The sequence below is a fragment of the Phaseolus vulgaris genome, chromosome 10 (genome assembly GCF_000499845.2).
Source record: "Phaseolus vulgaris cultivar G19833 chromosome 10, P. vulgaris v2.0, whole genome shotgun sequence".
NCBI lineage: Eukaryota > Viridiplantae > Streptophyta > Magnoliopsida > Fabales > Fabaceae > Phaseolus > Phaseolus vulgaris.
The window spans coordinates 38204652-38276740 of record NC_023750.2 but is presented as its reverse complement, the minus strand read 5'-3'; the positions used below and the strand labels follow the sequence as shown (position 1 = coordinate 38276740).

At 34.5% G+C, this 72089-nt stretch overlaps 4 protein-coding genes and 2 long non-coding RNA genes across 6 annotated transcripts in view; 3 read left to right on the top strand and 3 right to left on the bottom strand.

Moving 5' to 3' along the window:
* Positions 1-41305: 41305 nt before the first annotated feature.
* LOC137818837 (uncharacterized) lies at positions 41306-41947 on the bottom strand. Its single transcript, XR_011082148.1, has 2 exons — positions 41807-41947; positions 41306-41576 (listed from the first exon to the last, which is right to left on the bottom strand). It is a non-coding gene; the product is annotated as an uncharacterized lncRNA (long non-coding RNA).
* A 6388-nt stretch (positions 41948-48335) lies between these two features.
* Positions 48336-51048, top strand: LOC137818889 (uncharacterized). Its single transcript, XR_011082168.1, has 3 exons — positions 48336-48451; positions 50548-50618; positions 50714-51048. It is a non-coding gene; the product is annotated as an uncharacterized lncRNA (long non-coding RNA).
* Positions 51049-51421: 373 nt separating this feature from the next.
* Positions 51422-54789, top strand: LOC137818027 (uncharacterized). Its single transcript, XM_068621250.1, has 2 exons — positions 51422-53961; positions 54048-54789. The coding sequence occupies exons 1-2, from the start codon at positions 51422-51424 to the stop codon at positions 54787-54789; spliced, it is 3282 nt and encodes a 1093-aa protein (XP_068477351.1).
* Positions 54790-55201: 412 nt separating this feature from the next.
* LOC137818026 (uncharacterized) lies at positions 55202-58002 on the top strand. Its single transcript, XM_068621249.1, has 7 exons — positions 55202-55949; positions 56049-56296; positions 56370-56573; positions 57098-57190; positions 57295-57411; positions 57495-57854; positions 57955-58002. Exons 1-7 carry the CDS (start codon positions 55202-55204, stop codon positions 58000-58002), a joined length of 1818 nt encoding a protein of 605 aa, XP_068477350.1.
* Positions 58003-69141: 11139 nt separating this feature from the next.
* LOC137818025 (uncharacterized) lies at positions 69142-70891 on the bottom strand. Its single transcript, XM_068621248.1, has 4 exons — positions 70646-70891; positions 70407-70512; positions 70131-70249; positions 69142-69198 (listed from the first exon to the last, which is right to left on the bottom strand). The coding sequence occupies exons 1-4, from the start codon at positions 70889-70891 to the stop codon at positions 69142-69144; spliced, it is 528 nt and encodes a 175-aa protein (XP_068477349.1).
* Positions 70892-71302: 411 nt separating this feature from the next.
* The window catches only part of LOC137818024 (uncharacterized), a 940-nt gene continuing 153 nt past the window's right edge, over positions 71303-72089 (bottom strand). The window contains exons 2-5 of the mRNA XM_068621247.1: positions 71970-72060; positions 71810-71903; positions 71641-71729; positions 71303-71567 (exon numbers count right to left, since the gene is read on the bottom strand). Coding sequence (XP_068477348.1) covers positions 71303-71567; positions 71641-71729; positions 71810-71903; positions 71970-72060 — 539 coding nt within the window. The remainder of the gene's footprint in view (positions 71568-71640; positions 71730-71809; positions 71904-71969; positions 72061-72089) is intronic.

Here is a 72089-nt window from a genome sequence, read left to right as displayed (position 1 = left end):
TATATAGTGACTAATTAGTTTTGGTATCTAAAATTGGTCTTTCTAAAGAGTGACGTCCCATGATCGACTTATTTATCGCTCAAAGGTTGATTTATTGTCACTGCTGTTCAAACTTTATATCTCGCTTCCATGAAGTGTCTCTCTACGTACTTGGTCAGATATAAGTCGACTTGAGATCCGAGATCGTCCAAAAATATTATTTATATTTATTTAAATAGACTTATTTATTAAGTTTAGGATGAGATTTTTGAATAACTTAATATTTGAAATTTAAAAATAAAATCTAGATATGACATATTTACTTAAAGATAAAAAAAAAAAATCCTCTATAGTAGCATCACCAATCCCGCCCCGGTAGGAATTACATGTTCTTTTTCAATCATGTTTATAAACTTTTCTGTGGGCCAAGTAATTAAAGAAAAGCAACTAATATTGAAGTGGGGATTTTGAGAATATTAACAGTTAAATTTTAATACACTTTACGTCCTTCTCTTTTGACAAAAAAATCACTATATATTAATCATTTTAAATATCTTTTTCTAAATAATTATGAAAATTTAATAACTTTACCATGATCACTAAAAAAAATCACGATATAGAAACCAATGGTTAGAGGCCAAAATAATTAGTTGCAATAGTAACTAAATTAGAGATCATTTTAGAAACTAAACAAAATTTTGGTTTCTAAATTAGTTTCTATTATTGTTAAATAGTTTCTAAATTGGTATCTAATTAACAACCAAGGTTTTAGAGACCAAATTTAGAAACTAGATAATTGGTAGTTAAAACCTTGGTTGCTAATTAGATAGCAATTTAGAAACTATTTAACACTAATTGAAACTAATTTAGAAACTAATTTTATTTTAGTTTCTAAAATGGTCTTTAATTTAGTTACTATTGCAACTAATTATTTTGGTCTCTAAAAATTAGTTTCTATTTTATGATTTTCTTGTAATCGATATCTTACTTAATTAAATTTTAATATAAAATTTGAGGCTAAATTATGTTTTATTTAGCTCGATCTCTTAATTTTTAAAATTCGATTTAGTATTTTGTTATCTCATCCTTCATCTTTATTCTTCCCCTTTCTAGACAATCAAAATATTACTTTAAAGCTGGAGCATATTCTAAAATGTCACTCCAACTTAATCTATTTTATATTGCAAGATAATCTCTTTTATTCTTTTTTGTTGTTGTTATTTTTCTTTCATTATTTTTTATTTTTGTTCTAAATCTCTTTTATTCTTTTTTGTTGTTGTTATTTTTCTTTCATTATTTTTTATTTTTGTTATTTAGAACAAATCATAATATATAAGTGAAGTGTAAATCTTATCTACTTATAGTTATAGTGGAGTAAAAATCTTATTTTATAAATTAGTTTTGAAAAATTAAATTACACATACATTCACTAATATAATATTATAGCTTATTTTATCAAGATTTAATGTTATTAGATTATCATTATCAAATTCTTGTCATACTACTCATATCTATTTAATTTCCCGTTGGTTATTGCTTAATAAATAAATATATGTGTATATTTGGGGTATAAACTTAATCTTATATAGTTATTTTTTTTTAGATTAAAGTAGATTTATAGTTCATTTATTAAAAGGTTGAAGTAAGTGTTGCGGAAGTGAGTGTGACCGAAAGTAAGGTGGGGGAGGGAGAAGAAAAAGTTGAGTGTAATGAAGAAGGAAAAAAAAAGAGGAAACGGAAGGTTAATTATTAACAAAGTTTAGTTTAAGTTGACAAAATAAATTAGTTTAAACCCCTTTTAAAATATGAATAACTAAATTGTATCTCTTTTAAGAGCTCAAACTAAATAAAACAGAAAAGATAAAGGATTACAGTATATAATTTAATCAAAGGGTGGGAGGGGGCGTAATAGCCTTAATGCATATAAATCTTCATAAAAAATTTGTAAATACTTTTAAATAAAATATATATTTAATGTTAGCAACTTAAAAAAATATTTAATGAGTGATAAGTAAGAAGATTGCATTGAAAGATTTATAACTATTTTTTAAGTATTTTTCCTACAAGTCATAACATGTCGATATTATTTCCACCATTTTGAATTATTTTAGTGTTGTTATACTGAAAATAAATTATTTGCTTAAATATGTTTATAATCTTTTAAATTTATGATAAGTTAAATTTTGGTTCTTTAAATTTTAAATTTTATACATCGATAGTGTAGAAGAAGAATAATAACAAAATATATGGACGTGCACACAAGCTGATAAAACATTATTAGAATCTAAATTAAATTACATAACAAAAAAATATTATTAATAAAATTAATTTTTAAAATAATTACGCCACATAATTAAATTTAAATAAAGCTATCTCTTCAAAATAACTTTAATTTTATAAAAATAAATAAATTTTCAGAATTAAATTGTAAATCATTTTTTATTAATAGCACTTTATCACTCGTTTATGCAAGTTAGAAACCATTGAAATTTTTATTAGTATGAAAAATAATTAAATGATTAAAATATCTATATTTATTATCATGGATATTTAAATACTTATTTAATATTTATTTTTGAATGTGTATGGCTGCATAGTTTTATTCATTTCTAATAATAAATAATGTAATTAGATAAAATATTGATATGTTGATTCAAAATCAATTTTATTTTATCTATTGAAAAATTTGTGTGTCATAAATTCTTGAATATTATTATTATTATTTTGAAAAAAGTTTTCTCACTGTGTTTTTCTTCAAGCTTCAGAGAGTTGGTGTTGGCTTTTAGGACATTGAAGTGGGTAAATTTTCATAAAACAAAGAACCATTGGAGAAGGAGGAGGAAGTTGCAGGTGGTGGTTGTGGTGCAAACGAAGGTGCGAGAGGAGGAGGAAGCTGCGGGTGGAAGGCGTCGCCTCAAACGGAGACGAACAGAGGTGCAAGCAGAGAAGAACAAAGGCGCGAGTGGAGGCGAACGAAGACGCTAACGGAGGTGCGAAGGGAGGAGAGCACAAATGTTTATTTTTGTGGATGTACTGTTTATAGGCAAATAATTGAGGGAATATCAGCTATTTGTATCCAGGATTTTGTGAGGTAGAGAATGAAAAAATATACATATAAACAGTAAATATCTTCTCCCTTCAAAATGAAGAGATGTAGAAGGAAAGCTACCCAAGTATTATTTCAGAATTTATCCTCATTTATTCTACTGTTATAATATTTTTTATTTTTCATTATCGTGTTTATATTAATATATTTTTATGTATAATTATTATGTTTATGAGTTATAATTTATTTAATTATAATTTTTTATGAAATTCTTTTATATTGTTAATTACCTTATATTTTTTTTAGTATTTTTTATGAAATTCTTTTATATTTTGTTAATTACCTTATATTTTTTTTAAGTATTTTTTATTTTTCATTATTACAGGGTTTTTAATATCAAAAAGTAATTTTTTTATTTATTGATATAATATCTGATTTATTTTCATAATACATGTTTAATATTTTAAGCAATTATGTGAAGTCCCTATTTTTATTTTTATTTAATTTGTCGAATACATATTTTTTTAATTATAATTTTTAAATTTATGAATATATTTTAAAAAAACTCATTTTATTATTAAATCTTTTTAATAGGTAAGGATAAATTTGTAAAGTAACATTTTACATCTTTTAATAAACTCAAAATTTCCTCACAACATTATATCACTCACAAACTCCCATCAATTCGCCATTGAGTTTTAAAAAAGAACTTGGACAGGAGTGGACGCTTGCAGATTCATAAGGGAACATCCATATAGTGCAGTATAACAAAAATTTATTGTTGTTGGAAATGTTGCGTGGATGGTTTACTTTGATTGATTTTAATGGCTTCACAGATGATCACTATATGTTATTCCATTACGTGGGTCAAAACGCTTTCCATATAACTCTTTATATGGATGACGTCCCTCAAAGTGGAGTAAATCGTTATTTGAACGAAATTGAAGGAAATGAACCCTTAAACATTGGCCCCTTTGACCATTTTTCCATAAAGTTGTCTCGATTAAGTATCAAAGTTAGTTATCTGGTTAATATAACATTCATTTATTTAAAAATGACCTATATTATATTCTACTTGATTTCTTTTTACTTATTATTTCGATATTGTTGTAGGATCTTCCTGCTCCATTTGCACAATATATTCGACAAGGGAGATTCAATAAGGTTACTCTTTATGATCTATTAATGGAGGTGGAATGCAAGGTCTTGAAAGGGAAGTTTCCTTCTACACGCATTAAACATGGCAAAGGGTGGAAAAATTTATGTCGTTTTCATTCTTTCCGTGAAGGAAACAAGATTATCTTTGAATGTGATACCAAAAATCTTTCTTCTCATGTCAAGATTTTGTCACTTACTTCTATTCACAGTTTAAGTTATCCTAAATAATTTCTTTTATTATTCTATTAGGATAATAATTATCGGTGACAAAGGGTAATAGGAGATGAAATCATTTTTTATTTAAATTTTATTTATTATTTTTTATTACCATTATTATAATAGAGCAAAAGAAAAATTATTTAGGAGGGACGCTGTAACACCAAAAAAAAAATATACAAAACTTTTATAAAAGAAAATGAAAGAAAACAAATGTTTTTCACTCTTTTTACAACCTCTTGCACCTGTTCCCTGTACATAGTTTCAGAAAATCTCTCTTTAATTAATCATAAACATGGTGAATGAATTTTTGTTAAATAATCCATTAAATATATTCAAGATACTCATTTCATTAAAATCGAAACCCAAAAAATGAAACAAATAAATCGATAAGCCTACCCTGCAAAATATTATGTTCCAACCAAAAACGCAAATACACACTTCAAATCTAAATCATAAAAAAAAATCGAAACCTAAAACCTACTTCTGCAAAACATTATACTCCAACCAAAAATGCAAATACACACTTCAAATTGCACCCAAATTCACAGGACCAATAATTTTACTTTATTTTATATTAGAGTTTTAATGGAACACCCTAAAGTATTTTTTATTTTATTTTATTTATTTATTCTTTATTAAAAAACCGGGACCACTGACTCAAATAGCAAATCCTCATATACTTCAACCGCCCATCACACCAAAGTTTATGCAAAAAAAAATTCCACGTCAGATGTGACTCTATTTCTCAATAAAATATTTATTTATTTATCCAGTTGTAAATGCGCGCGTGAGATTCGAAGGGTGTGTATTTCGCGATTCATTGGTATATTAATATTTAATGCTCACTCATTCACATATCCTTAACTAGGTATTAGTGATAAGGTGCTGAAATCTTACACCTAAATCTCAACACCGTATTTTAAAAAAAAAAATATTTATTTCACAACTCAATAAATTAATATTTTAATTATTTTTAATTTAAATTATTATTATATTATTATAATGAATTGTCAAGTATATGTATTCTATTTTTTTTTTGTTAAATAAATTTTTTCCTAACTATAAAATTTCATGTAACAATGTATCTTGGCCTTGTGAAATGTTGTTAAATTCAAGGATTGGAAAGAAGATAAAAAAAAATCTTACTTTTAGAGTTAGTGATAGATAGTGATATGTAGAAAATAATATGATATATGAAAAATAATATTTATATATAAAATAATTAAAGATATATTATAATTCAAAAGATTGATACATAAAATAATTCATAAATTTATAAATATTTAATACAAATAAACCTTTCATATTATATTTTTATATTAGTAAGGATAGTGATATATAGACAATCACATAAATGTGGCCATATACAACTATTGATATGATAAAATATATTAATATTTTAAGACCTCACGTGCTTCTCAAACTCTTTCTAATTCTTTGCTTGCATATTTTATTTTAGGTTTTTTTTTTCTTTTATTAGTTTTTCTCATTGAGCTTTTCTCAATAGTTGTAAAATTTATTATTGTAGAGTGAAAGATTTGTTTTTCTTCTATGTTAAGTTTGTGTTTTGTTTTGGTTTCTTACTATTGTTAATATTATTATTATTCTTATTGATATTATTATTAATAATAATCATAATAGTAGTAATAATAATGTTAATATTAATTACAATAATATTCTTTTAACTTAGTAAGTGTTATCTATCTATTTTCATATTCTTACAATTTCAATTTAGCCTAGTCAAATATGTTTTCAATTTAGCCTAGTCAAATATGTTGTTGAATAAAATAAATTTATCATAAGCATATTTTTGTATTGAACTTTTTTGAGAGGATTCAAAATGTTTTTTTTATGCTTAAATGCAAATTGTTATTAACTTTAGTATGAATGATTTCATTTATTGAAGTACTCGTCAATTGGACTCGAGTATGGTTGAAGTTAATGTGTTGGTCACTCTCAAGAATGGTTTAGGATGTCGTGACCTGATGTAAGTTTTTGCACCAAAGAGGATGATAAATAAGGTGAACTGAGTTCGTTTATCACATGTGAAATTTATTTATTACATGAAAAATAAAATCAGTTACTTTAAATATTTTGAACAATGTAACATTGGTAACACAGACCAATAACTAATAAAATTGTCCAAACTAAAACATAAATTACAAATATTGTACACAACTATAGGTTCGACTGGTCCAATGTGATAATTGTACACCGATAACAATAACATTAGATAAATTCACCTTGGTGTGCTCCATTAGGGTTACTTCACATAAACCTCATGCACCACCCCACCGAACAACAACAGGAAACTCAAAATGTCGGGAATTTGTTCAATGTGAAAAAAGTTCATAGTAGGTTACCACTTATTCCTACATAAGTCATCACTTATTTGATTAACTACATTGATACTAAGATTAGAGAAACTTTCCTCAGTGTCCTCCACTGAGGTCACTTTACACACATCTCATGCACCACCCCACCCAAGAACAACATAATGCTCAAAATTTCTAAAATTACTTCACTGTGCAGAAACTTAGTAGCATGTCACCATTTATTCTTACGTAGGTCACCACTTAGTGTATTTGTCACTAACTACATGGACACTGAGATTACAAAACTTGACCTTGATGTCCTTCATTAAAGTCACTTTACACACACTTCATCCAACACCCCACCTGATGTGACTTGATTTTAGTATTGCTCATTTTAGAGGCTGCACTTTTGTTTATGCTTTTTGGATTAGCAGAATATGGTGATAAGCTCAAAGAAGATTGCACTAGACACAAACTTAATCAAGTGGTTAAGTAAGTGTGAAGGTTCTCTTCTAGAGAATAAAAGAGAAAACATAATTATAGAGTGGAGATGATGATGACTTGCTGAATTAAAAGAACAAAATGAAGCAAATAATAAAATGATGACCGAATAGTAAATGAAGAAAGCAAGAATATAACGAGGAATGATAAGGAAAAGCGTATTGGAAGATAAAAAAGAGGAAAAGATGAGATGGAGTGGTGGAAGACTCCAAGATGAGTGGTGAAGTGTCGCCACTTGGAGTATGCCCTCACAAGATAAGATCCAAGTACTCTTAGGAGAACAAAGCTCACTAAACACTTTGAAAAAGTTTATTTTTTATTCAAAATTTTAATGTAAATACAAGAGACAAGGCACCCTATTTATAGGATAGGGTGCCTTTGTGGGCAAGAGTGAGATGAGGGGCGAAAAAGGTAAGAAGTCTTCTAGAAACTAGGTTAACTTAGTGTGTTGCCCAAGCTAGGGAAAAGGTTCTAAAAGCTAGGGTAAATTGAGTGACATGGGACGACACATGGGTGTGTGTGGGTTTGGCACAAGCCCAAATTGCTAAGTACACCCTAATCTAATTTATTCTACTATTTGGGTCCAAATGAGCCCAATTTATTTACTTTAATCTTGTCTTGTAAAAGGATCAGAAGAAAGAACATTTGATATTCGATTTTATGTCAGGTTTTCCTTTTGTTAAGGCTTTTCTGAGATTTGATGGGGCTTTGTCTTGTATGTTAAGATGATTGACCTAGCTGTGAAGTGTTTGTGGTGTCCTTAGTCATCTGCTTGTCGAGTTGGGTTGTATCCCCACCCAAGAACAACAATAAGCTTAGATTTTCAAAAAATGTGACAAATGTGCAAAAACTTGGTAGCAAGTCAACACTTATTCTTATACAGGTTACCGCTTACTGTGACTAACTAGATTCACACCAAGATTAGAGAACTTGACCTTAGTGTCCTCCACTAAGGTCACTTTACACATACCTCATGCACCACCCCACCCAAGAACAAAAGAAAGTTTAAAATTTCCAAAATCACATCAATGTGCAGACAAATGGTAGCAATCACCATTTATTGCTACACAAGTCACCATTTATTGCTACACATGTCATCACTTATTGTGATTAACTATATTGACATTGAGATTAAAGAACTTGACATTGGTGTCCTCCACCGAAGTTACTTTACACACATGTCATGCACTACCCAAGAAAAAAATAAAGTTTAAATTCATAATTTATAAATCATTTTGTTCTTTTTTTAATACTTCTTTTATTTTTATAAATTTTGTGATTCTTTTGATGATAATATTTTATTATAATGCATGTAATTAGTGTATATTATTATGAGTATGTACTTTACTAATCAGGTTAAGAGGTCAAACTTTGTTGATTTTTTGCAATAATTTAGGAAAAGCTTCTAAAGAATGAGTATTAACATTCTAACAGAAATAAATTATCAATAAAATGTACTATCAAGTTTTACTATATTAATAATATAACTATTTCGCAAATTATAACTTTCATCTTCAAAGTTTTAAATTTTTGAATCATTTTAAAGAGACATTAGATATGCAAATTTTGTCGTGCTTAAAAATTATGAATCTCATATTGTAAATTTTCGAAATACTCAAATTAATCCTCGACAACTTTGATTAATTTCAGAATTAGGATTCTCCGTGAGTAAGATGTTTATGGAATAGGAAATCCGAAAAGAAAAAACTTCTAGAATATATTTTTTTGCTTCCAGAATGTTTCAAAAAGAGTAATTTGAAAGTTATTATAATATGGTAAAATATTCTTTTCGTGAAATGATAGGTGAAGGGTTGGGGTGTAGAAAAAAACTCATTTTTTTCTATTTGTAAACCCTAATACCTAAAGGGCAAGGGAAATGATATTTAGACACCCTAGTTTTTCTTGCGCCAGAATACATCTGGGTTACGTGGATGGATTGCTTACGTGGCATGGGTGTTTTTGTAAAATGACATCGCTGACGGGGATATGGGTGTTTATGTAAAATGACAATCATAAAGAGAAAATTTGAATTTCGTTTCAGAACTTGCTGAATTCGTTTCAAAACGTGTTGAACCTAGTGGAGTGTGGGTGTTTGCTCAAATGCAAGGAGAACGTTGCGAAGAGATTAGGGCTAACATTGCAGACATGGAGTGCGAAGCGGTTGCATGTTGAACCCTAGTGGAGTGTGGGTGTTGCTCAAACACAAGGAGAACGTTGCGAAGAGATTAGGGCTAACATTGCCATGTGATGGAGTACGAAGCGGTTGCAGACGAAGTGGTAGGAGCGACGGGAAGGTCAGTGAATTTTTTTTTGTCGTTTTTTGAATGCATTGGTGTTGTGGGCGTTTTTTGGTTTTCGAGTTTTTGGTTCTATTGTGTGACCGTTTGGTTCTATGTTTGTGGTTTAGGATTTCTATTGTTCTATGTTTGTGGTTTAGGGTTCTAAGTAAATTTACCAACACGTTAAAAGGATATAAAATTAATAAATTAATAAAAAAATAAAATTATATAGACTTTTGGCCACCAACACGTCAATTTTTCATGTAATTGACTGGGACCCAGACTTTTGGCTACCAATTGAAGTTGATAGAATGCTTTATTTCTTTTAAGTAATTCATGGTGTAAGCAATAAGCAACCGAAGTAGGCATGTCACATGACAAAACTCTCTTTCAATGTTTTCTAGTTTGATTCCTAAAAGAATAATGGTTCTCTGCTTTTGTAAACTATTTATTTTCATTGTTTAAAATAAAAAACTGTGACAGAACTTTTGAAAGATATACTGAAAAACTCAACACTTATTTTGACTGAATGTGGAATTTAAACCTGTTCTGTAATTCTAAAGCATATTTACATAGATATGGACTTCATCATTCTTATTGTAGCAGCTTCAGCAACTTATTAGGCTTTGATTGCATATTCCAACCTCATTTTCAAACCTTAACTGCCTTGTAACCAAATTGAAGAATTTTAGAGTCACCATAATGCATTTTCTAAAGAACAGTTGAGTACATGAGCCATGTACACACAAGCAGAAGCCATTTACTGAATCACATTTTATATGAACCCCTTTCCAATTAAAATGGAGTGCAGGTGAAGAGTGATCCCTCTTTTTCATTTCCTGTTTCTATATAATGAGATATGATTCCTTTCTGCAGAGATACATATTTTTATCTGATAAATCATATATCTGATAATGATAAGTGGTTACATTACCTGATAAAATGTAGCCTTTTTCTTCCTCTTCAAGATTTTTATTTAAGAATATAAGATTTAAATTGGCCAACTTGTCAACTCAAACCAAGCCTATTAATCATAATCACCAAGATAATGATATTTTATAAATAATTAAACATGTAATTGTAAACTAATTATAATTAATTTTATTTACACAAGTACTTTTTTTTCTTTCTTTCTAAGAACTAGCTCTTAAGAAGGCCAACTTAATTAAAAAAAGGTTTGTTTTCGTTTTTTTTTTTTGCATTATGGTTATGATTTTCTTCTCTGCTTTTGTGATTGGTTGGCATTCATTTTCGATTTCATGTGTGTATTTTGTATTTCTTTTTTGGATTGTGATTTTAGGGGTTTGATAGGATTTCGTTTTGGGTTCTTATTTTAGGGTCTGTGTAGGATTTTGATTTGGAATTCTGGTTACATAATCTGAAATGATAGAAATAAAACTAGACCAGAATACACCCCTCCTTCACTTGTAATTGCTTTCCCATGCAAAAACACTCTTTTGTTCTGCTTATCTAAACTAATATTGAAAATTCCTCCTCTGAGTGATGCCTGTTACAAGTGTAATTACAGATTAGTATGACAATGAGACAGATAATCCCAACGAGTGAAAGGAAAGTACCTGATAAGCATTCAAATCATATTTGCCCAGCTTCTTGCTCCATATGATTAGGTTCCCTAATATATACGAAGGGAAAGTAAAATAACATATCCTATTCGATGCATGTAAAGTATGGTAAAAATAAAACAAATAGAGAAGAAATAAACCTTGTTTCTTTAGGTGGATAAATAGTGAGGGCAGACACCACCTAGGCAGAAGTTATATATATGAAAAATCAATGTTTCTTTAGGTGGATAAATACATTTTTTTTCAGGATATAATGGAGGGAGATGCAGGTCAAGTCGATGATTTGGTTATGGAGCACAAGGTCTGATTCAACAAAATCATAATTTGTGCACAACGCACACTGATTTTTGTTTTTTTGATGATTTGTTTTTTCCATTTCATATGTAGGTGTTTCGACATTATTGTAGGACAACTTTTCTGGGTGTAGTGAATAAGAGGTTAACTGATGAACAAAAGAGTTTCATTCAATCAACCCCATTTGCATGGCTAATGTTGTTGGCTGACAAGGTAAAAATGAGTCGAACCCTACTTAGGGAGTTGTGTTCTAGGTGGGTGGAGAGAAGACAAAGTTTCCTCATAAGGTGTGAAGTTGTCACATTGTCCTTGGTAGATGTTTGTTTAGGTTCGGGGTTGAGAGTTGTGGGAGAAAAAATAGACTTGCAGAAAGCAGCAGACGAAAGTCATACTAAGACTTTATTTGAAAGTAATAATGTCAATGTCAAGATGATTTTTGATGAAATTATGAAGTTTGACAATGATGGTTGCATTGAGGACTTTTGTAGATTGTACATATTGTTAGGGCTTTCAGAGTTTTTACTACCAAATAGAATGGGTATTGTTCATTATGGGTTGTTTAGCGTTTTGGATGATTTAGGGCAACTAAAAAAGTTTAATTGGGGTTTAGTAGTTTATGAGTACTTAGTAAATAGTTTGTGTTCAGCTTCGATGTCTATTACAAACGAATCAAGTACATCACATATTCACATTGTTGGATGTGTATACTTATTACAGGTACTTTGAAATGTTTATGTTTATATAATTTAGTTCATATGCGTAATTTATTTCATATTTTATTGAGCATGATTGAAATTTTTAATATTGATGGTATATAGATATGGGCATTGGAGCATTTGTTCTCATACAAGACAAAAGTGCATCCCAGAAGAATAAAATTTCCTAGAATTTTGAATTGGATGGACTTTACATTGGGGACCATGAAATTGAATATGTGTTGGAAAAGAATTTGGTAAGGCATCATTTTAATTCAAATATGTAGGGAAATATTGTTGTTGATGATGTAGTAATGCATTGATTTATGTTTTCACTATTATTTACATAATCAGGTTATTGTTAATTTGCCTGTTTCCAAGGAAGAGTTGAGAATGTAATTGTAAAAGAAGCCTTTGAAGAAGGTCGACGTGCATATAACATCCTGAAACCAACAAAAGATGATATTGGTAAAATGCTTAAAGAAACTGCAGAAATGGTTCATCGAGCTAAGGAACATGATTATTTGATTACCAATGTTGAGAATGTTGTGAAGCCGTTAAAGCAATGCATAAGTGAAATGCACAAGTCTGTTCCAGAAGATTGTCCTTCACCTCTACTTGAACCGCTATCAGTGGATGATACATATAGGGAAAAGAATGATATTGATGCAGGACAACATGAACAAAAAGATGGGGGAAATAAAAGAGATGAAGAAAAGGTGCCAAAGGAAGAAAGTAACATGATATCACGCATGAAACGTGAACCCAGAATTCGGGTCAAGACTCCTATTTTGAAAACACCTTGGATGACGTATTCTAGGAAAAGAATGAAGCGTTTGTAGTTGTATATGACTGATTATGTTATTGTTAATTTTAGTATGCTTTTGGGACATTGTACTATTACACATTAAATATTTTATGTTTTAACTGATATTCATAATTTGAACAAGTACAAAATTTAGCAACATTACCGTATTAGTCATTACAAATTCATTGTCTATTAATATTTATTTTGATGTTAATGTAAAATTGTATATTTATTTACATGTCATATGTTTATGTTGTTTTATTAGCTATGACAAAGGTATTGTATGCATAATTTTTAACTGTAACAATGCTCACAGTATGTGGTGATCTCTGTCTACTTAAGTGGTGATCACAATATAACTTTCTGCCCCATGCACAAATTGTGGATTTTTTTAAGTGGGTATATTTTGGAAAACTAGGATGAATTGTTGGACATGTTGGAGGTGGGTGGATGGTCCCAAGGTTATTTTTGCATTCCCAATTGGTCATGGGTGATGTGGTATTCATTGGGTTTTCATCCATAAAAAGTGGGGATGAGGGCACCAATAAGTGGTGATTTCAGAAAGTTATACTGTGATCACCACTTATGTACACAGGGATCACCACATATTGTGAGCATTGTGACATTGTGACAGTTATCACAATAGTATCACGGTTAAATTTAAATAAAAGATGCAAAATTTATTGTCTATTAATATTTATTTTGATGTTAATGTAAAATTCTAAATTTATTTACATGTCATAAGTTTATGTTCTTTTATTGGCTATGACAAAGGAATTGTATTCATCATTACATTTATACTAATAGGTTATTTCATTAATATGTACAAAACTAATGGCCTATTGTCGTTCTTTGTTGGTCAAGGCTTGATTTGTTTACTGCGATAGTGGTATTCGTATGTGGTGATGGCTGTCTCAATAAGTGGTGATGAAATTATAACTTTGTGCCGAGTTCACGAATTATTCATGTTTTGAACTAAGTTTTGTTAAGAATGAGGATGAATTCATGGACATATTGTTGGTGGGTATAGGGTTTCCCAGGGTAATTTTTCCATTCCAAGTTGATGAGGGTGATGTCGTGTGGTAGTCATTGTGTTATCTCACACAAGAAGTGGGGATGAGGGCATGGATAAGTGGTGATATGTGTAATACTTTATGCATACAACACATGGTGTTTTGGGATTTAACTTGGTTGGTGAAGGATTGAATTTTCTAGTGTCACAGTGGTCTTGCTAAGTGGTGATGCCTGTCTAAATAAGTGGTAATTAAGGTATAACTTTTTGCCCAATGGACGAATTATGCATGTTTTGAACTGTCTTTTTGTAAGAATGAGGATGGATTGAGGGACATATTGGTGGTGGGTTTCCCATGGTAATTTTTGCATTCCCAGTTCATGAGGGTGATGTGGTGTGGTGGTCATTGTGTTATCTCACACAGGAAGTGGGGATGAGGGCATGAATAAGTGGTGATATGTGTAACACTTTCTGCACACAACACATACTGTTTTGGGATTCAATTTTGTAGTGTGACAGTGGTCCTGCCTTGACGTTTTAAATGCCAAAGATTGTACAGACTGACACTTATATTACATCATTTTTGTGCAAATATTATGATTGACAAACTTGCTATGAAAGAACATTGCTATAAATATTGACATCCCATTTCAAAAGGTGAGATACAGAAAAGGAGACCACAAAAGCAATCAAAATAAAAATGCATCTGAGATAGGTCACAATGTGGAATGAAATACACTTCAAGAAACAAAATAAAAAATTATTAAAAAAATAATAATAATTTAATATAAATTCAAAAAGAAAACGAAAAAGTTCACTCTTAGTGAAACAATAATAAACCAACGAAAACTTCAATAATATAAAATAAGTATTCCATTAATGATCATGTACTTGTACATTTAACACAACGCTACCACAGTCAATTTAAAATAAAAGATGCACAAATTTTTTCAACTATAACTGTAACCTCTGTTGCATAGTGCATGTAACTTTAGAATTGCAAAGTTTGTAAAACAATTCATATGAATAACTTATCATCAATGTTCACCATTCAACTTCAAATCCGTCAAAATATTATCTCGATAGTGAGGATCAAATAGCCACTTGCACACCATTTCTTGTCGCAAAACTTGGAGATCCTGCTAAAATGTACATGTTTAATTCAGTATACCACAATGTCAATGTAGAAAATGAAATTGTGAAATCTATAAAATTAATAACTACCGTAGTGTAATTTGGCATCGTCTTGCCATTAAAGTCATCTCTCCCATTCCATATCTCCATATATTTGATTACTATAACCCCACAATAATACATGCATACATGATACAAGAACACATGAATTAATACGATATACATATGAATCAACATAATAAGTACGGTTGTTTTATATATTTACGTGTTTGGTTGGGAAGGAAGATGTTCTTGTACAATTTGAATAGGAGGACTGGTTGTTTGAGCAACATTGTCAACATAAAGAAACAACTATTGAAGTTGATTGACCTACACATATCAACATTATGACAATCCTTCACATTCAACACAAATCAAACACAATTATCAATTCATTCACTCTTAAACATACTCCAAGTACATACCATTGCTTTGTCAATTTCTTTACGTTCGACAATACATCCAGGAAGGGAATCCAAAACATGCAGTTCCATAGTATCGCGATTCAGGACGTAGCACCACCAATGGTCTCTATAAATCGTGGGGACAAACACCTACATGTGTAAATATATTTTAAATTTAACGTAACATGAAAAAAAAATCATTAACAGGTAATTAAGGATAAATAAATAAACCACTCACAAATTCACACTGTGATAGCCCTTCTAATTCAAATAAACCCTTTTTATAAAACTACATGTAGTCCTTCTTTTGCCAAATTGTGGGACTCATGGTCATTTCTTTGATCACGCGACTCTATAACGAACAATAAGTATTGTTAACATTAACTCCATAAAAAAAAACAACAATAAATTCACACAGTTGACTTACCGCAAAGAAAGAATTAAAGCAAAAGCAGTCAATCCCTCCAGTTCTATTATTCATCAAGCATGAAGAAACCAATTGCAAATAACATAACCTAAAAAATACATTGCAAGTATTTCAATTTACAAACTATAATTCAATACAAATCAAAGGTTATAGAAAGAAATGTACCATGTCATTAACTCTTGACCTGGGACTTAATGAATGCAAGTCAGCCCCAGTCAATATCAGGTTTTTGATGTCAACAACAACACTGCAACAGGACAAAAAATAAAACCTCAAAGTAACTTACTTAAATAAGTTAATTAAGTAATGGTAACTATCACCAGTTCACTATATATTCACTTACCGGTTTAAGTACAGTCCCTGCAATGAACACATTATTGTATATATCTTCATTCCATCAAGGGGTATGTCTTCAACACCACTTGCTTTGTCTTCAGCACGAGCACTAGGTTGGTCTTCAGTAGAAGGACCAATGATTTACTTTGTGCACTTGTTGTTGCAGAATTCTAATTTGCTTATGCAGATCACATAGCCTCTTGTCATTGACCATAATTTGCTTTAGGGAAAGTTCATGTTGTTGAACAATTGTTTCCCATTCACTAAAAGAAGGGCCAGTACATTCATGTTTTTCATGTGAACTAACACGTACCGCTTCAATAACAATATCCAACCTTCGTTCTTCTTCCATCAAGGGCCATTCCCATGAAATCTGAAATACAAAATTATTTATTATGATAAATAGATAAACAAATTAAGCCAAAATTATCAACCACAAAGTTAACAATATAATCTACCTCAGCTAATAAAAAAGCATCATGTATCTTTCTTGACCGAAGGTTTACGCACGACCATTGCAAAAATTGAGGAAAACGAGAATTATTTCCCGCTTTGCCCAGCCCAACATGTTCAACTGCCCACAGCTGTTGCACAAAAACATTACTGAATAAAAACCTTCATTTTAAGATTATGAACATTACATTATATCGTCCATTGTCCTGAATTTTGAACATACCTGCAATACAGCAACACAACCAACTAAGTATATCTCACACGGATTCTTTTGTTGGTAATATACTTTGGAAGCCCGAGTTATACTAGAAACAACTGATTCATGAACTGCACCCCCCCAATTGTACATGTGGAGTGCATCTAAATTGTCTAAAAGTCTAAAAGGAAAGCTACGAATATTCTTATAACTCCTAGGAAAATAAAAAACAACAAATGAAAGCAAAATGTATAACCTACAAAAATCATCAACATTTTGTCTCACTCTAAATTTTTCATCGCTCATTTTCTTCATAATATTACGTACATTAATGTCCTCTCCGTCAAATAACTGATTCACCAACCCTCATGTATCATCCTCTAAATTTACAACTTCTCCCCCCAACACGTAATCCCAGCCCCACACAGATATCCATAAGTGATAAAGGAACTAATTTTTCCCTAAACATAAAACTTTGCTTACTCCCATTCCATCTACTTAGGAGTTCTCTTAAAACGGTACTTAATATTTGCATTATGTCTTCTACTTCAGCAATCCACTTAAAAGGAGTTTGTTGTATCCTTTCTCGTTGAAAAGAAGTCAACTTACGGTTCTCTTCAACAATGTACTCTATTTGCATTGTGTGTCTCACTCTAACCTAGAAATTCAAAGGACACTATAATTAATATTTAATTCATTTCAAAAATAAAAAATAAAACTATTAACAACCTTACAATATAACCAATCTTACATTGAAGTCCTTTTCTTCACCATCACTTTGTCTTGAACTTGAAGTCATGTTGCAAACAATAGGAAACTGGTAATTCTACAAAAAAATTTCATCACATTAAAGTATTGAACCACTTCGAATGACCTATTTTAGTATTACATTACACCCTCCAAACATTATATTATACTTGTACACTAAAACACATATATTAAATAAGGTCAAGCATACACAACATACATTCAGTGTGCCTCAGCTAAAAACAAAAGTAAGTGTTGATATATTTATTCCTATTTTCATATTCTAACAACACGAATCATTAATTTTTTTTGGAGTCTTGATATACCTACATTTTTTCTTCCCAATGTTTTGTGTATTGGGTGCACCTACTTTTATGGATTTTCAATCACTACTAATTCTTAGTGTTTTAGATAACAAATGAAGTTGAAGCTGAGATTATTATTTGGAATGCCTTTATCTTAGTAAGTTGACTCTATGTACCATCATTATACAATGTAGAGTTGCAATCCAGTTTTTGGTAATGTATTTCTTGTTCTGTAGGAATGAAAACTTTGATAACACTAGGACATTTTGTTCATGTCATCTCAATTTGTCTAGCTGGTATATTTCCTAACATTTTCTTTCATGTCATTTACTAGTCACTTTTGGGTTTTATGGACTCAAAATATTAACAAATGAGTTTCCTATTGAACATGAATAACCAAAATAAAATGAAGAAACAGATCTTAATCTAATCATATTCATCTTTTTTTTTCATAGTATAGTAATCTTACAAAATACAACCTTTTAATACCCAAGTCAGCAGAATAGTATATTTGGCTTACTTCATAAAGTGATTTCAACAATCATGACGATAACATTTTCAAACACATTCCTATAACAAAAAAATGGTTTTATATAGTAAAGAGCTTTATATAACAAAAAAATGTTTTCAAATAAAGAGTTGATCTCCACCGGCATACCTTTCCAAACTTGAGGATCAAACTCTTCACTAAAGAGCTTATCTCTTTTTTTTCATGTGTATAAGATCTCAAAGTTTTCTACTAATGCAGACATTTATATAGTACTTCAAATATCATACTTAGTTTTCCAAAAAACTCAAAAGCTCGAGATCAATTTAAACAATATATATGTTCTTCTATACACTCTCGTAATATCCAATTTCGTTCTTCTTTTTTCTTCGACATTTTTTAAGTTGATTGGTGTGCCTTATGGACTATGTTTTCAACAATTACAAGATCTATGGAATCAAGTACATGTTGATGCAAATGGTGTTATCGACTTTGACGAGTTCAAGGTAATATAGCAAGCCTTCATTTTTGGATGATATTTAGGAAATCCATGCACTTGCATGTGTCTAATGCATGTTAAATTTTACCATTGTAAAGGCCTTAATCTTAATGGTATTCTGATATAAAAAGTTAACCATGAAATGTATAAGGGTGGGGACATCCCTGAAATGTTTCATTTTATTTTATTTATTTATTGTAAATAAAAAAATACTTGAATTATATGTATAAAAAAAACTAATGAAAATAGGAACCATGAAAAAAATTCATCTTACAATACCCTCCTAAATTTGAAGATTTCTTAGACAGTATACAGAATATGTATCAAACTTGGATATCTTCATACAAGAACTTTTATAATTTAAGAACTCAAGGATTGTATAGTTGCTAGGAACAAAATCATTACGAACATAGAAAAATGGGAAGAATATGGACAGTGAAGGTGCAACGAATGCAAATCAGAATTCACTAATATTGCCTCATCAATTGGGAGACGGATAGTGGGATGAAGCATATATGAAAGAATTTTAATTGGAAAGGGGTTCATATAAAATGTGATTCAGTAAATGGCTTCTGCTTGTGTGTACATGGGTCATGTACTCAACTGTTCTTTAGAAAATGCATTATGGTGACTCTAAAATTCTTCAATTTGGTTACAAGGTAGTTAAGGTTTGAAAATGAGGTTGGAATATGCAATCAAAGACTAATAAGTTGTTGAAGCTGCTACAATAAGAATGAAGTCCATAGCTATGTAAATATGCTTTAGAATTACATAACAGGTTTAAATTCCACATTCAGTCAAAATAAGTGTTGAGTTTTTCAGTATATCTTTCAAAAGTTCTGCCACGGTTTTTTATTTTAAACAATGAAAATAAATAGTTTACAAAAGCATATAACCATTATTCTTTTAGGAATCAAACTAGAAAACATTGAAAGAGAGTTTTGTCATGTGACATGCCTACTTCAGTTGCTTATTGCTTACACCATGAATTACTTAAAAGAAATAAAGCATTCTATCAACTTCAATTGGTGGCCAAAAGTCTGGGTCCCAGTCAATTACATGAAAAATTGACGTGTTGGTGGCCAAAAGTCTATATAATTTTATTTTTTTATTAATTTATTAATTTTATATCCTTTTAACGTGTTGGTAAATTTACTTAGAACCCTAAACCACAAACATAGAACAACAGAAATCCTAATCCACAAACATAGAACCAAACGGTCACACAATAGAACCAAAAACTCGAAAACCAAAAAACGCCCACAACACCAATGCATTCAAAAAACGACCCAAAAAAATTCACTTACCTTCCCGTCGCTCCTACCACTTCGTCCGCAACCGCTTCGTACTCCGTCACATGGCAATGTTAGCCCTAATCTCTTCGCAACGTTCTCCTTGCGTTTGAGCAACACCCACACTCCACTAGGGTTCAACACACAACCGCTTCGCACTCCGTGTCTGCGATGTTAGCCCTAATCTCTTCGCAACGTTCTCCTTGCGTTTGAGCAAACACCCACACTCCACTAGGTTCAGCACGTTTTGAAACGAATTCAGCAAGTTCTGAAACGAAATTCAAATTTTCTCTTTATGATTGTCATTTTACATAAACACCCATATCCCCGTCAGCAATGTCATTTTACAAAAACACCCATGCCACGTAAGCAATCCATCCACGCCTAGATGTACTCTGGCGCAAGAAAAACTGGGGTGTCTAAATATCATTTCCCAGAGAGTCCTGATTTTTGAACAACCCCAAATTCTTTGCTCCAGCATACAACCGCCGACGTGGCAAAGAAAATAATATTTTATTTGTGTTGTGGGACCCAATTAAAATTTCTGAAAAGAGGACATTTGGGTGCTCTTAGTGACATTGTGAAATTAGGTTAGAAATTGGGGTTGCACCTCTCAGTTCCCGTTTCCCATCTTCTCCTCCACACCTTTTCCTCAAGCATTTTCTTCGAACGTTGGTGGTGATCGTGGTGGGTGCGCCTCTTTTCACGGTGATTGGTCGTTGTGGTGGGTGCGGTTGTTTTGACAGTGGTTGGTCGTGGTGGTGGGTGCGACTGTTTTGACGGTGGTTGGTCGTTGTGGTGGATGCAACTGTTTTGACGGTGGTTGGGTGGTGCGGTGACACTACATTGGAAGTGGTGTATTTCGTTTCACCAAAGGTAATACATTTTCTCTTTATTGGTTTATTTTTGAAAGATTGACGTTGTTTGATTTTTGTTGGATGATGAATAATGTAAAGTTTGTCCCTGTTATTTGCCACGTGGTGACTCTTGTAAGAATATGTGATGACCCGAAGTGAAATTCTTGCACTCACACATTTACAGAATATATTTTCTCTTCATTGTTTATTTTTAAAAGATTGATGTAGTTTGATTTTTGTTGGATGATGAATAATGTAAATTTTATCCTTGTTATTTGACATGTGGATAGAGGTGCTTACGATATTGTCTGGGAAGTCAAAAGATTCTTATTTGTTTGTTCTTTTGCTGAATTTAATACATTTGGTGCCCTAAAATGTTCTACTACCTGTGAGTGATTTTGACTTGAAATTCAAATTCTAAACATATTTAATATCCCAAAATACATTCTTTACTCGGTTATATTATGTTATAGTTGTTAACTTGACAAATTTGCACAAATCGATTTAATGTGGATGATGGTGGAGGATGTGGCACATCATGTTCTTAATCTCATATTTTTTTTTCTAATTATAAATGTTATCCTTTTTTACTTGTCCCTGGAATTATATTACATTGGCAATGAGAAGATGTGTATGTGTACTTTTTTTTTGTCCCATGAATTAGAAAAAGAGGAAAAAGTTGAATTAACAGAGGCAACAAGTTTTTATGGTGAGGATCATGAAATTACTTTTTGACAATGAAACCAACTTCAGTCTTTGTCTAAGCAATATAGAAATAAACAAAAAAACTAATGATGACTTGGAAACAACTAGAAGGGACTTCTTTAAAAATGTTACCTATTAACTAATTTCTTTGACTAAATCTCATACATAAAAATTGTGTCAATTATGTATAGGTTAAAGTGTCATGGCTCTACAATGATATAACCAAAGATATTTTTTTAGTATCAAGGGAACAAAGACACCTAGCTAAACTTTCCTTCAATTTATGTGCAGTGATAATTCATATTACTTTATATCCATTAATGGATTAGAGGTATAATAATGAGCAATGCTTCCGAAAAATAAGTCGCAGGCTGGCTGTTATGCATAAATAGGATTTCCTAATTCTTAAGTTAATGCCAATATTTAATAAATTAATATATTCCGATACTAAATCTTGTTTCACTTTAATTTTTTTTATATAGGTATTTCTCTTCTTATTTTTCATTAATCTAATAATTTTCCAAAATAAAAACTCCAAATAGATTAGGCATATTTTCTACTTCCAATACTCTCGTTGAGACCACATTTTTCTATTTCCCATGACTGAAAAATGTAATTGAATTTTACAAGAAATAACATAACAAGTCCTTATAAGAGAGGCATATGCACCAGTAAATTTTCTTAGAACAAAATTTAAATGCAATTTTTTTAGATGTTTTTTTAATATTGTTTTTTATATGAATTGTATTTTCACATAAGTAATTTATACTATATTTTAATGTAAGCTTTTCTTTTTATATATAAATTACTAACATGAAACTCTAATTTTAATTAGTTCTTAGGTGCTATCTTCCTCTTAAAAGAGTCTATACATGCTAATGTTATCTAAAATTCATATGAAGATGAATTATGTTTGATTGATTTTAGATTAATGAAGGGATTTCAAATAACTTTGGGGCTTCTATTAATGAACATTTGGTTAATTGTTCTTCTGTTATTATTGATCATAATTTTTTTTAATATTGGACTAAATGTGTACATACTTATTTTTCAGTTGAGGAAGGAGCAAAGTTTATAGAGGCTTCAGAGAATGGGAACTTGATTATTCTCTGTTAGTGCATATTCTCTAACCAACTTACTCCTATCCTTGCTTATTGAATTTTAGTTAAGGAAGAGGTTCGAGAGGCTCAAATTTTTCTTTTTTAGTTTGCAGCCTAGCTACCATGCTTCAAGTGTTGTGAGTGTGCTTTTGGTAGTTTTATTATATCATATTGTTGAGTTGAAATTGTCTTTATTAATTTTCTAGACTTGATTGATTGATTACAGGGAGGCTATAGTCCTGTAGGAGATAATCAATCATGGAAGTTGTGACCAAAGAAAATAAGGTTACAATAATTGAACATGAGTCAAGAAATTTAACTGAGAAAAATGTTCATCATTCTATAATGGTTTCCAAAAAATTCTCAAAAGGTTGGAAACCTTGTTTGTTATGTTTTGTGTTGTTGTTGCTTATTTTGGTTGAAATTGAATTTGAATAACTTACAATTATTCTTTATTTATTTCTGGTATCGGTTGTTGGAAATGACGCTCCATCGTCAAATCAAGTAAGAGGATCAAGCGAAGGAAGCAATATTGATTAAGATGTCTTGTAATATTGTTTGAACATTGGGATGAACATTAAGATGTGTTGTTTATTTCCTCTGATGTTAAGTTATCATTTGATGTACTAGAATTTGGTATACTTTTGAACAATGTGAGTTTTGATCTACTTTGAATGAATGAATGAATGAATGAACAATGGAGGCTGCCAAGGTAAACTTTTCTAATTGACATTGACATTGAGATTAGACAACTGTATTTTGGTGTTCTGCACTAAATTTAATTTGTGTAACATCCCTATATTTTCCCACATCTAAAAAAAAATAACCTGTATAAAATATTAAAATGAATATATAAACATAATACAAAAAAAAAATGTCCACAACTCTTTCCTGAAAATATTATGTCTTGATCTTACTTTCACATCATTGCACATTTCATTTAACACATCAATACACCATTCAATCATAACATATAATTTAAACTTTCTAACAATCCAAATATATCCAAAAATTCATTTAACAATAATAATCCAAAATAAACTATGCTAAAATAATAACAGTAATATTATATATATATATATATATATGTATTAATTGGCTTGAGCTAAAAAGCTAAAAATTTACACCAGAGTGCACCTAGGACTTTTGGCTTGAACGAAAATATTTTAGTGTGAGCTAAATGACAACAGAGTGCACCCAATACTTTTGGATAGATCGAAAATATTTTAGTGTGAGCTAAATGACACCAGAGTGCACCCAGTACTTTTGAATTGATCGAAAATAGTTTAGTTTGATCTAAATGACACCAGAGAGCACCCATAAATTTTGGATTGATCGAAAATATTTTAGTTTGATCTAAATGACACCAGAGAGCACGCATAAATTTTTGGATTTATCGAAAATAGTTTAGTTTGATCTAAATGACACCAGAGAGCACCCAGAAATTTTGGATTGATCGAAAATAGTTTAGTTTGATCTAAATGATACCAGAGAGCATCCAAAAATTTTGGATTGATCGAAAATAGTTTAGTTTGGTCTAAATGACACCAGAGAGCACCCATAAATTTTGGATTGATCGAAAATAGTTTAGTTTGATCTAAATGACACCAGAGAGCACTCATAAATTTTTGGATTGATCGAAAAGAGTTTAGTTTGATCTAAATGATACCAGAGAGCACCCAGAAATTTTGGATTGGTCGAAAATAGTTTAGTTTGATCTAAATGACACCAGAGAGCACCCAAAAATTTTAGAGTGATCGAAAATAGTTTAGTTTGATCTAAATGACACTAGAGAGCACCCATAAATTTTGGATTGATCGAAAATAGTTTAGTTTGATCTAAATGACACCAGAGAGCACCCATAAATTTTTGGATTGATCGAAAAGAGTTTACTTTGATCTAAATGACACCAGAGAGCACCCAGAAATTTTGGATTGATCGAAAATAGTTTAGTTTGATCTAAATGACACCAGGGTGCACCCAAAAATAACAAAGTCCATTATAATTTTATAACAACAACCATATATCAAATTTCACATTCAAATCTCAGTCAATTTCTAATATACTTAAAACAAACAATCCAGGAAGAAAGTTTGAGACTGGTGACCACGTCACCCTCACATCCAGATCTTCTAGCCTAGTGTTCTATTGAAAATTAAGGCTAGCTTCCCTTACTTGAAATGTAGCAGATATTTGCTAAGAGCTCCAAATTCACCAAGAACTTAAAGGTAACTTAACTTGCACCACAAAGTCCTAATAAAAAATCCAACTATATCATTAGGACCCTGAGCTAACAGAGATTAACCCTGAAGCTAAAAGGGTCACATGAAAAGCAAAGACAAAAACAACCTAACAAGTTCAAAATTTTAAAGAGAAGAGCAAAAATGAACTTACTCTATCTTAGATTTTGATCGGGCAGTCTTTTTGTATTCACTGCCATGAGTCTGATGGTGGACTCCGATCATTGAACTGATGAGCGACGAAGTCAGAATCTCAGAGAGAAGGGAGAGGAAAGGAAAAAGAACTTTCTAGAGAGATGGTGATTCTTTTTAAAATGAAACCTGAATAACATAATTTCTATTTATATGCTCTTTTAAATTTAATAATAAAATATTTAGGTGTCATTTTAATTTTACCACTTCTACTCTAAAACTATTTTTCTCAATCCTTACAATTTGCACACACCTCATGCACCACCCCACACAAGAATAAAGCAAAAATTTTCTGAACTTACTTAGGTATGCAGAAACTTAATATCAGGTCACCACTTATTCTTACACAAGTCACCACTTAATGTGACTGTGACTAACTAACTAGATTAATCATGATATTATATAATTTGACCTTCGTTTCCTCCACTAGGATTACTTTACACACAACTTATGCACTGCACCACCCCATCTAAAGACAACTCAAAATTTTGAAAATTACTTCATTGTGCATAAAGTTGGTAGCAGGTCACTACTTATTTCTAAACAGGTCACCACTTAATATGACTATCACTAACTAAATAAATAACTACATTAACAGTGATATTATAGAACTTAACCTCCGTGTCCTCCATTGGGGTTACTTTACACACATCTCATGCACTGCACCACACCACACAAGAACAACACAACTTCATAATTCTAAAATTACATCACTGTGCAAAATGTTGGTAGTAGATCACCACTTATTCCTACAAAGGTCACCACTTACTGTAGTGTGTTAAGGTAAGTGATGACCCCTGTAGTTTTATGTTGTTCCCTCTTCAGAACATTTAGGCACAGTCCAAGATCTTCTTTGGTGTTGTAAGGGTTAAGATGGGAGTAAAGTGAGGTCATTGGAGGTTAGGTAATTAAATATTGTAAGAGGAGCTTGAAATGTAGTGTGTGAAAGTAAGTGGTGACCCCTGTAGTTTTATGTGGTGACCTTTTCAGAACTTCATGCACAGTCCAAAAAATTATTTGCATCTTCTTCTTTGCTGTTGTGAGGGTTGAGATGGAAGTAAAGTGAGGTCATTGGAGGTTAGGTAATTAAATATTTTAAGACGACCCTCAAATGTAGTGTGTTAAGGTAAATGGTGACCCTTGTAGTTTTGTGTGGTGACCTCTCTAAAACTTTATGCATAGTCCAAGAAATTATTTGCATCTTCTCCTTTGGTGTTGTGAGGGTTGAGATGGAAGTAAAATGAAGGTCATTAGAGGTTAGGTAATTAAATATTTTAAGACGACCTTCAAATGTGGTGTGTGAAGGTAAGTGGTGACCTGTATAGTTTTATATGGTGATCTCTGTAGTTTTATATGGTGACCTGTTAAGAACTTTATGCACAGTCCAAAAAACTATTTGCATCTTTTTCTTTGGTGTTGTGAGGGTTGAGATGGGAGTAAAGTGAGGTCATTAGAGATTAGGTAATTAAATATTGTAAGAGGAGTTTGAAATGTACTATGTGAAGGTAAAGGGTGACCCCTGCCGTTTTATGTGGTGACCTCTTCATAATTTTATGCACAATCCAATTATCATCCAAGAATTTATTTGCATGTTCTTGAATCCATAAGTCACAGATTTGATATATTTCAATGGTGTTTAAATTACATAATAAAAACATTATCTTCAAGAATATATTTCAATGCTGTTCAAATTACATAATAAAAACATTATCTTCAAGAATGTGATCAAGCCATTAAATTTAAAAGTGCAAGTCACATCATCTCATGTCTAAATTTTTTCTTTGTACATAAAGTATATAACTTCATTCGTCTGCAATATTATCATTGTTGTCTTCATTGTCCACAACCTGAAAAAAAATACAAAATATAGTGTTAAATTTTGTAAACATTATTATAAATTTTGATAAAAGATATATATAAGATGAAAAATCAAGATATATACTTGCTGATAATGTGAAAATAACTACAATAGAATTTATCTTATGAAAAACATATTACAATCCAACCAATTAATGTGCTTCATATTTAGTGTCATAACAAATAATGTGTTTCATCATCAATGCAAATGATGCTTAAATGGTAAGTTGATTGAAGCAAAATTTTGTTCTATTCATTCCAATTGCTTACGGGAAAAGAAGTTATGTCATACCTGATCATGATTTACATTTAATAGATTTAATAGAAAAAAGTTACTTCCATTATGTATCTGACGCTTGATGCATACATCACATGAAAATATGTAGCACACTTGTAACAAGTTATACATGAACCACGACTATGTTTACAAATCACACAAGTCTGCAGTCTCAGGGATAAGAACCATACATGAGTTCATTATTATAGACTAGCAAAAAAAAAAGCAAAAGTATTATTACATAAGAAAAACCACAACCATATTCGTGAACAACTAGAGAACTAAAATGAAAAATGATGATGGAAGATTATAGGGTGCATTTTGGATTGTTGGTGTGGAATTTACTTTTTCACAAAAAGTCATTTGGAAGAATGAAATTTCTTTTTACAGACAAATCATCTAAAAGCAATTTCAGAATAAGCATATAAATAAATCATTAAATTTACACAACAAAATGTATTTGGGTTCATTTTGGTTTCCCAGTCAAATAAAATTTAGAATCAGTCAATCATTATTTCAAACAATATTTAGCTGAAACCAACTGTATAAAAACAAGATCACCATTTAACTATCTTACCTTCATAAATGAATTAGGATAAATTTTAAGGATTCCTACAATAGGTTCCACGACCTCATGGTTTTGGAAAACAACTTGAGATTGAAACCAAGCACATATTACATGAACCCACAACATTTCAACATCAGTTGGCTTTAAAGCACCACCTGAAGAGCAAGTGTTTCCGATATAGTTAAAGCATATTAGCACTTTATCACAACACTAATCAATAAAGATAAAAACTATGAAAGACAAAACAAGGTTGGTGCAAATTGCAAATTTATAACACTAAGACTCCTAGATAACCACTATTACAGTTATAAAGTTATAAGAGGATTTATTAACAATGTGAAAATGGACAAGAATGGCAAAACATTAGATATTGTGATTGATTATCCACCAAAGTAAAACGTTTTTTGCGAAGGGTCTCATCTTTAAGAGTGTTGAATCCACTGTGTACTACATTCATAAATAATTTAACAACGCAGGAAATAGACACAAAAGCAAATAAAATTCTTCAGACTTCCAAATATATTAATGTGACGTACCTTTTACTGGGAAGAGGCAACACTTTCTCTCAACATCAGAAGTTTCATACTCTGCTAACCCAAAAATTTAAATCCTTGACATGTTTTGCCCCATAGCACTCTTGGTGGACTGTTATTTGGCATCTGCACAATAAACAAGTGAACATGTGTAAATCACTTCCTTCAAAGCCTAATAAATTTGAAATAAAACATTAGACAACCCAAAAATTCCAAAACTTAAGGCAAAAGAATATGAAAAAAAAGGAGAAAACATGTTACAAATAATAATTTTGTTATCTTCCCAATCTTCAACTCATCTGCAAGAACCAAAATTCACCTAAATAGTTCCTTCATACCAAGACAAACCACTGTCAAAACAACCGCACCCACCACCACGACCAACCACTTTGAAAACATGCACACTCACCATCACGACCAACCACCGTCAAAATAGTCACACGCACTACGATGACCAACCATTGTGAAAACACGTGCACCCACCACCACGACCAACCACCGTCAAAATAGCCACACCCATGACGACGACCAACCACCTTGAAAAGAGGCACACCCACCACGACCACCACAAAGTTAGAAGATAAAGCTTGAGGAGAAGGTGAAAGAGGATGTGGAGGAGAAAAGGAGAAACGGCAGGGAACTCAAAAAGAGAGTGAAAGAGGTGCAGCCCCAATTTCTAATAATTTTACAATATGAACAAGGACACTCAAATACTATCTTTTCATAAATTTTTATTGGGCCCCACAACAAAAATAAAATATTATTATCCTTGCCACCTCAGCGGGCGGTTGTATGCTGCGGTACATCATTTTTCAATAAAATAAGGCAGCGGAAGCGGACTAGATACGTGAGAATAAAGAACGAGCAGAACAGAACTGAGAAAAAAAAAAGAAGTTCAGCAGAGAAAAATATTAAGACAAAACAACGGAGGTGAACGCGAGCGGGAGCAGCAGTGAGCGGCGACGAACGAGAGCGGGAGAGGCGGTGAACGCGAGCGGGAGAGGCGGTGAGCGGCGGCGAACGCAAGCGCTTGCGAACACGAGCAGTGGCGAGTGCGACGGCGTCGAGAGTGAGCGAACGGCGGCGAGCGAGACCGAACGGCGGCGAGCGATACGAGTAGGAGCCGCACAGGTGACGATCCCCCGTCCGAGTCAGCTCACTTTCCCTTTCAAACTCGTTGAATCGTAAGAGTTCGCAAGTTATTGTGTGACAGACATGGCTCTTGCTGATAATGGACGGAAGCATGTTCGCTGCGATGAGACGAAGAATAATGAGGTGACTTTCATTACTTGTAATCTTTTTGCGTAAACCTCTCGTGCTTCTTCATCGATACCCATGCTTTCGAACATCACCGTCTGTTCAAAGTGAAAGTGGGAGAGATGAGTTCAACTCTAAGGAAGAAAATAATAGTTTTAACTCTTAAAATTATATACAATTATTGATATGATAAGATTAAAAGTTAACATACGTAATAAAAAGTAAATTTGTAATATTATATAAAAAAATATTAAAATAATATTATTAGGAAAGTTGTATAAAAATTTGAGATTATGAATATATCATTTAACCTATAAAAATGATGAGTGTGGAGTGAGTTAGGGGAAGAGGAAGTTGAAAAAAGGAAAACTTTTCTTTGACACCGTAAACGTAAATAGTAAAATTCACGCACTTCACAATTATAATAATATACTAAAAACAAAATAAAATAATAAAAATATTAATTTATTAGAATTAGAATATTAGTTGTATGTTTTTAGTAATGTATCAGCATCCGTGATGTGTTGATTTTGCTATTTAGATAGCAAAAAGTGGAAGGAGCATGCGCCAGAAATAGATGGTGAAGAACATACTTGGGTGGGCGTGGAGGACCATAGCTTTGAACCAGATCAAGAGGGATGTAGCTGCTCCTCCTACTAAGTAACTCCTCAACATTCAAATCACAAGAGAAGTTCAATAATATTTGATAATAATATTGTAACAAGAGGATGATGTTAGATGTTGTATTTTGTTTTGGTTTTCAATTTGGATTATGAAAATTACCAAAATTAAATTTATAATAGTTATTTTTAATTTAAAATTATTATTTTTTGAAACCTTAAACGAATTTAGTTGAGCAAATTATTGTTTTATAGCAAGGGTGCGTCCTTTTAATGTGATTCTTTTATTTCGATTAAAGTTATTATTTTAAGTTCTCGTAAGACTTTTTCTTAACCATGCCGTAAGCAAAAAGGTTTACTTAAAGTACCGTCTAACGAAATCAAAATCACTTTTAGAAACAAAAACAATCTGTGGAGATTCTTATTCACCAACTGTAAAGAAATTATTCATTAGAAGAATAAAAATTATATTTTTTCTTTATTACCGTCCCTTTCCGAAACGTTCTTAAGAGCATATATATATATATATATATATATATATATATATATTATGTATTTTCTGCAATATCAAGATACCAATTTATGACGTTCAAACTCAAAGTTGACAAATTGAAGGGGGTGTCCCTACCGGTTAACAATCAATTAATACTAAAAATTAATCATTTTTACATTAAATGATAAGAGATAAAAATTCAATTTCAGTGATCTTTTAAGTTTTATAATTGCAAAAATCCATCATTTTTTTAAAATATATTAATTTTATGTTGATATAAATTATTTGGTATATCATTATTACTTAATTGGGGGGAAAATACTATATGTAGTTTTAACATTCAAATAATAAAATTCGTAAAATTGAAAGTTTAATATTAACTTAAAAATTTAGTGATAAAATATATAAAAGAATAAAAAATGTGTAATTAAACTATATTATATATTTTACACTAGACCGAAAATTACTTCACACTAGAAAATATATGTAATTAAGCTTGAAAGATAGAAAAAAAAAATCGAAAATGCAAATTTGAAAACCAAAATCATAAAAGAAAGTAATAAATTGAAGATAAAAAAAAATGAATTAACTTGTGTGTTTTTCCTAGTGACATTAAATGCTGTTTGATTAAATTTTAACAGTATAAATATTACCAGAAACAGGTACTTGTGCATCTTTTCAGATTTTGCTATGCAGATAGCAACAAATGGAAGGTGCATGCGCAAGAAATGGGACACTTCAGGGGTGTCCCAATCCGTATACATCCATAGGTGTTCTAAACAGGACGAAAAAGGGAAAAGTATCATGTGTTCACCTAACCTATTTAGATCACCCTGAACCTGCTAAACATACAGCCTATAATAACTAGAATGAGCAACATTACAGCAAACAAGATAGCACTTTCCAACACAATAACAATAAAGTGCCCCATAACCATGCCCAGCAGCATAACACACTCCAGTTGCGCCTCTCCATGGTGTAATCATGACAATCACCAACCTGAAATACCAACAAACACAAAAAAACCAGCAGCATGGTGTAATCATGACAAACACCAACCTGAAATTCCAACAAGCACAAAAAACCAGCAGCATAACATGCCCTGCATTGGGCTCAAAAACCTCTGCAACAAAGGCTGCTCCAAGTTGCACTTTCCGTTATATCAGTAACAATCCTACATCTCCCCTGCTATGCCCAACACCTAGGACTCCCTGATTTCGAAGCCCCAGCACAAAACCACTCCGGTCTGCACGTGCTTCCATACCCACATGTACCTGCTGAGATCATGCCAACTCCTCCACTTCCATCGAGGCACTCACACAGCAGAGAGATCACTGCCAGTTGGAGATATCAATGAGCTTGACTACCATCCATTCTTCCGTGAAATTCCTGAATCTTCCAGACATGAGGACCACCTGCCACTGGCAAGAGAAAGCATTAGCCATCCAGGGGCTTATGATGGCATCCTATCCACCACCGACTAGCTCCACTGTCAGAAACTTCCAGCTTTGACACAACCACCTATTATTAACACACCTCTTCTACACTACTCCACAGTTACCACCTAATATTACGAGGCACACCCATGACTCTAGTCTCTACCCGATACTACGTATACCTGGGTCCCTGTACGCACCTCTTCCTTGGAAAACCGAACTGCTTCACCCAAAGCTAGTCCTGCACCTCTCTTTAATAACATCACCTTCAGCCTTCATTTCCGAGCCTTCATTCATCCCAGACCACGCCCCCAGTTATGTAGTCCTTACGCAGACTTCCGTAAGCTTCCATCTGGCAACTGGAGCACCGAGGACCCTTCCAAACACCCAACCTTTTGTTAGATGTATCAGCTTTTCACCCCACCATATGACCCTCCCTACTCTCTGTACAGATGACTACTTATAGCTACTGATACAGGGCCATGGGTTCAACACCCAATCAGAGAGCGAATAAGAGAACCTAAGTCCCTTATGCTTCAACGCCATCCACGACTTCAGCTGTACCTTATAGAACACTTCATCCACATCCACTACACCTTCATTGAAGACCACGACATTTCTATGCTCCCACAAGCATCGAATAACAGTTGTCCACACACCTTTCCATATCAAGTTTTGTTTTTTACTGCCAGCAGTGAGAATAAAACTCTCAAAATGAGTCTCAATGGCATTATGTTGGACAAAAAGAATACCGAACCATTTAAAGCACAGGTTCCAGACCTTCCAAGCATACTTACACTCCAGAAACAGGTGTTGACATGATTCCTCCTCAGACTCACACAGCGCACACAAAGAAGAATTTAGCAGCACTCCTCTCTTTTTCAAACAGAGTCTTGTTGGGATTTTTCCCAGCAGCACCCTCCATGCTGTAAGCAGAACATAAGGGAACGTCTTCACCTTCCAAAGATTAATAAACGCTTCTTTTTGCGTGTCCCTGTCCATATTGGTTAGGCTCCCATACGCTGATTTCACCGTGAAACAACCTGAATCCTCATTCCGCCATTCCAGGATATCCACAACATCCTTCTTAACACTTACCCCAGTTATAAGGCTATCTAACTCCATAACCTGCATCTCCTCCCACTGAAATCTGCGTCTTCTCCAAGTTAAGTTCCACCTCCACTCCACATTATCCCAAACTCCCACCTCTTCTACCTTCTGCCCTTGATTGAGAGACAACATAAATAACCTCGGGAACTGCGCTTTCAGATTAGAACTTCCTGCCCACACATCCTCCCAGAATCTCACCTTATCCCCTTTACCTATTTTCCAGCTCACTTGTTTTTGAAACCACCCTTCTCCCCCACCTTCTCTACAGACTCTCTGCAGATCTTTCCACCAGTAGGAGTGAGATTTTGCAGGAGAATGATCCGAATTGTGGTCCAGTCCGTACTTTGAGTCCAGAATGTCCTTCCACCTTCCTTTGTCGGCCGAAACACACCTCCATTTCCACTTAGCCAATAACACATGGTTGAACCTTCGGATATCTCTAACACCCAACCCTCCTTCCTCCTTCGGTTTGCAAATGTCCTCCCAGCTAACCCAATAAATAGGTCTCTTCTCCTTTCCCCACCCCCATAGAAATCGCCGTTGAATACTGGTAATACTTTTACACACACCCTCCGGAACTTTGAACAGGGATATGTAATAGAGTGGTACTGCAACCAAAACTGATTTGATGAGACATAATCTTCCCGCCATAGAGAGAAACCTCCCTTTCCATACACTAAGCCTGGATTTCAATTTACTCAAAATAGGCTCCCAAAACTTTTTCAATCTCGGGTTACCCCCTACCTCAATGCCCAAATAGGTGAAAGGTACCTCCATCTTAGAGCAGTTGAGAATTTTTGTATAACAGCCCACTTTACTACTAACGACATTTATTCCGGCTAGCTTAGATTTATAGAAATTAATCTTCAGCCCTGCAGCTATTTCAAAACCCCTGAGGATGACCTTTAAAGTGATCACATTATTGAGTGCATCTTGGCAAAAAAACAGAGTATCATCAGCGAACTGGAGCATACATAGCTCCACCTCTTTTCTCCCAATGAGTAGACCTGTGTAAAGGTTAGCCTTAACAGCTTGCCTAACAAGCCCTGCTAGCCCTTCAGCAACCACAAGAAACAGGAACGGGGCAAGGGGATCACCCTGTCTTAACCCTCTTGAGGGTTTGAATTCCTCAGTGGGGCTCCCATTAACCAACACAGACACAGAAGCACTAACCAGGCAGCCTTTAATTCAAAGAATCCACTTACTGTGAAAACCCATCCTACTTAACATATCATAGAGGAACTCCCACCTAACTGAGTCGTAGGCTTTTTCAAAATCTACCTTGAAACACAGCCCACTAGTACCACGCCTCTTGAGATCTTCTACCACCTCATTAGCCATGAGCACACTGTCAAGAATCCCTCTATCCCTTAGGAAGGCAGATTGGCACTCATCTATTACAAACGGAAGAACTTTCTTGAACCTTTCTGCCAACACCTTTGAGATAATTTTATACATCACTCCCAGTGAAGAACATACTTGCGCGGGCCTGGAGGACCATAACTTCCAACCACATCAGGGATGCAGCTGCTTCTGCTACTAATTAACTCCTCAAGATTTAAATCACATGTAATTATAACCTAGATTTAAATAATACGTCATTTGTGGATAAATTCCCTATCTAGCACCATTTACACTTTTATTTTTTCATCTAACATTCTTTTGTTTTTATTTTCCTATATAGCACCATTTTGTTTTTATTTTCCTATCTAACACTCTTTTATTTTTTATTTTCCTATCTAGCATCATTTCAAAAATAAATAAATTAAAAAAATTTGATAATTTTAATTTTGAATACATTAAAAAATAAATATTTTTAATGTTTAAAATAGTTAGAAATATAATTAATGAATAAAGAAATGAGTTTTTACACAATAAAAATAAAAAAGTAATAAATTTAAAATTTTCAGTTTAAAATTATTTTTTTAAGAATAAAGAAAATAAAAAATTAAACCCTACAACAACATAAAAGTTTAATCTATAAACATAAATTCATATTAATTTTTATTATTATTGATGATGTAATCATGTTAATTTCAAGTAAAAAATACAGGACATAATTATAAAAAAAATAAAGAAAATTAGTATTAATTAATAGTTGACACACAAATACTATTGAAGTGTCTACCCTAAATGCAAAATCCTAAAAAAAACTAATGCAAATGTTACACTTAACGCTTAAAAATGAGAAGAAAAAAATGCAAAAATAAATAAGTCCAGAAAATAAAAACAACAACAATAAAATAAAAACAAAAAACAGAAATAAATAAAGAATGACAGAAAAAAAAATAATAACTAAAAGCATAAAATATATAAAATAAAGGCAAAACAAAATAAGATAAAGATAAAATATAAAAAAAAAATCCAAATAAGATAAAGATAAGAGATATAAGGCGATACTAAATAAGTATATATTGATCATAAAAAGAAAAAAAAAAGGAAAGATGATCATTCATTTAATATTTTCTTCAATGATCGATACATTAAATAGTTTGTGTGAAATGAAACATAATTAATGACGAGAAGTGCACAATCCAGTAATGTTATGACAGGTTCTTTAAGTGTGTTCTGGTGTTTGACAATATGAACATTTTTTTGTTAGATCATGTTGTTCTCTTATGTCCATATCAGTCCTTATTCAATTTGGTTTTTTTTATAATTATGTCCTGTATTTATTATAAAAAAATTTAAATTTATTATTTTTTTATTTATGTTTAAAATGGTGTTAGATAGGGAAATAAAAAAATAAAAGGGTGCTAGATAGGGAAATAAAAACAAAAAGATGCTAGATGAGGAAATAAAAGTGTAAATGGTGCTAGATAGGGAATTTATGCCATTATGTGTCTTTAATTTATTTTTGTTTTTTAATTTAGATTGTACAATGGTTATTGGATCTGCTATTTGAATAAATAAGCGGTCTTACAGATTATGTAAATCTATCTTGTGATATAAAAACAGTTACTTGTTATTTTATGCAGATTTTCATATCTCTTATGGGTGGTGTATAGGGGTGGCAATGCGGGCTAACCCGTCTGCATAGGTTCGCCCCGCACCTGGTCGCAAAAAGCAGGTTGGGTTGGCCTGCATAAGAAATATTTATTAAAAAAATAATATTTTAAATAAAAAATTTGAATTTTTTTTATTTAGATGCATTAGGTAAATCGTCTCATAATATTATTTTCATGAAACATGCGTAATAAGATGTTATTAAAAATTTTGGAATGTAAAATATGAGGCTACATGAAGAAAATATGAGGGTGTAGAAAAACAAATTATACATTTTAAAGTTATGCGGGCCAACCCACCCCGCCCCACACTTGGCCCGCGCAAGCTGCGAGGCAAGCCTAAGCGGGCCAGCGGGTTGAAATAAGCAACCCGCCCGCGTTTTTTTCAACGGGCCGCAGGCCGGCCCGCACGGTCCACCCCACTTTGCCACCCCTAGTGGTGTATGATTTGCAACATACACTTGATGAAATCACCTATATAAGTGTCAAGTGGGGCCGCGTGCATGAGATCTTGGCAAGATCTCTATAGCACTCATGAATACCGGGCAGGCACATGGCCTAGTAGCGCAACACAGTGATAACAGGAAGTAATGTGGGGGTGTATTGTGATTAATAAACCTCTAACACATACTAAGTGTCTTGGTTCATATTGCCTGCTATACCAAAAACACTGTGTTAAGTTCATCAATATAAGACTGATTCATATAGCTTGTTATACCAACTCTGATGCATTACATCTTAGATGAACCCAGAATTATTTTTCCTTTCTTTATCTCTATGTTTTATCTTTTGTAATATGTGGGGGATTGTTGTAAAACTGCATATATTGCAAAATGGTAAAAATCAGAGACTGTGAAAAAACGAAAGAAAACATAGTGCGTGTGCAAAACCCTAGCGATTTCCGAGGACGTTGGAGTAGATCGTGGAAGTGGAACGGTTACTGGATCTATGCCAAGTTTGATGTGTATCGTTGCCCTCTACATCCTGGATTGTGGCCGCACGTCTAGGGAAGGTTCACTTCTTTCACTCTCGCTGCGTTCTTTCATCTTCGTGGTTTCCCCAATCTTCCGGCAGTTGCTCCGTTTTTGGTGGTCAGTCAATGGAACGTGCCACGATTTCAGTTGTGAAGAGGTAGCGGATTCTTGGATCCTCTCCCTATATAAAGATGGGGTTTCGTTCTCCTTGAAACACATCTCTTACTTACGTTTCCTCTCCTCTTCATCTTCCCTGTATCACTCTCCGTGCAACCTTCATCTTCTTCTCTTTCCCTTTTCACTTTTATTATTTTATTTAATTATTATATTTCTGGGTTCTATTGTGTATTTACTCTTTTAAGAGTAACTTGTTAGTTCTGATCCTCAAAATTTTTCGGGAAGTCCCTGTTGTATCCTGGGGGACTTGCGAATACACCGCGGATAAGTCCTTACGGACAGTGATCGCTCACGCCTCGGGAAATCTCATTCGCATCCACCTCTCCTTACCTAAAAAAATATGGTTCCTTTGATCCCATATATACCACACAACTGCTGCCCACATACCTTTCCACACCAGGTTCTCTTTGAGAGAGTCATAGTTAAGGTAAGACAAAATTCTCAAAATGACTCATCAAATCATTGTGTTGGACAAACGTAATCTCAATCCATCTGAAACACTTAAACCTAGACCCGTTAAACAATGATACAACCAAGAAAAAGTGTTGCGAGGATTCATCCAAATCTTGGCACATCAAACAATTTAAAGGGGTTAACACTCCTCTTCTAGATAAACTCGTTCTTCTAGGAATCCTATCAAAGAGGGCTCTCCATGCAGTTGTCAGTACATTTGGAAAAACTTTGGCTTGCCAGAGGATCTTGAATAAACTATTATAGGGGTTGCAGGCATGTTTAGCTAGGCAGGCATAAGCAGATCTTACCGAGAACTCCCCTGATGCATCACCTCCTCATACCTGAGCATCCTTAACCTCCTTATTGAACCGAACAATGGATATATACTGGTACATTTCCTTTTCTTGTTCCTCTTCCCATTGGAACCTAGCCCTCCTCCACCCAAGTCGTCACCTCCACTCTGAATCCTCCAACCCTCCTACCTTTGCTACCTTCTTCCCTTGATCCAATGAAAAAAATACATTTTGCGATACTTAGATAATAGAGAACCACTGCCACACCAAGCATCCTCCCAAAATCTAATGTTTTTTTTTAAGAAAATGGCAAAAATAATTTCATGCTATCACTATTCATTTGTAAATATTTAAAATCTTTTATTTTATAAATCCTGGAAATTTTAAGAATGAAGAAATAGTATAATTTTATATATATATATATATATATATTATTACCCAGTTTAAAAGGTTGTTTTTTTAGTAATGACTATACAATTAATATCTTTTTGTCGAAAAACTTGATAATTTATAATTAAATAATAATGTAAAATATGCTAATAGTGCATTTTAATTAAATTCAATAAGTTTATGCATGCGTGTAATAACATAATCTTAAAAATAAATAAGTTAGGAGATTTGTACTGAAGAATTGAACTAAGGGACTAAAATTCCTAAGTTAAGATTTCTGTTAATATTTCATCGTGTTATTGTTTTATTTATTTATTTATTTATTTATTTATTTATTATTGTTTATGTTTTATTTGGTTAGTTAGGGTTTGTGGTTGAGCCAAATCCGACAACAGGTAAATTGTGATTGGTGGGAATGAAAAGTATGAAAGGAAGGGTTCCACGTCACTTCCACGTTTTGCTTCTGTTCTTCCTCCAATTTGGGGAAACTTGTCTATTACTAAATAAGAATATTCAATATTCACCCAAAATGGTAATTATTAAAAAAAAAAAAAAATAGTTGGGTAATTTTGGATTGGTTTTTTCAACCAAACTACACTAAAAAATTAGGTATATTTTTAACAAGTTTATGTACAGTTCATACGTTGTAAAATTACAGCTTAGTATATTTCTGTGTCAAAATTTATGGGATAAATTCTATTTATATTTATTAATTAGATTAATAAATATTTTCAAATTAAATACACTAACTTATCATTCAAATATAATATTCTTCTTAATTTATCTAATTACCATTTAATAGTTAGAAAATATTAAAACGATGAAACGAATTTAAAAAACTAATTACTTAGAATTCTGAATTTGTCAGAACTATGATGAACCAACCTGAAGGTAAATTGACATATAAGGAAGAGCTCTATGAATATTTAACTTCCTCACGTGAGAAGTGGAACCCTCAACATCCTAAATAACAATATTTAATATTCTCCAAAAACGGTAATGCTTTGTTTAGATGTTAAATAACTGAAATAAAAAAACATGAAGAGTATAATTGTTTAACGTAAGAAAAAGAGATTAGGAGATGAAATCATTTTTTATCTATCTTCATATATTCTTACCGTCTCAATTAAATATATTGTTGAATAAAATAAATATTTATTGTAAGCATATTTTTTAACTGAATTTTTTTTATATTGCTATAATTTTATTTAAAATGTTTTTTAATGTTTAAATACAGATTATGATTAATTTTATAAATGACTTTATTTAATTATTAGTCAATTGGACTTCGTTAAGGTTAATGCGTTGGTCAATCATAATAGTTGAGACAAAAATAATAATAATAATGTATTGATACATATGCCCGTGGACAGAGACAAAAAGACCCTATGTAGCTTCACTCTTTGGACTTTTCCTACGCAGTTTAGGTTTTGAGGGCAAAGAAATATTACTTATTGAATGTCAACTCGGTTTTTGTCCTATGCATTCATACAATTATATATATTAATTTTGGACATTACACGGATTAATGACTTGTATTAAAAAGGAAGACAAGTAATCTATTTCTCTACATTTGTACACTTTGGTATTATACTTGTTTGAGATGTCAAATAATCGTCACATCGTAAATATTGATGTTTTTAATGCATATTTAAATTGTTTGAGTTATCATTATTTTCTATTATTATTATTATTATTTTATTTAAATCATAAATATTTGCAAATTAAATACACTAATTTATCATTCAAATACAATATTCTTCTTAATTTATCCAATTAAATACATTAATTACCATTTAATAGTTAGAAAATATTAAAACGATAAAAGAGAATTTAAAAAACTAATATAATTTATGTAATTTGTTCCAAGCTGACTATATATAACTTGTATTTAATTAAAAAGAATTTGTGGTGAAAATGACAATTGTACAAAGGTTACAAATGAATACACTCATCTTTTTAAACAAATGATATATAAAAAATATATATAGAATAATTGATAACTAAAATTTAAATAATTAATTAGATTATTATAGAATAAGATTTAGAAATATAAAATTAAGACATATCTTTGAATTTTACATGAGCACCAACAGTGTTGCTTTCCTGCATGATGTAGATGTCATCTTAAACCCTCTTTCTGTCTCTCTCAACACACAATCCCAAATTTTGTCCATCACCCATTCAAATTCTCAAAATTTCAATTTTCATTTTTTCAACTTTGCCATCCCTCATTTTCTCGTTTTTCTCTATCGTCTTCAAAATCTTTTCTCATTTTCTCCTATACTTTTGTTAAATCTTTCCACATATAATATCTCTTATATTTTTATGTAACACACTATCACCATATTTGATAAATATTTACAAACAGAACAAAATACTGAGTTATGTTAGAGTTGAAAATCATTTTTATAAACAAAAACTATTAAACAATAACAATTATACATTTCAATTTTATTTCCATTCAATTAAACATTTCACAGAAATGTATCATTCCAGAATTTTACGAACGCATATAAAAAAAAATACTCAACTCTACTTTTGCAAGATACATAAATTAAATTTGACTAAAAAAAAGCATACTTCATATTATATCTTCAACATAACTGCATAAAATAACAACTAAGTGTTTCTACGGTCTAAATTAAAAAACAAAAATAAATTAAAGACACATAATGACGTATTATTTGAATGTTGAGGAGTTAGTTAGTAGGAGGAGCAACTAATTCCCTCTTGATCTTGATGTGGTTCAAAGTTATGGTCCTCCAGGCCCAGGCAAGTATGTTCTTCACCACCCATTTCTTGCGCACGCACATCCCACTTTTTGCTATCTACATAGCAAAATCAACACACCACGGATGCTCATATCATACTTTACTAAAAACATACACCAAATATTCTTATAAATTATTATTTTTATTTTCTTTTTTACACGAAAATCATGCTCATATCATATTCTGGTTCGAACTCATCTCGCCATTTTCATTTTGAACAGAGCATGGTTATCCATGAAGTAGCACCAGAGGTTTACACAATAATATTTAAAAGGAATGAAACTCACCTCATTATTCTTCGTCTCATCGCAGCGAACATGTTTCCGTCCATTATCAGCAAGAGCCATGTCTGTCACACAATATTGTTAAGATCGCGAGTAAACTTCCGAACTCTTACGATTCAACGAGTTTGGAAGGGAAATTTAGCTGACTCGGACGGGGGACCGTCACCTGTGCGGCTCCTTCGTATGGCTCGCCGCCGTCGCTCACTCTCGACGCCGTCGCACTCGCCACTACCCGTGTTCGCAAGCGCTTCCGTTCGCCACCGCTCGCCGCCTCTCCCGCTCGCGTTCACCTCCGTTGTTTTGTTTTAATATTTCCTCTGCTCCTCAATTCTGTTCTGCTCGTTCTTTATTCTCACGTATCTATTTATAAAAAAGTATTAAAGTAATAGTATTAAAAAATTGGGATTCTGGTCCTTAGATGGTTGGTTTTTTACTAATAACAAAGGAAAATGTGGTTACGGTTAGCAACGTTGATCCAGGATATTTTATATACAGCTGACAAAAATATTAATATTATATTTGTTATGGGGGACCCAGGAAACATTTTGAAAAGTTTAAAACATTTTAGGATTGTGAAATTAGGTTTAGAATTGTGTTGTTTCACTTTCGCCTTTCGTCTTTCACTTCTCTCTTTCACTTTCCGATTGTCGGTCCCGTGCTTCCGTGCTTTTCTCCTTGAGTTCTCCAGTGGCTTGGTGTTGTCGTTCAGTTAGTGCCTTGGTGCTCTCCTCTAGGTCTTCAATGTCGTCATCGGTGTTTGCAAGGAGACCTGTCCGTCTCTTTTCACGGTGGTTGAGTGATAAAGTTAATACAATTTTTAATCATTGGTTTTAACGGTGGTTGAGTGATAAAGGTAATATAATTTTTAATCATTGATTTATAAAGTGAAACATTGATGTTGTGTGATGATCTTGTGTGATTTTCTGTTATTTGTGTTATTTTGATGGTGGTGTAGACTGTTAAGTAGTATTGTCATGTTCTAAAAATTCCTTGCAAAGAGTTGGTTTGTCAGTGCACGAGAAAAATGAATTAGACCATGTAGTATGCTTTCACGATTGTTACAACAATTATTATAGAGACACTAACATGTAGTATGCTTTCACGATTCAGCTTTAGTTCGAGTTTCCTCTTCAAGCAAGTTTGAACCTTTTCTCCCATCAATGTTGAGGTGTTGGTATTGTGGTTATTTCACCCAATGTTTACACTTAAATCTGAATTTTTACATGAAATGACCACAAAATGAAGAGAAAAAGAAAGACTGGTCCTTTACTAGATAGGTCGATATAAAATTGATATTTTTATTTGACACTCCTGAAGCTCGAGCATATAAATTGTATGCTCTAAGCATTGAACAAAGGAGTTTGGTAATTGTTAAGGCAAATGAGTATTCCAATCGTTTCCCAATACATTTTAGGATTTGAATTTGTCTGACCTTGCTTTGCTAACTTTTGATTTGAACTCATGTGGTTGTCAACGAGCTTACAATCCATTAAGCTTGTTTTTTTCTAGGATATCGAAGGCATAAGTTCTCAATTTTTTCCTTGGATTAAGCCACCTCTATTTCGAGGAAGTATTTTAGATAGCAAATATCCTTGGTCTAAGAGAGATTGAATAAACGTTGTCTCAATTGGGAGTTTGGTTCATCTAAATGTCATTGTCCAACTCATTGTGAAGATAGACACTTTTAGTGTGTAATTGATGACGAGGCCAAAACAACCATGTCAAGGAAGAGGTCATCAAAATTAATCTTAGGTAAAGGGGAAAATGTATGTGATAATCGAAGACCATATAATTAGTGTATGCTTTTGCAACTAATTGGGCCATAAAACAATAAAGTCATCATTGGGCCATTACACTTCCTACACATACCAGTGAAACTTTTTGTGAAAATCTGAAGTGAGTGTTTGTGTTGGGCATGATGTGGGGAGAAATAAGGTTAAATTAGGTCTTTAGAGGCCATGAGTGTGAGGCACTGTCAGGTGAGCACAAAATTCACTCAACTTAGAGAGTAGCAGTATGTGGTGACCCTAATAAAAATATGTGGTGACCCACATTAGACTTCCTGCACAGAGGTAGGGAAACTTTTTTTGGAAATTTGAAATGAGTTTTTGTGTTGGTTGGGGTGAGGCATGAGGTGGGGAGAAAGTGAGTTAAATCAGGTGTTCCTGCACACACATTTACATAATACATTCTTTCTTCACTAGTTTATTTTTTTCATGGTTTATGGTTGAAAAGAAGTTAGTGAATTGTTGTTGTATTCGATGAATTGGTTGATATATCATGTTTTGGACAGTTTTGAAATGGCTTCTTCCGGTTCAATGGGAAAGTATGACAGTCAAAGGTTTGATCATGAAGGAAGGATAATGAAGGTTTCATTTATATTATTACTATGTTGCTAATATTTAATTTTGAAAATATGAAATTGTATTCAATTTAAACATTTCCCTTTCATGGTTATTTTGTAGATTCGAGTAAGGCACAAAGTGCAAACTGAACATATTGTTCAAATCAATAGAAATTTGACATCGTTGCAGTGCCAAAGAATAGAGGCAACACCTTTTGAGTGGATGTTGCAGTTACAAGAAGAGTTGGACATATCAAGTCTCGTTCTTCGAGAAATGATTAGTAGGTGGAGTGTCAGTGATAATTGTTTTAGGATAACACAACATTTAATGCCTTTTAAGGTTCTTGATGTGTGTTTCGCTGTGGGGTTGCCAGTGGTGGGTCAACAATTATCTTTGGAGGATGATGATGGTGGGTTGGTGAATAAGGTGTTTGGAGGAGACATAAAGTTAGATATTCTTATGGACTAGAGCATTATGTTTAGTAAACAATGAATCCATGAATTTGATATTTCCTTTGTAATGTTCTTGTATTGTATGCTGCAGGACGTTCAAGTTGACTATTTGTACAAAATTCTTCAGAAGTTCGGTGAAATAAATAGTCCCCCTATAAAAAGTAGTGAAAGAAAAAGTTCCTATGCAGCCAAACGGGTTAGTATTTTAGTGAAAACTATTCTTATTTTGATGCATATGAATATGTAATTTATTTTCATGTGCTTCATTTATGCAGTTATGATTGTGGAGTTTTGGTCTTGAAATATATTGAGCTTTAGAATGGTATGGTTGACTATCAGGGGAAGACGATGCCTGAATACAACACTATACGTATTTGTTCCCTTTACTATTGGACTAAAAGTTGTCAGTTTTATTGTTAATTGAAAATTTACTTTGATGATTTTTCAAGACGAACTTCAACAATTTCATCAGGAAATGGTTTGCAATTAGGTGCTAGATGCACGTAATGCAGAACACAAAAGTGTCTTGAAGCAATTAAACTCTTGAACACAAAAGAGTTCAGAGTCCGCTGGATCTGAAGTTTCATGTTGTGCAATTGTGTACTTATTTGTTAGATGTCTTAGAGGATGTCAACAAGTTCTTACATGCACTTTGTAATGAAATGTGTATGTAGTTGTTCAATGAATTTTTGTAAATGTTGTATGAAGTACATATTAAAAGATGTAGTAAGGGTCCCATGAGCATTCAGAAATGTACAAACACAATGTCTTATATAGACTTGCATTCATTTGAACAATGTTACAAATTTTAATGCCAAAAATGAAGACCAATATTGTTGTAGCATCACATGCAGCAGGGGTTCTAATTACAGTTAATATTACTTTCCATCATTTTCGATTATGATGACATGGTTTTCTACAAGTGGTTTTATTTGTATTCAACCTAAAGGGTGCATTAGCAGGTGTCATATACTTTGGAAGGTAACTGTTATGACCGTCCTTGATGAAGGATGTCTTGGTTCTGACTTCATTGGACGGAGTGAAAAGAAACTTATAAATATTTACATTTCACCAATTTGGTGCACTAAAATAATTGTAAAATGAAGAATATTAAGTTAAGGTAGAAAATTTGGTCCCTTTTTTACGAACTCTTTGGCTAAGATATATACAACAAGGATCCAAGCGAGAAAGAAAATAGTTAATGATACTATGCATAAGCAACATTGGATCCAAAAGTTGAACTTAATGTTTCTGAAAAATTAATCATATTTACAATTTAAAATAACAAACATAACTAAATTGTTGTTAAGTGGTAGGAAATTAGTGGTGACCTCTGAAGGAAAATATGGTGACCTGTCACAATGTTTTTGCATACACACTACATTTTCGTATTTTGACCCACTGTCAAAAGTGTAGTGCTTGAAAAGGGCGAAGCATGAGCATGATGTGGGTGTCAAGTGAGGGAGGAGTGGGCCACCTATATCTATGTGAACAATTAAAAACGCAACTGAACTTGGCTCATGTTAGACTTGGTGGTGACTTGGTAGGAAATAAGTGGTGACCTATGAAGGAAAATGTGGTCACCTGTGACAAAGTTTCTGCACACACACTACATTTTTGTATTTTGACCCACTGTGAAAAATGGAGTGCTTTAGAAGGATGATGCATGAGCATGATGTGAGCGTGAAGTGAGGGAGGATGGGCCCACTTATATGGATGTGAAGAAGTGCAATCACATATGGACTTGGCTCATGTCAGACTTGGTGGTGACCTGGAAGGAAATAAGTGGTGACCTCTGAAGGAAAAAGTGTGTTGACCTATGACAATTTAAAATAACAAACATAACTAAATTGTTGTTAAGTGGTACGAAATTAGTGGTGACCTCTGAAGGAAAATATGGTGACCTGTCACAATGTTTTTGCACACACACTACATTTCCGTATTTTGACGTACTGTGAAAAGTGCAGTGCTTGAGAAGGGTGATGCATGAGCATGATGTGGGTGTGAAGTAATCAAAATTATTTTGTGCAAGATAAATTGGACCTCTTCAACACACCATTTTCGCTTAATCCAAATTATTTCGTGCAAGCTAAATTAGACCCCTTCAACACTGGACCGTTTTCACTTAATCTAAATTATTTCGTGCAAGCTAAGTTGATCCTCTTCAGCACTGGACCATTTTCGCTTAATCAAAATTATTTCGTGCAAGCTAAATTGGATCCCTTCAGCACTGGACCGTTTTCGCTTAATCCAAATTATTTCGGGCAAGCTAAATTGGATCCCTTCAGCACTGGAACGTTTTCGCTTAATCCAAATTATTTCGTGCAAGCTAAATTGGACCTCTTCAGCACTGGACCGTTTTCGTTTAATCCAAATATTTTCGTGCAAGCTAAATTGGATCTCTTCAGCACTGGACAATTTTCGCTTAATCCAAATTATTTCTTGCAAGCTAAATTGGACCCCTTCAACACTGGACCGTTTTCGCTTAATCCAAATTATTTCGTGCAAGCTAAATTGGATCCCTTCAACACTGGAACGTTTTCGCTTAATCCAAATTATTTCGTGCAAGCTAAATTGGACCTCTTCAGCACTGGACCGTTTTCGCTTAATCCAAATATTTTCGTGCAAGCTAAATTGGACACCTTCAGCACTGAACCATTTTCACTTAATCCAAATTATTTAGTGCATGCCAAAAAGCATTAGTGCTTAAATACAAGTAATGTTTGCCTTTGGGTAGACTCAAATTAGGTGTCTCAAGGGAAAATGCATCACTGCTAAGACTACACACATAATACATTGATTTACAATAAATTTACCGCATTTTGGGGATAACTATGTACACTGTAATCTTTCAAAATATTTTGAATACGGTAAAAAAAAAATTCATACAAACATATACAACCACTCATTGCATGTGGGTGACTGAACATCTACCACAATTGTTCAAGATTACATAACAAAACTGTACATGTGTCATTGATAAACATCATCCTTAATACATTGGCACATCCGTCAAAATTTACTGAGTGCGTTGTTTTTTACCTGCAACGAAATAACAAACATGACTTTAAAACATCTTCATGTATAACAAATTTACTGAATAACACATTGAAATAAGTTATACACTACACCATTTTTTACTTTAGGCAACGCTGACATATCAACGGGTAGAAAAGTGTTGCCTAAAGTGAGTATAAGCAACACTTTTTTATTGTTGCCCACTTAGTAAGATTTATTTACCTTTATCTCAAAGTATTTAGAAAAAGTGTTGCCTATTTATTTTAAGCAACATTTTATAAAATGTGGACCAGATTGTGAGTACTTCAAAGAATGCTTTTAAAATTGTAGACATGTTAAATAGTATTTTAGGCAACATTTTTTAAAATGTGGTGTTTAACTAATATTTTAGATAACATTTTTAAAGTGATTAAATAACATATAGGCTTAGTTTTTAAATTGTGATAATTAAGTTTTTAAATTGTAATGATTAAATTGTGATTAATTAAGTTTTTAAATTGTGATAATTAAGTTTTTAAATTGTGATTAATTAAGTTTTTAAATTGTGATAATTAAGTTTTTAAATTGTGATAATTAAGATTCAGCTTCGTCACGAACTTACCTTGTTATTGAGTTGGCATTGAGTGGTCGTCATTGAGCTGGCATTGAGTGAGTGAACCTTGTGCCATCACGAACGAAGACTCTAAGTCGAAGCCGAAACCTTGTGCCAAGAGAAACCCTAAGCTGTTCGCTACGAAGCAGGAGTGGCATTGTGCGAGTAGTAATGTAAGCTGTTCGTTCTTCAAATTCAACCACAATGACGTTGTCGGAGGCAAAATGATGTGAAGAGACAGGTTTAAGTTTTCTTCCTTCCATTTTCGCATCTGTTCGTTCTTCATTGTGCTCTGTTTTGCTTCTCTGTTGAATTTCTTGCATTTTAGGTTCTCTGTTGGATTTCCTGCATTTTAGGTTATCTGTTGGATATTTTCTGTATTGTTGGTTCTCTGTTGGATTTCCTGGCTTTTAGGTTCTCTGGTGGATTTCCTGCATTTAGGTTCTCTGTTGAATTTTCTGCATTTTCTGCATTTTAGGTTCTCTGTTGGATTTCCTAGTTTTAATTTTAGGTTCAGCACATTGCTTTCTTCTTTTACCATTTCTTGAATCTTTAGTTTGGCAATTTCACAATTTGACTAATAAAATCCTTGTTTCAAAATTCCATAAATTCCTATATTGTTACAGTTAAGTGAAGGATTCTTGGACTATAGTTAAGGAAAAGAACTTTTAGTTTATGACTTACTAAAGCATTTGTATCAAACTAAAAGGACACAGACAACCTAAGTGGCTTATAATATTGCAGAATAGTTTCCCAGTAACATCATTCAGTTTGGTTAAAGTCCAACTAGTAGCTCAGCTTCTCTGTTTTTAAAATGGAGACTAGTCAACTTGATTAGTGCATAAATCAACAAGAAAAGGAACAAGATGGATTTTAGGAAAATTACAAGAAACATGATGAGAAACAATAACCTCTGCACTCAAAATAATTCTTTGTTTTCTTTCTTTAGTATTTCATGGACTCAGATTTTAGGATTTATTTACTTTTTCGAGTGTATTTCTTTTTAATTATAATTGTAGCTTGGACTTGTTAATTGGACCTCAATTGAACACATTCAATCAAGGTGAATAGTATAAGCTAATCAATTGTGAATATTCAAATTTATCAGAATTTAATCAGTTGGTTGGTATTTGTTATTTTGCAATTGGTGCTGCAAAGGTATAAACTTAGTAGAAATGCATAAGAGGAAAATTTACATGCCCATTATATTCTGTGGACTTAGTAGAAATTTCCTTTTTTCCCAATCAATTGTTTAAAGATTAATCTATACTTACTATTGTATCTGCTTTTCATACCAAAACAATTATGGATGATGTGCATCAAGTATTGTGTTTTTTAAAGGCAAAGAGACAATAAGATCACTAAAATTGATAATCATACAGTGTTGTAGCTAAGTTGTAATTTCTTAGTAGCAGAGAAACTGTATCAACTTTCTTGTTATTAAAAATGAGAGAGAATGAAAAAACAAGAGCACTGTATGAGCATGCCCATAAATAAGGTAGTAGTCATTTTGCAGCTTATGAAAAATCCATCTATTCCTAGCACTTTTGTCTGTTGAATGTTATCATATTGTAATGTGAAAACTCAGATACCCAATAATTTTGAATTTTGAATTCCTTAACAAGTAGACATATATATTAAGTATTATAATAGTTTTTTATAAGAGAATTAAGAACCATAATTAAGTATTATGATAGTTTTTTTTTATAATTTTGATTAGGAGAATTTATTGTATCTAATTATTGGAATTATCAACGTAAATGACAACACATATATTAGTTCCAACATAAATGAAAGATTCTTGCATATATTAGTCTAATAATAGTTTTTTATATTGATTGATGAGCATTAGGAAGGCATTAATTTGGAATCAAATTTTTGAACACCCATCATAATCTCCAAATCAAAGACTAATGTAACTAGCTCAATTCACATTCTACTATGCTAATTTCAGCCTTTCATTTTGCATATAATATCTTATACTCTTCTATAATCTCTCCCATCCCATTAATAATTTATTGTTTATTATGTGATTGTTGTTCCATATATTCTGTCTAATAAATTCCTATTCATCCCATTTTATTTTTTATAGATTATAATTTTTAAGTTTAGTAAGTCTACTCTTATCTTCAACAATCGTAGCTATTGTTATTTTATTTTTACTTCAATAGATTATAATTTTTAAGTCTAGTAAGATTACTTTTAATTTTTACTTCAATAATTATATATATATGTATATTTTTAATCCCATAAACTACGTACTAAAATATTGTACTACTCCTAAAAGGATAAAATTTATTTTAATGTTATTTTAATAAAAATAAATTTTATTTATAGTTTACACGTGTGAAAGGCTGGACCACTTCCCTTTATAAAAGGAAGATAGAGGGAAGAAGAATACCCTCCAGGTTTATCTTTTATTTTCTATATTTAATATGCCCTTTTTATTCTGATGGATTTTATTTTCTATATTTAATATCCCTTTTTATTTCTTCCCTTTTAGGTGAATTTGGCTGATGAACTGAAGTTGTATGAAGATTTATTTGATAGCACCGAAGTTTCAAACCTTATTTCATAGGTGAATGATATAAGAATTTTTGGAAAAAAGTGACACTTACAAGGTAAATTACTTGATTGTTACTATTTCCTTGTTTCCTTTTTTAATAGGACTTTATTGATAGCAAATAGTTGTGACAATTTGCACAATAGGTCCTTTGTCCATATTCTTGAAGTTGGAAGTTTCAGTAAGAAAATGTGATTGACTTGTATATATTTTGTCTTTGGCTCATTTAAATAGTTGAATAGTCTATTGTTATCAATATTCTAGCTCAAAGTGTCTGGTTGGACTTAACAATATTTAAGTTTAAGTTATTGTATTTTAATATTTTTTAGTAAGTATCATTTTAATTAGGATTCAAAATATGAGATGATTGGAAATCACTTTTACGTTACGAAATAGACATATATATATATATATATATATATAAAGTATTAAAATAGGTTTTATATAAGAGAATTAAGAATTATAATTTTAAATTGCAGATTTATCTCCTATGTGTCCTATGTGTCAGCTGCATATTTTGTAATTACAATCCCAATTTATACAATATTTCTTGCATATAATTTGTGTACATTATTAATAGTTAATTCTTAGGCAACTAATTAGAAGAATTCCTTGCATATAATTTGTTTATATTTTACATTAAAGGTGATGGAGAAAGAGTGGGCAAAATTTCCAAGGTTTAGCAGAGAATATATAGATGGTCTTGAGTCATTTTTAGATTTTGCTTACACTAGAGGAAGACCTCAAGGACGTGAGATTTTATGTCCATGCGCTGATTGTAGAAACTGTGTTTGGGCAAGAAGACATGTGGTTTATGATCATTTAATAGCCACGGGCTTTCTAAAAGGATATAAGGTTTGGATTCACCATGGAGAAGAAATATCTTCGACTACAAAAAGTGATGATGACATGATAGATAATGAAGATTCACAAGATGATATTTATGGCTTATTGTATAACACACATAGAAATGTGGTAGAAGCAAAAGGAGGCAAAGAGGGTCCTAATGATGAAGCTAGAAAGTTCTACCATTTGATTAATGATGCAAATCAAGAACTCTACCCTGGGAGTAAAAACTTCTCCACTTTATCTTTCATCATTCGACTGTATTTATTGAAATGTCTTCATGGTTGGAGCAATTCTTCATTCACTGATCTCCTACAATTACTAAAAGAGGTTATGCCTAGTTTGAATATTCCTGATTCTTTTAACAAAACAAAGACTATGATTGGTGATCTAGGCCTTGATTATAAAAAGATTCATGCGTGTCCGAAAGATTGTATGTTATTTTGGCAAGAGAATGAGGGTCTAGATGTTTGCAGTATATGTAAATCTTCACGATGGAAGGAATTTCCAAATGCCAATTCTGAGGTTGAACAACCAAAATATGAGCATAAAGTTCCTGCCAAAGTATTGCGACACTTTCCATTGATTCCTAGACTTCAAAGACTATTTATGTGTTCAAAGACTGCTGAGTCCATGAGATGGCATGAAGAAGAACGATCGAAGGATGGGAAAATGAGACACCCCGCTGATGGTGAAGCTTGGAAGAACTTTGATAGTCTTCATGAAGATTTTTCTACTGATTCGCGCAATGTAAGACTTGGTCTGGCTAGTGATGGCTTTAATCCATTTAGGACCATGAGCATATCACATAGCACGTGGCCTGTGATGATGGTGGTGTACAACTTTCCACCTTGGTTGTGCATGAAACCTGAATATACAATGTTATCATTGTTGATTCCGGGACCACAATCACCAGGAAATGATATTGATGTGTACCTTCAACCGTTGATTCAGGAGTTAAAAGATTTATGGGAGTTTGGAGTAGAAACATATGATGCTTCAGAAAATGAAACATTTTTATTGCGTGCCGCTCTTCTATGGACTATCAGTGACTACCCTGGGTATGCGATGTTGTCAGGTTGGAGCACCAAAGGAAGATTAGCTTGTGCATATTGTAATTATGACACTAAATCATCCTACTTGAAACATAGCCATAAAATGTGCTATATGAACCATCGTGTCTTTTTACCAATGAGCCATCCTTGGAGATCTAATAAGAAGTCTTTTAATGGAAAAAAAGAATTTGGATCTACACCACACATGTTAGAAGGGCCAGAAATCGTAGAAATGTTAAAAGATTTCATCAATGAATTCGGAAAGAATGCAAAAAAGACAAGTGATGGTCCATGGAAAAAGAGATCAATCTTTTTTGAGTTGCCTTATTGGGCAACAAATAAATTACGTCACAATTTGGACGTCATGCATATTGAGAAAAACATATGTGATAGTATTTTGGGCACTCTTTTGGATATTCAAGGGAAGACAAAAGATCATGTTAATGCTCGTTATGATTTGCAAAATATGGGAATAAGAAAGGATCTTCATCCAAGGGAGATTGATAAAGGCCGAGTACAATTTTCAGCAGCCTGTTTTTCAATGAATGCTAATGAGAAATCTATCTTTTGTGGTGTTTTTAAGGCTGCCAAATTACCAGATGGAAGTGCATCAAATATTTCAAAGTGTGTGCATGTTAATAACAAGAAAATATCTGGTTATAAGAGTCACGATGCACATTTCATGTTGCATTACTTACTACCAGTGGCAATAAGAAGCATTATGCCTGATACCGTGGCTGATCCTCTAATTCGATTTGGGTCATTCTTTCACTCTATATGTCAAAAGGTTATACAAGTGCAAGATATGGATTACTTGGAAGCAGAAGTAGTACAAATACTTTGTCAATTAGAGATGATTTTTCCACCTAGTTTTTTTGACATAATGCTTCACTTACCTATTCATTTGCCGAATGAAGTGAGATTAGGTGGCCCCGTTCAATTTCGATGGATGTACCCCATTGAAAGATATTTATGCAGACTGAAGAATTATGTTCGAAATAAAGCTTACCCAGAAGGTTCTATTGTTGAAGGGTATTTGGCAGAAGAGGCTTTGACTTTTTGCTCAAGATATTTGCATGGAGGTGTAGAAACAAGGTTAAACAGAGAACGTCGCAATTATGATCACAATGATGTATGTGAAATAGATGCAATTGATTATTTCTCAAGTCTTGGTCGCCCTATAGGAGGGAAAAGTAATGGTAAACCATTTTCTATAGATTTCACATCGAAAGCTCAAGCTCATCGATACCTCTTATTCAATTGTGATGCAATTGACATATACATCAAGTATGATAATAATTTCCTATCCTTTATATCTTGTCATATAAACTTATTATGTAGTTTTAACCAATAATATATCGATGCCTTTGCAGAGAGTTTGATGAGAGTGTTAATAGGGGCACTAAAAGAGGAAAGTGGGTGAAGGCCAAAACCCAAAGTCGAGAATTTAGTGAATGGTTCAAAACTCGAGCCTTGAAAGATGACGTGTCTTTTCAAATTAAAGAGTTTTCTAGAGGGCCAAATAATGTTGCAAAGAGGTTTTCAGGTTACCTCATTAATGGATATAGATTTCATACTATGAAGCGGGATGCCAAACACAAAACTCAAAATTCTGGTGTAACATTGGTTTCATTGACTTCAAGTTTTGTAAGCACAAAGGATGACAATCCAAAAATTGAACCCATAACATATTATGGTGCAATCAAAGATATATTTGAGTTAGATTATTATGGTAGTTTCAAGTTTGTGATGTTCAAATGTGATTGGTTTGAGGTCGAAGAAGATAAATATGGACTTACTTGTGTATATTTCAACAAAAAGCTTTACCAAAATGATCCTTTTGTGCTAGCTTCTCAAGTCCATCAATGCTTTTATATCGAAGACCCTTTAGATGCAAATAGGCATTATGTTTTGAAAAAGGTTCCAAGAGATTTATTTAACATGGGTGACCAATCAAATGGTGTTGAACTAAATGTTGCAAACAATGATGGTGAACTAAATTGGGTTAGGGAAGACATGCCTGTCACAATATTTGAAAAATCTTCTAGTGTAGGGCAGAGAAATGTTTTTAATGAAGATGATATTGATGAAACTTTATTTGACTTCATGGACTAGATACTTAAAATAGGTAATAATTTTGTTACCTTTAACTACTTACTACTACTACTATTGTCTTATATATTTGTTTTTCCAATACTAAATGTGGACACATCATTACACTTTTGCATACATTTTAGAATTCTTGCTATCTAGTGTTATCTAGCCATTTTTCTATTTGCAACAAACTTATAGTATTATTTCTTGGCAGGCTTGTATCAATTCTTTGCTTAATCATCTGTTGGCTTCAGTTATTCAAACAACAAGGGAGAATATCTCATATTCACTATTCAGAGGTGAACTTCTGCTTTAACATATCTTTGAGTTATGAGTTATTTATGATACACAAGTTACAATGAAGGTTATATTTGTCACTTTCAGTATCTATCATTGACCCATCACTCACAATTTTGTGTTCTTGTTTTAGTCAATGGGAAAGGAAGTAGATTCAAGTAAGGAATTGCTTAGGAGGTTCCATGTCAAACGTGAAAAAGGAAGCATTGTTGAGACAACTAGGGAACCTATGATTGTTTCTAATGGACAATTTAATTTGTCCAATTATCAAGTGGGATGCCAAAATAATAAGACCCCAATACAAGCCATTAATGATTCAAGAGCCAAGATACAAGCCATTGCACGATCTTTTATTCAAGTTCGTGCCAAAAATCAAGGAAAAAAAAAGGTGACAACAAAAGAAGAAACAAGTAAATCAAGGCTTGAAAACATTGAAGTTGCCTTACTTGAACTTGCCAATTCAAATGCCAAACAACTATCCAAAGAGAGGATACAAAGAGAGATTAGTTATAAGAGGATTGATAATGTTATGGGAGAAGGATCAAATACAATTGATAAATCCAAGGACAAATCAAAATCTATAAAGAGGGCAAGAGGGGAACATGATAGCTCAAGGGTAAATCAAAAGAAGAAAAAGGTATTAATAGAAGATTATCACTCAATGATTGAGATGGAAATTGCTCCTAAGAAGAAACAACCAACCAAAGTATGTGGATCAATGTTGATTGGTGAGTTTCTTGATCAAAATGGAGAAACAGTTAATCAAGTGGTTCAAGAAGAAAAGGACCACCAAGATGCAGAATTTCAAAAAGAAATAGAAGATGAAGGACATGAAGAAGAAAACTTGAATGAAGGAGAAGACCATGAAATAATTGTTGAACAAGGTAATAATACTTTATTTGGCAAGTTTAATGCTTGTTATTTTTGCATTCCATCACTTATATATATAAATTACAACTTAAACAATTTTCATGTTCAATTAGCCACTAGCAAGAAAAAAACTCGAGGATCGACTCAATGCTTGAAAATACATGCAAGAAATATTGAAGAGCGTCCAGAAGTTATCTTGGACGAACATGGAGAGCCTGTTGGTCCCAATGACAAAGTGGTGTCTGATTTAAGTTACTTTCTTGGGACCATAGCTAGGAATTCAGACTTTTGTCCATTGATTTATACAAACTTCAAGGCTTTGCTTAAGGATTACAAGGATCGCATATGGAAATACGTCATGGTATTTGAATCATTTTTTTTGTGTGTAATGATATAATATGTATGAGATATTAATGACATGTGTTTATATTCAGGAAAAATTTATTATTTCTAAGAATGGAGAGAAAGCAATATTTTGTCGCATAAATGATGCATGGAGACGGTACAAATGTCATATCAAGAGACAATATTTTATAAAATATCCCACCATGAAGGAACGACTGAAACATCGACCACAATCCGTTCCTGAACATCATTTCAAGAATTTGATTGCATATTGGAAAAATGTTGTTATCCAGGTGTGTTAATGTTGTTATCACATAAATGTTTTGTTTTCTATTTTCTTTATTTAGTTTTTGTTTATGTTTTTGGTACTGTTTTTGTTTTCTATTTATGTTTTCGTTTGTTTCTGTTTCTGTTTTCTTCTATTTTTATTTCTGTTGCTTTTTCTATTTCTGTTTTTGTTTGTTGTTTGTTGTTTGCTGTTTACTGTTTCTGTTTGGTTGCTGGTTGTTGTTTGCTTGCTGGTTGTTGGTTGCTGGTTGTTGTTGCTGTTGCTGTTGCTGTTTGCTGTTTGCTGGTTGCTGGTTGCTGGTTGCTGGTTGCTGTTGTTGTTGCTGCTGTTGCTGCTGTTGCTGCTGTTGTTGCTGTTGTTGTTGCTGCTGTTGTTGCTGTTGCTGCTGTTGTTGTTGCTGCTGTTTTTGTTGTTGTTGCTATAGCTGTTTCTGTTTTTGTTTCTATTTTCTTTTTTCAATTTTTGTTTTTGTTTCTGTTTAGAACTATTGTTTAGTATACTGATAATTTTTCTTGTCCCAAAATATAGAGCATTAGTGAAAAAAATGCAAGCAATAGGAAAACACAAAAGTATATGCACCGAATGGGACCAATAAACTTTGCTAGAGTTCGAGCTCAATTGGTATTATTTTAATTGTTTCTCTCTCATCGTATAAATCTAGTTGTATCATTATTTCTTGCAGCTTAAAATTTCAAATACTGACTATTAACTTTTCATTCTTAAAGAGTGCTACAAAAAAGGATGGTGAAGAGGTCACTAGAGCTGAAATGTTTATAAAAACACGTCAAGGTCGTCCTACTCGGAAAGGAAAAGCAGTGGATGAAGAAACACTAGATGCCATTGTAAGTTTATTTTAATTTACAAAACGTGTCTATATGCTTCTTTTTTTTAATCATTAACTACGATATATGTACATATATTTCAGTCTATGCTTGAAGGTTCTATGGAAAACGCATCAAGTGAAACTATGGAAAAAACATTTGAATCAATGTTTGGAAAAGAAAGGCCTGGTCGAGTTCGTTGCTATGGAAGGACTGTGACACCATCAATATTAAAAAGGAATCAAGAAATTGCCGCTATCCATAAAGGGTATGCTATTGAAGTGAACTCCCTAACTCAAAAGGTTGAAGGTTTAGAAGCAATTGTGAAATTTGTGCTTAAGCAACAAAACCCAGATTTGAATGAGGGGGATATAGAACATATGATGTCACGGGTTTTAAGGAAAGAAAATAGTGTAGTTGCTCCAGGTTCATCTACTTCCACTCATGATCCTTATTTGGACCAGGTATAGACATATAATTTGCATTCAATTTGTATTTATCTTTTTTTATTTATAAACTTGATAATATTTTAAAAAGTTTGTACATTTTGTTTAATTGTTTCAGGATGAACGTCAAGATAATACTAATACTGGACATGAGAAAGATTTTTGATGATTGAAGAAATGTAGAAATTTTGAGAGATTTCCTAACTCTAATTAGTTGTAATGATTACAACTTCTACTATTTTGGTATACCATGGAAAATACAACTTGCACATTTGAAATATTTTGGTATACAATGAAATTACATTTTAAAGTAGTTTGAAAATGTTTCATATTGCGTCATTTTATAAATTACATGCTACTCTACCATATCTTATGCACAATCAACCATTGTATGTCTCTATGGAGGAATTTTTGTGAATTATATCACTTGTTCAGACTAAATGTTTTTACGTATTTCTGGTTTCTCGAATGTGAGTATATGTGTAGATGTGAAAGACGAAACAGTTATATAGAATTCTGGAGGTTATTTCAGAAGGAGAGGATAATGTGTAGGTGTGCTTTTAACTAGTTATGTTTGTGGTGTAGTTTTAGCCTAATGATACTGAAGATAGAAGAAAGCACCCTATAAAGTCTTCCCATCCAATCCTTATTTATAGAACAGAACGCGTATTTTGACTATCATGTCAAGGAGTGATTTAATATTTTTTCTTGCAGTAAAAAGTTCTGTGTTTGAGTAAACAAATTTATGTGAGTTTATTCATGTAGAGGTTGGACGCATTGGCATAGGCATCTGTTATGACATTCGGTTTCCAGAACTAGCAATGGTATATGCTGCTAGAGGTTTGTCTTTTCCGTATTTAATATATTTGGAAACAATTAATCTCTCTCTAGTTTTGATTGGTTGCCTATGATTTGATTTCTCCAAATTGTTTTTATCTATGCCTCCTAAGTGTCATGCTATTAGCATCATATAGTACCAATTTTGATATTTTTGGGGATGGATAGAAGAGATTGGTTCACATGCATTAGGCAACACTACAGGTGTATTTCTTATTTCAAGGATATACTAAAAGAAATTTCAAATCCATAGTTCTTGGTATGGAATTTCATTCCCTTTATTATGTTATCTGTCAATTTTTCCTTTTTTTTTATACACTTTCAAGGATCAATTGAGATTAATTGTCAAGTTGTGTTGATTTGATAACAGATGAACAAAACTATTGTTATTATTTTCTTGTTCTAAGATTTGGCAAACTTACAGTATCAGTTAGCTTTTGACTTCAGGTGCTCACTTACTCTGCTATCCCAAGGCATTTAACATGATAACTGGACCATTACATTGGGAGTTATTACAGAGGGCAAGGTAATGGATACAACAAAGTGAAACATTTAGCAACCTGGAACACTTGTTTTAGTTGTGTTTCAGTTAAAATTTATAACCCTACCTAGTCTTGTAAGTTTCCCTTAATTTGTTCGTGTCCCCTAATATATTTTTATCTGTAAACATGACAATATTTTAAATTAATACCTTTTGATTTTTATTCATTTTTAGTCGTTGAAAATTATAAAACCACATGCCTTTTTGTCTCAAGTGAGGAATTAAAGACACACTCTTTTTTGTTAAATTTAGGACTAATCATTAATTAAATTTAACTAGGGACTAAATTGAAAAACGTCAACTTTCAAATATAGAAAACACACTGAAGCCAATAACGTGTTACTGTCTGTAAACAAACTCAATAAACTTGAAACTTAACTGGGGTTTTTAACTAATTATTACATCCACTAAATTGGAGGATAGTTTTCTGAACCATATTTATAATTAATAATAGGCATTTGTAGACAAATATAATATTGTTTGTAGAAAACAAGAAACTGCTGATCATAATTAAAGTTAGAATATATATTTGGGTTACCTTTTTCTGTGTTCTACTCTTTTTTTTCTTTTCATTTTTTTCTTTTGATTCGTATCTTTGGCATGGAAAACCATTTTTTATTTTAACTTTTATTTTAGTATGATTGTGTACATTGGAGATATAAGATGATTATTTTTTCTTAATTAAAGCAAAGATGGAGCATAAGCAGTAGTCACACCAATTCAATAGTGGATTTCCACTTGTACTATTTTTTTTTACATTTTTTTATTCCCTTCTTCATTGTTTCACTTCCTTTGACCACTGAGTTATTTTTAATTTGAAGCAAATGCTTCTTGTAATTTCTTGGGCATATTTTAGAAAAAGGCCTTTGGTCAGTAGTTTAATAAGTTTAATGTAGTGATTATTTTGTTTTTTTGTCTACTTGATATTTTTTTCTTTTTTCTTTATTCAGGATGAAGTTGAAGATCATACGGAGAAGAGAATTCACAAAATGTAGAAATAAATCAAACACTTTTGTTTGATATAAGTTGTAATTTCTTTTAATTTTAAAAGTGTACTAGACGACGTTAAATCATATTTTTTAATGTTTTCATCTATTTAATTATGTTTTCAGATATACATTATATGTTAGTTGCATATTTAATCATATTTCTAAATATTATAAATTTTATTTGTTATCAATTGTCTTCAATAGATTAATTAATTTATTTTGTAAAAATTAAATAAATAGTTTGACTTATTATATTTTTACTTTAAAATAATAAATACATTAGTGACTTAATGCATTCACAGTTTATTCAGAAATATTTTAAATAATTTTACCATAATTATTTAAACGCAATTGTTCCATTCAAATAAATATTCATTCAAATAAATATTGTTTAAACAAAATTGCAACATTTAAAAAAGTGTTGTCTAAACATTATCAAGAAAAACGTTGCCTAAATATTCTCTCCAAAAAACATATAGTACATTTAAATAAGTGTTGTCTTTACGAATGACAACATTTTACAAAACGTTGCCTAAACAATAGGCAACATTGAAAATGTGTTGCCTAAACATTATGAGAAAAAACGTTGCCTAAAAGTTATCCCAAAAAACGTTGCCTATTCTACCAATATAAGGCAACGGCTGCAAAAAAGTGTTGCCTAAACCTAAGCCCACGGCTGCATATTCCACGATTGGAAAAGCGTTGTCAAAGCGTTGCCTAAAGTTAAGACAACGCTTTTCCTACTTTAGGCAACGCTTTTTAGGTGTTGTCTAAGGTAAAAAATGGTGTAGTGATTCCAGTTGAAATCCAGGAGAGCTCGCCGAGATTCCAGAACTTTGTAGCGGAAGACTCGAATGAAGAAAGAAGGTTGAATCTGGATTTGCTGGATGAGGTCAGGGAGGAGGCAAGGGTAAAGGCTGAGGCAGTGAAAAGGAGGATTGAGCGAAGGTACAACTCGAAGGTAATGCCAAGGCAATTTAGAGAGGGCGACCTGGTGATGAGGAAGGCTCACCAGTACGAGATGGAAAACAAGTTATTGCCTAAGTGGACAAGACCGTTCAGAATAACCGAGGCGCTCGGGAGCAAAGCCTACCGCTTAGAGACATTGGAAGGAGGGGCAATTCCTCGCACTTGGAACGCCACACACCTCAAGTTATATTCCAGTTAAAGCTTTGTAAGTAAAAACGAACATGAAGTGATTTACAAGCTTCTGATAAAACAGTTTGAAGGGGGCACTCTTTTTTCCCTAAGGAGGGTTTTTAATGAGGTCACCCAATAAAGAAGGGTTTTCAAGTTTAACGCTTCCAAGATTGCATGCTTGTTGTTTCGAAAATTTTAGAAAAAAGACCTTATCACTCGTACGTGATTAAAGGCGAGTTCAAAGTTATGTTGCATGCTCTCAGATAAAGTTTTAAAGTCCCCCTCATTTTTCGGCGATGAGCGGCATCAGATAAAGTTTTAAAGCCCCCATCGTTCTTTGGCGATTGGCGGCATTAGTTAAAGTTTTTAAAGTCCTCATCGTCTTACGGCGATCGGAGCACTAGTGATGATTAAAGACCTCAACGCTCTCGTGCGTCTTGAGGCGAGAAAGATAAAGACCTCCTCGCCGTCGAGCGAGTGCAGGCGAGAAAGAGAAAAAGTCCTCAGTGCATCCAGGGGGGAGGAGATGTACACCTTGGGCAAGTTGAGGCGCAAGAGAAAGTCCTTCTCGCCGTTGAGCGAGTTCAGGCAAGAGAAAGTCCTTCTCGCCATTGAGCGAGTTCAGGCAAGATAAAGTCCTTCTCGTCGTTGAGCGAGTTCAGGCAAGATAAAGTCCTTCTCCCCGTTGAGCGAGTTCAGGCAAGAGAAAGTCCTTCTCGCCGTTGAGCGAGTTCAGGCAAGAGAAAGTCCTTCTCGCCGTTGAGCGAGTTCAGGCAAGAGAAAGTCCTTCTCGCCGATGAGTGAGTTCAGGCAAGATGAAGTCCTCCTCGACTTTGAGCGAGCGCAGGCGAGAGTAGAAGAAGACCTCCTCGCCTTTGAGCGAGCGCAGGCGAGAAAAAGAGAAGTCCTCCTTGCCTTTGAGCAAGTGCAGGCAAGAAGAAGTCCTCCTTGCCTTTGGGTAAGTTGAGGCACCAGAGAAAGTCCTTCTCACCTCAGAGTGAGTTCAGGCAAGATGAACTGAAAGGTCAGGGGTGTTCGTGACCTTAAACGGCGGGAAGGGAAGGAAAACGCCTTACCCCCTTTAGGTGAAACATCAATATTGACTTAGTACGACCAGAAGAAGCTTCCACGCTTGTAGGCGGTGTGAAGCAGATAAAATCCTTCTCGTCCTGAACGAGTTCATGTATGACGTGAAGAGTGAAAGAAGTTTAAAAGATGGCTAAGTAAGTTCACAAAGAACACCTCGCTATCCAGCTCCTTGTTCTGAACTCAGGGAGGTAGAGAAGGATCCGAAAGGCGTCTCTGCCCCCCAGATGAGGGAACAATAGTCAAGGATGGAGGCAAAGAAAGTTTACATCGCCAGAACCCTACGGCGATCAGAAGAGTTCCAGGCGATGACAGGGATAAGGGTCACCTTGCTGGCAGATCAGGTAAACTGTATTTTGATACTAGCTTAAGTTAAAACCTGCTGCCTGGTAAGTAACTTATTTTTAAGTTTGCAAGTTGTCTTAAATGTCATCGCTTGAAGGTTAATAAGTTGCTCAAGTTTTACTTCGAGTTAACAGTTCAATAAATTGTTATAAGATTAACGGTTTGCTCAAGTTCAAAGCGGTGAGTGAATAGTTGAGCCCGGAGTATCGTTGGGTTGATTTGTTTAAGCAAGTTTCACCAGATAAGTTGATCAACCATACAGCGAGTAAGAAAGCAGATGAAGGTTAAAGAATGCGAAGTAAACAGAAAGACGAGGTGCAAAAAGCAGAAGAAGTTATATAAAAGCAATGTCAGTACAAGTTTACACATAAGCCACTATTACAATTGAAAGATAAGCAGCAGTTTTCAAAAACGAGGTGATGAGGAGAGGCAGCTAGTCTTCGGAGGGTACGATCTTCCCATCCACCACCTCGTTGCAAATGGACACCATGGTCAGATCAAGCTCGGGGTATTGGCAAGCGACTTGCTCCAGGGCGGCGTCGAACCCGGCGCAAGGACTTGGGCGGAGCTTTGCTCGAGCTCTTCGGTTTGTTTCTTCAGCTCGTCAGTTCGTTTCTTCAGCTCTTCAGTTTCCCGCGAGCTTGAGCAAGGTCTTCAGCAACCTTTTTGCCTTCGTCCCGCGCTGGGCCAGCTCTGCAGCAATCTTCTTGTTTTCCTCTTGAGCTTTGGCGAGCTCAGCCATGGTGTCGTCCCTCTCCTTCTCGACCTTCCCAAGGAGGACTTCCCGATCTGCCGACCTTTTTTCAAGGTTTTCCACCTTGGTCGCATTGCTTTCATTGCAGCCTCCAAGTTGGCCACCTTGAGCCTGTAAGGTACAAGCTTGCTCTCCAGCTCGATTTTCTCTTGGGCTTGGAGGTGCAGTTTTTGGCGCAGATCGGAAGCCTCCTTGCGCGCGCCCCTTAGCTCAGCGCTCATGGCGTCCTCCAGCCTTGAATGATCGATCTCTGCCACCATCAGATTGCAAGAAAGCTTTCTGCCTCCATCCTTATCAGGCGGTTTGCCTCCTTGAGCGCCGCATTCTCATCTTGGAGCTTCTTGGAGTTCTTCACAGCCTTCGTTACAATGAGGGGAGATCCTCTGCCATCATCTTCAGTTTGGCTGTGAAGGGCCCCAGATCTTTCGATGGAGGGGGAAAGTTTGAGTTGTTGCTGGTGAGGTGCTGGAGGAGCTTGGTGCTGACTTTCACCACCACCCTCTTGAGTTAAGAGCAAGGGGGGCTTCTTGCGTGGTGGTGAAGTGGGAATTCGGTTATGAGTATTGGAGAGTTGTGAGCACCCTCATCTCCACCTGGTGCGGCCCCAGCAATAGAGGTGGTTGAAGGAGGACCCTCTCCAGCAGATACGAACGGCGTGGAGGCGCTTGGAGGGTTCTCTATGAAATTGAGGTCGCTGCTTCAACCACAGGGGGTGCGACAGCCAAGGGTGTTGCTTGGACTGGTTGTGTTGGAGCTGGAGGTGAGGGCGGTGTTGGAGCTGGGGGTGAAGGCGGTGTTGGAGTTGGGAGTGCAGTGGCGAAGAGGGAGCCACCCTTGTCCTTTTGGTAACGAGGCCATCCTCGGTGGTCTCTTCATCCTCTTCATCCTCTTGTACCACTTGAGGAGTTTTCCTTTTGGCTTCCTCAAGACAATTTTTTTCGTTGAGGGGCGGGTAGTACCCCGGAAGAGGTTGCACCTCGGGGGGGAGTTTTGCCTGAGCGGCGATCTCCACCACCGAGTTGGGCACGGTTTGGGAACCCGCCGCCAGTTTGTGAGTTCGGGCGATCGCCCTCAATTCAGCCAGTTTACCTTTTCCCAGCATGTTATCTGCACAAGGTAAAGAATAGGTGAGCAATTAAAACAGAAGCAGAAAATACAAGCATGTCTGTACAGGGATAACACAAGCAGCACATAGGTTAATAACGGAATGCCAAAGTAGAACGGAAAAAATGCCAAGTTGGTGTTAAATTTGATGGTGAGGTGGGGCTTACCGATGTGGGCTTCGAGTTGACCCTCGAGGAATTCGAAGGTGATTATTGAGGAAGTAGGAAAGTTAATGTGGGCATCAGCCACCCTCTTCCAGAAAAGGCAGAGGTCCTTGTCCAACTCACCCATGTTGTCAGGACTTCTTGGCCTTCTGAAGTTTTCTTTGGAGTCCTTGCTCCCCTTGTTTACCCAATACAAGGGGAAGCCATCGAGCAGCGAGGGGTCTTGATCGTTTTGACGCACTTGGACAAACTTTCCTTTCCAGTCTTTGTAGGATTGCTGGAAGATTGAGAGGATCGATCTCCCAGCAATCCCGTTTAAGCTCACCAGGGGCGGTCTCCGGGATTCTTGGCCTCGAACAAGAAAAGGAAAACATCTACCGAGGCCGGTAGTCCCAAGTGCGCGCACATGATTTGAAATGCCCTCACGAATGCCCAGCTGTTGGGATGGAGCTGGGCAGCGGCAATGTTGAGCTCGGTTAGTAGCTCTCGTTCAAAGCGGGTGAAGGGAAACCTGAGTTTCACCTTCTTGAATAAAGTGGTGTAAACGAAGCAGAACAACTCGTGTTGTTCCCCTTGTCATCCGCGCAGATTGGCACGTCGGGAGGGCAAGGCAGCACCATTAACTTGTCGTCGTGCTCCTTGTGGAACGAGAGGTTGGGTTCGTCCCCTTTCTTCAACCGTAGCACCGCCAACGCAGAGTTTACTGAAGAGGTCTCCTTCAGCAAAGTTGGGGTGGCCCACGGGTAGAGTTTCTTATAGTCTTGTGTAGGAATGGAGGCTCCTCCGGCGACTGGTGGAGTTGCTGGAGTGGGATTGGCGTGAGAAGGAGCAGGCCTCTCAGCCTGTGGGAAGGAGCGCCGGAGGCTCGTGGCGGGTTACGCGCTGGTGGAGGATTGCCCCAGGAGCAACCCTACGCGCTTGGGGTGGAGGGTTTCGTGACGAAGGAGGAGGGTTCGCGGTGGATTTCGCGTGAGCCATCGCAGGAACTGCAAAGGAAAAAGGAAAGGGATGAACAAAGGTTACAGAGAACGACTCGATTGAGGACGAAGAAAGAAGAACGAACGAACAAGAGTTCGTTGGGATGAACGTGATGGAAGACGAAGCCCTAAGTTACGAGAGGGGAGAAAAGGAAAAACAGCCCACAACGTATGCACCAGACAGATAATGGATGATGCGAATCGGTAAAATGCACAATATCAACAGAAGAAGTAAAAGAGGTACCTTTTGTGATCGGATGAGCGTTGAAGAGAGTTGAAAGCTTCGTAGGTTCGCAGAGGAAAAACTTAGAGCGTTTGAGAATGCAGAAAGATGATGGAACAGTGGAAGTGCAAGGGGGTTTAAGGGTTTTTCGAACGTTTTCGGAAGCGCAAACGACAGCTGAAGATGACCGTTGATGAAGCCACGTGTCGAGCGATTGGAAAAAGGGGTTTGGTGGAGCGTCAGAAAAGCAGAGGGTACGAACGTTTGGAATTCCGTGCAGCGCCACGTAGATCGACGGTGATGTGACCTCTTAGTCTTTTCGCTGGACAAGTCTCCGCTTAAGACTGGGGGGCTTGTGTACCGACCAGGTAGTCGGGAGTGATGACGTGGCAGCAAGTGGTAATATAGGCGTGTTGAACGGAACACCTCTGACGGAAGGGAAGGACATCGGGAAGTTCGTGTAGTCGCCAATCGTTAAGTTGGCGTGCTCCGATCTCTAGCATATCTAAACCGGCGGTCACCAGGCTTGTGTTGTAGTCGCCGTATGAGCTTAGGCGACCAAGTGATCAGAGATCGCCGAGAGGGGGACATCGCCGAAAGATCAGGAAAGCTTGTTCAAGGCCTTCAAAGGGCACGAGCATGAAGGATGAAGTTATCAGATGATCATTCCCTAGCCAGAGGTTGAGGCAGGGAACAGTTTACCAGAACATGCACGATGAGCAAGTAATGCAGATCGTGATAGCGGCAGGCGAGACCACAGAGAAGGTGTGCATGGTGGCACCCGTGCTCACCATTAGAAGAGATCGCGCTCCAAGGCAGCTATGCACCGAGTTGCTCCTCACCTGGAGTAACTTAGTCGAACAGCCTGAAGAGTAGAAGTGGCGCTCAAGCAGAAGACGTTCCAGATGGTGACACGTGTACAGCTGGATGCGAGCCACGTGTCCAGAGGTGTAACCGTCAGGAGAGAGAAAATGCACAGGTATATAAGGAATTTAACAGATTCTGAGGTACGCGCGTTTAGAACACTTCTTTACGCTTTGAGAATACTTGAGTACGCTGAGAGAGTTTTTGCACGGTTCCTTGAGTTTCTAGCTTTTCTCTCTTAGAGTTTTGGTGGTTCGTCACTGACTTGAGCGTCGGAGCGCGATCGGCCGCAGCGGCGCCACTCTGTCTTTTGCAGGTTCTTGAGGTGAATCGAGGTGTGAAGGACGGAAGCTAGCGTGGTGCAAAGCCGATCCAGAGGAAGATACCTTTGACGTGGCAAGACTCTTGCGTTCTGGTCAACCGGCAGGATCAATTTTCTTTTGCCTCTTCAAATTGTTCTTTCATTGCCCTTCTATACCCTCGCCAGCGCTCGAGGGCGAGGGAGGACTTATCTTTTCCTGTACTGGGTGTCCACACTCGAGGAGAGACTCGCTGAACGCGAGGTCGTATCGTCCTCAGTATGTCTAAACACTTGGGACTAAATCACCCTTTGGTGCCCACGTCCGGGGAGAGGCCTACTACAACAACGTCGTATCGTTCACGGAGTGTCTAAACGCCAAAGGAAACTTAACCCATTATAACTGCGTGTTTGGTGCCCACGCCCGAGGAGAGGCCTGCCCGAAGACGACGTCGTTTCGTTCCCGGAGTGTCTGAAACACCAAGGCGATCAGTGTTCTTGGCGCCCACGCCCAGGGAGAGGCATGTTGGAAACATCGTCGTATCGTCCCTGGTGTGTCTAAACACAAAGATGACCAGGGATTTTGGTGATTACGCCTAAGGAGGAGGTTTCCCGAAGGATGGAGCCCCTCCTTATGTGCGTGTATCTGCACCAAGTGACCTGGTTCTCCACTGCTCCGAACTTCTTACTGTCTGATGCCCACGCTCGAAGGAAACCCCCCGCTACTTCCTTACGAGGTGTCTAAACATCAGACACGGGGGCTAGCTTATTCCTACCTGAGGAGGGGACGTCCCGAAGGAATCCCTTAACCCCTGCTCAGGAACTAAACACCCGGATTTTAACTTATACTGAGCGTACCTTGATCTCTGCGCATGAGCATGTGCTCCCGTTACTTGCTTTGATTTTGACGCCCGCTTCCTTATGATGTGATTGCACTAGCACAATTAGAATGATTCTTGACATTCTTAGGAATGTCAAGAATTATGCAAAAACAATAAGCCAATTAATTGAGATAAATTTTTCAAAATCGCTGCCAGATTACCGTATTTTTTTCGGCAGAATTGTACACTTTTTGTATTTTATTTATCATTTTTTGTGTACTTTGAATTTTTTAGTACTTCTTTTTTCTAATCTTTTCTAACACTTTGAATATCACAAATCCAGAATTTCAGAATTTTCCAGTGAGTAAATCAATTGTGATCCGATCGGTCATCGGTCGTAGATGACGTCAGCAGCAGAGAACCACATGGACCACTCGTAGGGTGATACGTGGACCAGGTGACAGAGAGACCAGGGACGCGATCGCCAAGAGCGGTGATCGGGGTCAGTAACCAGGGGACCATCGGCAGATCAGGCGGCAGAGAGGTCAGGGGACAGATCATCCAGAATGGTGATCGGTGGTCAGCAGCCAAATGGCCACCAACAGACTAGTTCTCAGACTAACGCCTGGGGGCAGAACGCGAGAAACAAATAAGCACTGATCAGTCATCGGGTGCATTGTCATCGGGGTCTCGTGTTACACGCAGTTAAACTGGGACTGAGGTTCCCAGCGAGAGCGTTACGCATAGACCTCGCATGAGCACATCTCAGGGAATCATGCACGAGAGTGGCCTGAGGGAACTAGTAAACCAGTCAGTGATCGGTGATTCCCTCAACCTATTACGTGCGTGGCACCGTGAAGGGTAAGCTATATACGCAGGGAGCAACGTTTGGTGAGTGTGCCTAGACCAGCCACAGCTGACGTTCTCCTAAGAGTATGCGGTTTACCCGGGTGAGAGAAATATCCTAAGTTACTCCGCAAAGGCGTTAGGCACACAAAGAGAAGCGCTAGAGCCCTTCCAGTAAGTGACACGTGTGTGGTTAGATGTGAGTTGCAGGCCTCCACGTGTCATCATCTGAGAGGGGTGCGGTCCAGACAAAAAGTGCACTCCGTACCACTAAGGGTACAGACAGGCGCAAAGACGTGCAGACATGCACAGACTCTCACGCTCTCACTACTGATTCTGCAGGTACACTGTCTCTGAAAAGCATAACAGGGTTCTAACACATGCCAGAAAAGCATAACAGAATTCTGTTATGCCCAGAAACAGAGAGAGAGACATAAAAGAGGGAATCAGGGGGAGATGAGGAGATACGAGAAAAAAGAGAGCAAGAGTTTTTCACACACACTGCTAGTTTTCTCATCTTTGGTGGTTCTGTGGACTAACTTGATCGTCGGAGTGCAAACGGCCGCTAGAGGCGCCGTCTGTGTGTTTTGCAGGTCACGTTTGGAGATCCAAGAGAAGGTTCTGAGGGTGATTCTGCAGAAGACGCAGTCGCGTAGACGGGGCAAAGAGTTCTACGAAGCGATTCCTCCGCGTTCGAGTTGCCGGCAGGATCAAATTGCAATAAGGAAAAACAGTAAGCACGTTTTCAGAAAACAGAGGAATCCTAATAGGAATGAAAAACAGAATTATGAACTAGCAAAGACATAATGGAAAATGATGTATAGGAACTTGTATAGGTCTAAAATACAAGTATGAACTCAATCTAAAACAGAAAATGCACAAAGGATCAAGATCAAATTCAGAAAAATTATATGACACTAAAGCAAGAAACAACAAAAGCAATAAAAGTACTACAAGAAGTGATGACAATTATGGAAAAACAAGACTAAGACAAAACTTGTAAGGATTCAAAAAGGAAAATACACAAACATATGATAGGCAAAAGAACTAAAACAGCAAGCAAACTCAAATAAGCCTAAAAAAGAAACTTAAATTGCAAGAAATTAAAGAGCTCTTGAAATTAAAGTGCTACACAACTCAAAAATAAAACAAGAACACACCTAAACTCATGATACCACATGATGTGATTCCACTAGCACTGATGGTACCATCAGTATTATTGCCACCAATAACACTGATGGTACCATCAGTTTTATTGCCACCAATAACACTGATGGTAAAATAAGTATTATTCCCACCAATAACTCTTATGGTACCATTAGTATTATTCCCACCAATAACAGTGATGGTACCATCAGTATTATTGTCACCAATAGCACTAATGGTACCATCAGTATTATTCCCACCAATAGCACTGATGGTACCTTGTATTATTACCAAAAATAACATTCATGGTACCATCAGTATTATTTCCACCAATAACACTGATGGTACCATCAGTCTTATTCCCACCAATAACAATGATGTTACCATCAGTATTATTGCCATGAATAACACAGATGGTACCATCAGTATTATTGCCATCAATAACACTGATGGTACCATCTGTATTATTGCCACCAATAAAACTGATGGTACCATCAGTATTATTCCGACCATTAATACTGATGATTCCATCAGTATTATTCTGACCAATAACATTACTGATGGTACCATCAGTATTATTGCCACAAATAACATTGATGGTACCATAAGTATTATTCCCACCAATAACACTGATGGTACCGTCAATATTATTCCAACAAATAACATAGATGGACCATCACATTATTCCCACCAATAACACTGATGGTACCATCAGTATTTATGCCACCAATAATACAGATGGTACCATCAGTATTATTCCCACCATTAACACTGATGGTTCCATCAGTATTATTCCCACCAATAACATTGATGGTACCATCAGTTTTATTGCCACCAAAAACGCTGATGGTACCATCAGTATTATCCCCACCAATAACACTAATGGTACATTCAGTATTATTCCCACAAATAACACTCATGGTACGACCAGTATGATTGCCACCAATAATACTGATGCTACCATCACTATTATTCCACCAATAACACTGATGGTACCATCAGTTTTAATGCCACCAATAACACTGATGGTATCATCAGTATTATTGCAACCAATAACACTGATGGTACCATCAGTATTATTGCCACAAATAACATTCATGGTACCAGCAGTATTATTGCCACCAATAACACTGATGGTACCATCAGTATTATTGCCACTATTAACAATGATGGTTCCATCAGTTTTATTCCCACCATTAACAATGATGGTTCCATCAGTATTATTCCCACCAATAACACCGATGGTACCATCACTATTATTCCCACCAATAACACTCATGGTTCGATCAATATTATTCCACCAATAACAATGATGGTTCCATCAGCATTATTCACACCAATAACACTGTGGTACCATCACTATTATTGCCACCCATAACACTGATGGTACCATCAGTATTATTGCCACCAATAACACAAATGGTACCATCAATATTATTGCCACCAATAACACTGTTAGTACCATCAGTATTATTGCCACCAATAACACTGATGGTAGAATCAGTTTTATTGCCACCAATAGCACTTATGGTACCATCCGTTTTATTGCCACCAATAACACTAATGGTACCATTAGTATTATTCCCACCAATAACACTGAGTGTACCATCAGTATTATTCCTACAAATAACACTCATGGTACCATCAGTATTATTGCCACCAATAACACTAATGGTATATATCAATATTATTCCCACCATTAACAGTGATGGTGCCATCAATATTATTTCCACCAATAGCACTGATTGTACCATCAGTCTAATTCCCACCAATAACACTGATGCTACCATCAGTATTACTCTCACCCTTAATACTGATGGTACCATCAGTTATATTACCACCAATAACACTGAAGGTACACTGATGGTACCATCAGTATTATTGCCACCAATAACACTTATGGTACCATCAGTTTTATTGCCACCATTAACACTGATGGTAAAATCAGTATTATTTCCCACCAATAACTCTCATGGTACCATTAGTATTATTTCCCACCAATAACAGTTATTGGTACCATCAGTATTATTGTCACCAATAGCACTAATGGTACCATTAGTATTATTCCCACCAATAACACTGATGGTACCTTGTATTTATATCAAAAATAACATTCAT

What these genes read in the sequence shown, in the direction of transcription:
- LOC137818027 (XM_068621250.1), top strand. Translation starts at nt 51,422, where the DNA reads ATGGAGAAAGAGTGGGCAAAATTTCCAAGGTTTAGCAGAGAATATATA. An exon ending in GCAATTGACATATACATCAA is followed by an intron (nt 53,962 to 54,047) that starts GTATGATAATAA and finishes ATGCCTTTGCAG; the next exon opens with AGAGTTTGATGAGAGTGTTA.
- LOC137818026 (XM_068621249.1), top strand. Translation starts at nt 55,202, where the DNA reads ATGGGAAAGGAAGTAGATTCAAGTAAGGAATTGCTTAGGAGGTTCCAT. An exon ending in CTAGAGTTCGAGCTCAATTG is followed by an intron (nt 57,191 to 57,294) that starts GTATTATTTTAA and finishes TCATTCTTAAAG; the next exon opens with AGTGCTACAAAAAAGGATGG. An exon ending in ATGATCCTTATTTGGACCAG is followed by an intron (nt 57,855 to 57,954) that starts GTATAGACATAT and finishes TAATTGTTTCAG; the next exon opens with GATGAACGTCAAGATAATAC.
- LOC137818025 (XM_068621248.1), bottom strand. Translation starts at nt 70,891, where the DNA reads ATGAGTGTTATTTGTGGGAATAATACTGAATGTACCATTAGTGTTATT. An exon ending in TTGGTGGGAATAATGTGATG is followed by an intron (nt 70,513 to 70,645) that starts GTCCATCTATGT and finishes GTTATTGGTCAG; the next exon opens with AATAATACTGATGGAATCAT. An exon ending in ATACTAATGGTACCATAAGA is followed by an intron (nt 69,199 to 70,130) that starts GTTATTGGTGGG and finishes GGCATGTGTTAG; the next exon opens with AACCCTGTTATGCTTTTCAG.